This window comes from Macaca thibetana, chromosome 15, assembly GCF_024542745.1.
Source record: "Macaca thibetana thibetana isolate TM-01 chromosome 15, ASM2454274v1, whole genome shotgun sequence".
Classification (NCBI taxonomy): domain Eukaryota; kingdom Metazoa; phylum Chordata; class Mammalia; order Primates; family Cercopithecidae; genus Macaca; species Macaca thibetana.
In genome coordinates this window covers 26,761,975-26,823,331 of record NC_065592.1, presented here as the reverse complement: position 1 = coordinate 26,823,331, position 61,357 = coordinate 26,761,975, and the positions used below count along the sequence as shown (strand labels likewise).

Genomic DNA, 61,357 nt, shown 5'->3' with positions numbered 1-61,357 from the left:
TGATCTCCGGTCAGCAATTATGGATGTCATTATTGTGACTCTTTTGGAGTGCCATAGAACATGCACATATACGACAGCCAACCTAATCACTGTTGTGTGTGTTCTGACTGCTTCACCTACTGGCCATTCTGCCATCTCTTTCTCTCTCTCAGGCCTTTCTATTCCCTGAGATAAAACAATACTGAAATTAGGCCAATGAATAACTCTATAATGGCCTCTACGTGTTCAAGTGAAAGGAAAAGTCACACATCTCTCACTTTAAATCAAAAGCTAGGCCAAGTATGGTAGCTCATGCCTATAATCCCAGCACTTTGGGAGTCAGAGGCAGGAGGGTCACTTGAGTCCAGGAGATTGAGACCAGCCTGAGCAACATAGTAATATCTTGTCTACAAAAATTGTTAACAATTTTTTTTTTGAGACGGAGTCTTGCTCTGTCGCCGAGGCTGGAGTGCAGTGGCGTGATCTCGGCTCACTGCAAGCTCCGCTTCCTGGGTTCATGCCATTCTCCTGCCTCAGCCTCCCAAGTAGCTGGGACTACAGGCGACTGCCACCACGCCTGGCTAATTTTTTTTTTTTTTTGTATTTTTAGTAGAGACAGGGTTTCACTGTGTTAGCCAGGATGGTCTCAGTCTCCTGACCTCGTGATCTGCCCACCTCGGCCTCCCAAAGTGCTGGGATTACAGGCGTAAGTCACCGCACCCAGCTAACAATTTTTTTTAAAAGCTAGAAGTGATTAAGCTTGGTGAGGAAGGTATATAAAAAGCCAAGATCAGCCAAAAGCTAGGCCTCTTGTGCCAACCCATTAGTCAAGTTGTGAATGCAAAGGAAAAGCTCTTGAAGGAAATTAAAGGTGCTCCTCCAGTGAACACACAAATGATTAGAAAACGAAAAAACCTTATTGCTGATATAGAGGAAGTTTTAGTGGTCTGCATAGAAGATTAAACCATTCACAACATCCCTTATGCTAAAGTCTAATCCAGAGCTAGGTTCTATCTCTCTTCTAGTCTATGAAGGCTGAGAGAGGTGAGGAAGCTGCAGAAGAAAATTTGGAAGCTAGCAGAGATTAGTTCATGAGATTTAAAGAAAGCAGTGTTCTCTATAACATAAATGTGCAAGATGAAGCAGCAAATGCTGATGTAGAAGCTACAGAAAATTATCCAGGAGATCTGGCTAAGATAATTGATGGAGGTTGCTACACCAAACTATAGATTTTCAGTGTGGATGAAATAACCTTATACTAGAAGAAGATGCCATCTAGGACTTTCTTAGCTAGAGAGAAGTTAATGCCTGGTTTTAAAGCTACAAAGGACAGCCTCTCTTTTTACAGGTTAATGTAGCTGGTAACTTTAAATTGAAGCCAATGCTCATTTAGCATTCTAAAAGTCCTAGGACCCTTAAGAATTGTGCTAAATACACTCCATCTGTGCTCTACAAATGAAGCAAGAAAGCCAGGATGACACTGCTTTATAGCATGTTTACTGAATATATTAAGTCCATTGTTGAGAACTGTTGCTCAGAGAAAGATTCCTTTCAAAATATTACTGCTCAATGACAATACATGCCTGTAATCCCAGCTTCTCAGGAGGCTGAGGCAGGAACCCAGGAGGTGGAGGTTGCAGTGAGCCAAGATCACGCCACTGCACTCCAGCCTGGGCAACAAGAGCAAAACTCTGTCTTGAAAAGAAAAGAAGAGAAGAGAAAAGAAAAGGAAAGGAAAGGAGAAGAAAAGAAATTGTTCTATCATAAAGACACATGCATGCATATGTTCATTTCAGCACTATAATAGCAAAAGACATGGAACCAACCTAAGTGCCCATCAACAGTAGACTGGATAAAGAAAATGTGGTACATATATGCCATGAAATACTATGCAGCCATGAAAAAGAATGAGTTCATGTCCTTTGCAGGAACACTGATGCAGCTGGAGGCTATCATCCTCAGCAAACTAATGCAGAAACAAACAAACAAACAAACAAACACTGCATGTTCTCACTTTTAAGTGGAAACTAAATAATGAGAACACATGAACACATAGAGGGAAACAACACATACTGGGGCCTACTGCAGAGTGGAGGATGGGAGTAGGGACAGGATCAAGGAAAATAACTTATGGCTTAATATCTGGGTGATGAAATGATCTGTACAACAAACCTCGATGACATGAGTTTACCTACATAACAAGCCTGCACAGGTACCCCTGAACTTAAAATAAAAGTTAAAAAATTTCTCTCAGCAATGTTTTACAGTTTTCAGAGCTTATCTTCATTAATTTACTCCTAAGTATTTTATAGTCTAACATGCTGTTGCAATTGGATTGTTAAATTTTATTTTTTAATATTTTATTTTTAACATGTAAAATACAATTACTTTTTTATTTTTTTGAGACACAGTCTCGCTCTGTTGCTCAGGCTGGAGTGCAGTGGTGTGATCTCAGCTCACTGCAACCTCCTCTTCCTGGGCTCAAGTGACTCTCCAGTCTTTTCTGTTTTGAGACAGAGTCTCGCTCTGTTGCCAGGCTGGAGTGCAGTGGCACGATCTCGGCTCACTGCAACTTCCACCTCCCGGGTTCAAGTGATTCTCCTGTCTCAGCCTCCCAAGTAGCTGAGATGACAGGCATGCGCCACCAAGCCCAGATAATTTTTGTATTTTTAGTAGAGCTGGGGTTTCACCATGTTGGTCAGGATGGTCTCAATCTCTTGACCTCATGATCCGCCCTCCTTGGCCTCCCAAAGTGCTGGGATTACAGGTGTGAGCCACTGTGCCCAGCGACTCTCTGGTCTTAACCCTCTGAGTAGCTGGCACTACAGATGCAAGCCACCAATGTCTGGCTAATTTTTGTATTTTTTTGTAGACATGGGGTTTTGCCATGTTGCCCAGGCTGCTCTGGAACTCCTGAACTCAAAGCGATCTGCCTGCCTCAGCCTCCCAAAGTGCTGGAATTACAGGTGTGAGCCACCATGCATGGCTTACAGTTGCTTTTTTTATATTGGCCTTTTACCCTAGGAACTTGATAAATTTATTTATTAGTTTTAGTTAATATTTGTAGATTCCTTAGGATTTTATATGTCTATGATCATATTGATGTGAATAAGTAAGTGTTACTTCTTTCTTCTCAACTCATCTGCTTTTTATTTATTTTTCTCGTCTTACTATACTGGCCAGGATTTGTATTACAGTGTTGAATAAAAATGAGAACAGATAATTTTTTCTGTTTTTGATCTTACATACAAAGCAGTAACCAGAAAACTGATAGAGGTAAAAAAAAAAAAAAAAATCTTACTATCTATTGTTCATTTGTTCAGAGTTTTCATCATGAGTAGATGTTGAATTTTGTAAAATGTTTGTATGACTCTATAGAAATAATTGTGTAAGTTTTCCCATTATTTTATTATGCTAAATTACATTGATTTTCACAATTAAATTAAAAACTTGCATTCCCAAAATGCCATTCCAATTAATCAGAACAAATTTCTACATTTTATGTATTGCTAGATTCAATATACTAATTAATATACTAAATTCTGAAGAATTTATAAATCTATAGTCATCCAGGATATTGATTTGGAGGTTTTCCAATTTATGATGTCTTTGGTGTTGCTTTCAGGATAATAGTGATCCACTAAAATGAGATTAAAAGTATTTAATTCTCTTCTACTTTCTCAAAGAGTTTTATAGGATTGGTATTATTTCTTCCTTAAGTATTTGACAAAATACTCTAGTGAAGCCATCTAGACTTGGAGTTTTCTTTTGGGGAAGATTTAAAATTACTACTTCAATTTATTTAATTGTTATTGGGCCATTTAGGCATTCTATTTCTTCTATACCCAGTTTTGGTAAATTTTTTTTTTTTTTTTTTTTTTGAGACGGAGTCTTGCTCCGTCACCCAGGCTGGAGTGCAGTGGTGCAATCTCGGCTCACTGCAAGCTCTGCCTCCCGGGTTCACGCCATTCTCCTGCCTCAGCCTCCCCAGTAGCTGGGACTACAGGCGCCCACCACCATGCCCGGCTAATTTTTTTTGTATTTTTAGTAGAGACAGGGTTTTACTATGTTAGCCAGGATGGTCTTGATCTCCTGACCTCGTGATCCACCTGCCTTGGCCTCCCAAAGTGCTGGGATTACAGGCGTGAGCCACTGGTAAAATATTTTTAAAGAAAACCTTCCATTTAATCTAAGCTGTCAAATTGCATAGTCTATATTGTTAGCTTTGTTTTACATGCCTTCAAAAATGCAAACATGATTCTTAATTTAAGACCTCTAGGAAAACAGGTCACTGGACCAATTTGGCCAGTTGTCTGACCCTTGTTCTACTTCACTCATTTGTGCTCTTATATTTATTACTGATATCTTCCTACTTAATTTTGGTTTAATTTGCTTGTATTTTTCTTTCTTCATACGGCGGAACTTTACGTCATTGATTTTAGACATTTATTCTCTTCTAACAAAACATATAAAGCTATAATTGTTTTTCTAAGCTGTGCACCAGGGCATCCCAAATTTTTTTTGTTTTTTTTACTTCATTTCAGTATTATCCAAACATTTTCTGATACTCTTGTGATCTTTTATTTGACCCATAAGTGATTCAAAATTGTGATGTTTAATTTCCACATATTTGAGGATACTTCAGTTATCTTTGGGTTACTGGTTTTCAGTTTAATCCTGTTTGTTCACAGAATATATTCTGAATCTTTTCAATATTTTAAAATGTATCATGACTTTTAAAAAGTCATTCAGAAAATGGTCTTACTTGTTGAACGTCTCATGTGCACTTGAAAATAATGTATAGTATGCGGATGTTGAGTGAAATGTTCTATAAATGTCAATTAAATGAATTTGATAGGATTGGTCATGTCTATCACCTTCCTGCTGACTTTTTGTCTATTTGTTTTATCACTAATTGGGAAGGAAAGAAGTGCTGAGCTCTATAACTGTAAGTCAGTCTGACCCTCCTTTCTATTCTGTCAGTTTTTCTCTTTATTTTGAACCTCTTTAATTAGGTATAATCACCTTTAGTTAGGATTGCTAGCTATGTTTTTATGAATTAACCCCTTTATCATTATCCATTGTCTGTTTTTGTCCCTGGTAATATAGATTTTTTTAAAAAATAATTACCTTTGTTATTGCTCGCTCTCTCTGTCTCTGTCTCTCTCTCTCTCTCTCTCTCTCTCTCTGTGTGTGTGTGTGTGTATGTGTGTGTATGTGTGTGTGTGTATATGCATGCATGTATGCATATAGATTCAAATTTTCAAATTAGTGTTTTGGATCTCAGCCTGAAGAACTTCCTTTATTATTTCTTGTAAGGCGGGTCAGTTAGCAATGAATTATCTCTTGCATTCATTTTTGAAAGATAAATGTTTTATGTTTTGCTGGATATAAAATTCTTATTTGACAATTTTCTTTATGAGGCAGGGTCTTGCTCTGTTGCCAGGCTGGAGAGCAGTGACATATTCATGGCTCACTGCAGCCTCCACTTCCCAGGCTCAAGAAATCCTCTTACCTCAGCCTCTCAAGTAGCTGAGACTACAGGAGCACACCACCACACCTGGTTAATTTTTAAAATTTGGGCAGAAACAGGGTCTCACTATGTTGCCAGGACTCAAACTCCTAGGCAATCCTCCCACCTCAGCCTCCAAAAGTGTTGGGATTATAGGCATGAGCTACCGTTCTTGGCCAACAGTCCTTTTAGGACTTTAAATGTGCCATCCCACTGCATCGTAGCCTCCATTTTCTTTCTGATGAGGAGTCAGCTGTTGATTTTATAAGGGCTCCCTTTTAATGACAAGTTGTTTTTCTCTTCTTGCTTTCAATATTTTCTCTGTATTTCAACATTTTAATATAATGTATCTGGGTGTATTAGTCAATTTTCACACTGCTATAAAGAACTAGCTGAGACTGGGTAATTTATAAAGAGAAGAGATTTAATTGACTCATAGTTCTGCATAGCTGGGGAAGATTCAGGAAACCTACAATCATTGCAAAAAGGTAGAAGGGAGGCCGGGTGCAGTAGCTCATGCCTGTAATGTTTTTCATCAAATTTGGGAAGTTTTCAGCCATCATTTTTTTCATATATTTTTCTTTCTCTTCTCTTGTCCTGAAATTTTCATTATATATACATATGTTGATGTGCTAAATGATATCCCACACTTCTCTCAGGCTGTGTTCATTTACCTTCACTCTTTTTTCCCTCTGTTTTCTGAATTTCATAATCTCTATCACTCTATCTTCAAGTTCACTGATCCTTTCCTCTGCCAGTTGAAATCTACTATAATCACAACTAGTGATTTTTTTCATTTAAATTATACTTTTTTTTTTTTTTTTGAGACAGATTCTCGCTCTGTCGCCCAGGCTGGAGTGCAGTGGCTGGATCTCAGCTCACTGCAAGCTCCGCCTCCCGGGTCTACGCCATTCTCCTGCCTCAGCCTCCCGAGTAGCTGGGACTACAGACGCCCGCCACCTCACCCAGCTAGTTTTTTGTATTTTTTAGTAGAGACAGGGTTTCACCGTGTTAGCCAGGATGGTCTCGATCTCCTGACCTCGTGATCCACCCGTCTCGGCCTCCCAAAGTGCTGGGATTACAGGCTTGAGCCACCACGCCCGGCCTAAATTATACTTTTCAACTCTGAAATATTCTGCTTATTTATCATTTTTGTCTCTGTTGATATTCTGTATTTGATGAGGTTGTCACAACACCCTTCACTTTTTAAAGTATAATTTCCTTTAACTATTTGAGCACATTCATAATGGCTGATTTGAAGTCTTTGTGTACTGTCTAACATATGTGTCTTCTCACAGTTTCTATAGATTGCTTTTCCCCTATGTATGGGTTACATCGTTCTGATTATTTTCATGCCTCATAATTTTTGTCAAAAAGTAGGTGATTTAGACAATATATCATAACAAGTTCAGATATGGATTTCTCCCAGGGTTTGCTGTTTGCTTGTTTAGCAACTTGGCTAGACAATTTTAGTCAAAATATTTCCTCCATAGTATGAAGTCTCTGAGGTAACTTATCAGAGGGTTCAGCCTTGGGCATAAGTACAGTCATGCACAGAATTAATAGAAATGGTGGTGATGACTATGTGGGCGAGATAAGGACAAGAAAGACAATGAATTCTAATAATAATTGCTTTCTGAAAATATTACTTGGTTTTATATGAAACATAATAGTAAACTAGATCTGAAGGAAATTCTAAAAGACAGGTGTTCCACAAATTATTGGTGTCACTGCATAACCTGCATTATCATTTATTTTCCCAAAATGACAATGTTGAAGGGCAAGACAGACATAGATATTTTAGTTTGACATGTTTAGAAAACCAGCCTCACAATATACAGTCCCACCTCAACATTCATCTTCAAAAATGACTAATACAACCATTACCCAGATCATGAATGCAATGGACTTAGTTAAAAATTATTATTTGAAATTTTAATTTTAAAATTTAAATTAAAAATCATAGTTATTCACTATGTTCAATTTAAAAACATTATTTTTAATTTATAAATCTACAAAAGAAAAATTTGATGTAAGAAAAACTGGGTTTAAGTTCAATAGGGTATATCAATTTCATTTTCACTCAAGAAAAGGCTTAAAAGGTTTTTTGATATCAATCCTTCTTTTCATATTACTTGACAATGAATATTTATAACATGTAAGATTAGGTTATGCTGCAAAAGGCAATCATGCCTTAGATAATAACAGAATTTGTAGGAAAAGTTGTGAAAATAAAATGACAGCTCAATGAAGGAAAGATTAATTTTTTCAAACTAAAAAATAATGGTATAACTTCCAATGTTCAGGCTGGTCAAAAGGAAATTTATAGGGCAGTAAAACTGACATACCTGAAGCAATATCCCCCAAAATATAACATTTCCAATACCTTCTACATATAAGGAATACGAATCTAATAATGTTTTTAAAATGCATGTTTCTTGTTAACTTGTTGAACAAAATGCAGGGAGAGGATACAAAATGCCATGATGCCTGATCAAATTAAATTCAATAATGTTTGGAGTTGAGGTGATGTGGCACCTATCCTTTCATGTGCCCAGTGGAACAGAACAGTGTGGGGACTAAAAACTTGGTCCGAAGCACCATCTTACACTTACCAGCCATCTGGCCTTAGCTGGGGCAGGGACCCTTCCTGGACTCCACTTGCTTCATCTACAAAATGGAGAAAATGCCAGTCTTACAGATTTTCTGTACCTCACAGACCACAGATTTGTAATAATTAAATAAGAAGTATAGGTCATGTGCAGTGGCTCACACCTATGATCCCAGTACTTTGGGAGGATGAGGCAGGAGGATTGCTTGAGCCCAGGTGTTTGAGTTCAGCCTGGGCAACAAAGTGGAACCCCACCTTTACAAAAATTTTTTTAAAAAATATCTGGGTACAGTGGTGCACAACTGTGGCCCCAGATATTTCACAATCTGAGGCTTGAGCCCAGGAGGCTGAGGCTGCAGTGAGCTATGATTGTGCTACCACACTCCAGCCTGGGTGGCAGAGCCAGACCCTGTCTTTAAAATTAAAAAAGTATATGCTAAATTGCTTAACAAAATTCCTGTGTGGTAGAAACATCCAATAAAAGATTTTAAAAATTCACTCTGATCACCACAAGGAAACAAAGAACTCATGCTCTGCATAACAGTATTTGTCTAAATACTATACTGAGTTAAAACTAACAGAAGTGTGTGAACAGAAGTTCTGTGTGCAGAACTACTCAAGTGTGTAGCATTCCAAGCCTGTCAGCTGCCACTCTGCTGCCCTCTTTTGTGTTATTCTGGTGTCCTTCTTACCACTTTATACTTTACAGAAAACTACACTTTTAAAGCCTACAAATGACTTTGGATTACATAGAAATACATTAAATTTATTCTGTCTTCCTTCTTTACACATCAAGAAAGTGTAAAGTGATATGTAACACATTTTTTACTCTCTTGTTAAATAACAAACCATATTGCTTTCTCAAACTGTCATTTGACATTTTGTGTTTTAAGAGGTGGGGAATATGTCTTTTAGTGTGAAAAAGCAGTGTGAATATCCACTTTCACCTCCAATCAACAGATAATTTAAGATTGTAGGAATGCCATTCCTACATCATTTGCAGACTGGCCACTTATGTTTGTCACTTTGTTTTCCTGATTAATAAATTTATTTTAAAAATATGCACTTCACAGTGAACAAGTTAATCATAGGTAATGGAGATTTTTCCACCATATTTTTAAAAACCTTCTAGTATTAGGTCCAAACCAAGGTGTCCAGTGTAATTTTTTTTTGAAAGATGATTTTTCAAACCCATCGAATTAGTGTAGTTGTTTCTCAGTATAAATTTTCTCATGCTTTTCTGAAGCTATTGTTAAAGGCATCCCATGCTTACTTAGTATATTCATAGAGTTTCTAGTCTGTATAAATTCTATAATATGTATCAAAGTTTTGATCACTGACTTATGGTTTCCTCATTCCATTAAAAGTTTCTGTTCAATATGAATTCTCTGATGAACAATGAGAGTAGATTTCTTGCTAAAGGCTTTTCTACAGTCATTGCGTTCATAAGGTTTATCTCCAGTATTTCTATGATATACAGTGAGGTGTGATTTCTTGCTGAACGCTTTTCCACATTCAGTGCATTCGTAGGGTTTCTCTCCAGTATGATCTGATGTTCGATGAATTACGAACCCTGAACAAAGGCTTTACCACATCCATTGCATTTACATTGTTTGTCCCCAGTGTGAGTTCTCTGATGTACGATGAGATCTGATTTCTGAATAAAGGCTTTTTTACATTCATTACATTCAAAAGGTTTCTCCCCAGTATGAATTCTGTGGTGAACACTCAGTTCTGACTTTCTATTGAAGACTTTTCCACACTCCTTACATCCATGCCGCTTCTCCCCAGTATGAGTTATTTGATGTACTATCAGCAGAGTGCCAGATGAAGGCTTTCTCACATTCATTGCATTCATATGGTTTATCCCCAGTATGAACGCTTTGATGGATAATAAGTGTTGACTTTTGATGAAAGCTTTCCCACATTCACTGCATTCATAGGGCTTCTCCCCTGCGTGGATCTTCTGATGAATGCTTTTTTTGACTTCTGGATAAATGTTCGACTTCTGGATGAATGCTTTCTCACACTCACTTCATTCATAGTGTTTCTCTCCTGTATGAGTTCTCTGATGTACAGTTAGTTGTGACTTCTGAATAAATGCCTTTTCACATTCATTACTTTTGTATGGTTTACCTCCTGTATGAATTCTCTGATGTACAGTGAGTCCTGACTTTTCCACACTGCATACATTTATATGGCTTCTTGCTAGTAAGAATTTGAGGTTGTGCAAAGAGGTGTGATTTCTAAATAAAGGTGCTGATGTGTACATTAGATGTTCTGTTTAGAGGAACTGCTTTCCTCTATTAATGGTTTATCTACTCAGTCAATGACTTATTGTTAAATACAACTTTGTTCAAAAGCTTGTCTTGGTTTTCCCGATTATTTAACTCATTTTCAAGTTTCCATCCAGCCTTCAAAAATTGAGTATAATACTATGTTATAGAGTATACTTTTAGAAATTCTCTCTTGAAAAGTTAATTCATTAATTTTGGGTCTAATTTCAAAGTCTAAAATAAAGTCCAAATGTAAATATTACTTTGCTCTTTGGCTTTTAAGAAAACAAAACACAAAAGTCAAATAAAGTTCTTCATTTTAATGGAAATTTTAATGGAAATCTGACAGTGAGTATGGTCAGCTTTGAAATTAAAGAATATCACCCAAGGATAAAGAATAAAACCTAAAGACAGAAGAAGAAACATATATGAAAAGAAGTAGGCAGGGGAACAGTGGAAAAAAGAAGAGCTGATGAATTCAGTATCATAGTTTCACACAGTACCACATTCTTCACCTCACCCTCACTTGACCTCAAGGCTCTATAAATAGCAGAAGCAGAGCAAAGTACAACTGCAGGAAAGATGTAGGAATGACACTAGCAAAAGGGTGTGAGAGTGAGCTGAAGTGACCAAAAGAAAGATTAAATCTACCCTAAATCTAGAAATACTTCACAAGTAACCAGAGAACTTAGAGCACAACTACAGAGAAAGGATTTTAAAGTGTGTGCATCTTAAAGGGTCAAATAACCTATAAAGGCCAGGTATAAGACAGAACAAAACTCATTTAAAAAGAACAAGCATAGATCCAGAGGGAGAAAAAAGGCAAAAAATGAAGAAACACTTCCTAGTAATTTGGCGGTGAAGACAGAGAAAAAAAGAAAAATGGGAAATTTTAGGGTCCTGTAAGACAAATGAGAATCACAAAACCAGGAAACCTGAAACTCTTCCCCCATCATAGAAACGAGGATGGAGAAGAGGAGGAGAGAAAAGAGGAGAAAGAGAGGAAGAGGAAAGGACAAGGAGAGAAGGAGAAGAGAAGAGGAAGAAAGGAGAGGAAAGGAAGAAAGAAAGGAACCCTGCTACTGTATTGTGAACCTTGCTATGTTAACAGAAAGAGGTTCCACAAAATTAGAAACCTTATAAAAACCCTGAGATATGATAAAAATGAAGAGAAGAAAAGGACAGCTGATAGAGAACTATTATGGAAAATCAGGAAATAAATTTGTATAGAAATCAACAGAGAAAACTGCCCCCTGCAAAAAATAAACAAGCAAACAAAACTAGGCACGAGACAGAAGAAAATTTTGTCTGCCCTCCAAACAAAATTAAATATACTGAAATAAGCATTTGAGGACATGAAAATGGCCATGAATTGGAACTTCAAAAACTAAAAACTGAAGTGGATGAAAACCAGGAAGGAAAAAAAGCCAACTTTCTTTAAAATACTCAGAACAAAAAGTATGTAAGAGGAAATAGATGTGACATTTAAAATGTTGATAACTATTGAGGCAAATTCTTTATATTTGCCTCTATGTGTATAACTGAAAATGTTCATACTATAACATAAAAGAGAGAATATATGTAAAAAAAATGCTGGAACAGAAGGCATTATAAATGGCTGTCTAAAATGGTGGAGGTTGAGGAAAACACAGTCAATGGAGAGGAATGAAAGCAAGACTTTTATGAGTACGTCATTCTATATAGTTTCAACTTTTGAAACTTGTAAAACTTTTACATTTTTAAAAAATTAAAATTCAGTCCAAAAAATAAGCCCCTAAAATAAAAACGAAGAAATGAATTATATATGAAGTTGATAAAATAACCACAATGGTATATAATTATTCAAAGTGACCTTTGAACACTATCCTCTAACTGCATGTCTTTTTTTTTTTTTTTTAATTTAAAGGAGTTGAATTGAGCAATGAATGATTCACTAATAGGGCAGTCCTCCAAAATCACAGCAGATTCAGAGAGACTTACTGAAGTCTTTGCATGGTGAAAAAAAAGATGTATTGACAAAAAAAGGGAAGTGATGTACAGAAATTAGAAGTGAGGTACAGAAATAACGGGCTTGGTTACAGCTTAACATTTGTCTTATTCAGACGCAGTTTGAATAGTTGGCTACATTTGACTGGCCAAAACTCAGTGATTGGTACAGGTGTGGGCTATAGTCAGTTTACACCTCCACTTGTTATAGTTCACAATGTACAGAAAAACTTTTAGGTTGAAAGAAAAGCAGGTCTTTTTAATGTGGTTTGAAGCTAAGCTGCTTAATTACATTACTACAGGAGGCTACTCATTTCTTCACAGGTTTGGAGAAGAAAAGTATGGTTCCACCCCTAAAAACTGCATTTCTTCTTGGACTCTTCCTTAAGAAGATTAACCCTAAAGCCAGTGATCCAATTACAAAATAAGTTTAGTTGAAAAGACCACCAATTTAACTGAATCAGTCTTTGAAACTCCTTGTCAAAGAAATGTACATCTTTAAAGGAAGTCTTTATTTGTCAGGGCATCTCTATCTGTGCACCTAAACCACTAGGAACTTTAACTATAGGGAAGACAATGGCTTAAGGTTTACATAATAGAGCTTGCCTTTGTTTAGATCTGTGTTCCATACGCCTTCGTTAGGTATATTTTCTACCTAGTTTCACCTAAGAATTACGTCTTTGGAGATGCATATTTAAAGTTGCCTAGCTAACAATTGTTTAGGGCATGGAATAGGTAATCAAGAGACTGATAGTCTAAAGCGGGGATAGAAACAATTTGAAGCCTGGCAATTAAGAATCTTATAAATCCATAAGATCTGCTTCTGTCTGTGTGTCTGTATATATGTGTCATGTTATGTGATATTTCACTAATAAAATTATAAGAAAAAGCTCTGGTCTCGGGAGCAAGATGGCCGAATAGGAACAGCTCCAGTCTCTAGCTCCCAGAGCGAGCAACACAGAAGACGGGTGATTTCTGCATTTTCAACTGAAGTGCAGACCGACATCCCACAACTCACACAGTGGGGTACACCCCTGAGACGAAGCTTCCAGAGCAAGAATCAGACAGGAGCACTCACTGTTCAGCAATATTCTATCTTCTGCAGCCTCCGCTGCTGATACCCAGGCAAACAGGGTCTGGAGTGGACCTCAAGCAATCTCCAACAGACCTGCAGCAGAGGGTCCTGACTGTTAGAAGGAAAACTAACAAACAGAAAGGACACCCACACCAAAACCCCATCAGTACATCACCATCATCGAAGACCAAAGGCAGATAAAACCACAAAGATGGGGATAAAGCAGGGCAGAAAAGCTGGAAATTCAAAAAATAAGAGCGCATCTCCCTCTCCAAAGGAATGCAGCTCATCACCAGCAACGGATCAAAGTTGGATGGAGAATGACTTTGATGAGTTGAGAGGAGACGGCTTCAGTCCATCAAACTTCTCAGAGCTAAAGGAGGAATTATGTACCCAGCGCAAAGAAACTAAAAATCTTGAAAAAAGAATGGAAGAATGGATAACTAGAATAATCAATGCAGAGAAGGCCATAAATGAACTGACAGAGATAAAAACCATGACACAAGAAATACGTGACAAATGCACAAGCTTCAGTAACCGACTTGATCAACTGGAAGAAAGAGTATCAGCAATTGAGGATCAAATGAATGAAATGAAGTGAGAAGAGAAGTCTAAAGAAAAAAAGGAAAAAGAAATGAACAAAGCCTTCAAGAAGTATGGGATTATGTGAAAAGACCAAATCTACATCTGATTGGGCTGCCTAAAAGGGGGAGAATTGAACCAAGTTGGAAAATACTCTTCAGGATATCATCCAGAAGAATGTCCCCAACCTAGTAAGGCAGGCCAACATTCAAATTCAGGAAATACAGAGAATGCCACAAAGATACTCCTCGAGAAGAGCAACTCCAACACACATAATTGTCAGATTCACCAAAGTTGAAATGAAGGAAAAAATGTTAAGGGCAGCCAGAGAGAAAGGTCGGGTTACCCACAAAGGAAGCCCATCAGACTAACAGCAGACCTCTTGGCAGAAACTCTACAAGCCAGAAGAGAGTGGGGGCCAATATTCAACATTCTTAAAGAAAAGAATTTTCAACCCAGAATTTCATATCCAGCCAAATTAAGTTTCATCAGTGAAGGAGAAATAAAATCCTTTACAGACAAGCAAATGCTTAGAGATTTTGTCACCACCAGGCCTGCCCTACAAGAGACCCTGAAGGAAGCACTAAACATGGAAAGGAACAACTGGTACCAGCCATTGCAAAAACATGCCAAAATGTAAAGACCACCGATGCTAGGAAGAAACTGCATCAACTAACAAGCAAAATGACCTGCTAATATTACAATGACAGGATCAAGTTCACACATAACAATATTAACCTTAAATGTAAATGGACTAAATGGTCCCATTAAAAGACACAGACTGGCAAATTGGATAAAGAGTCAAGACCCATCAGTTTGCTGTATTCAGGAGACCCATCTCACATGCAGAGACACACATAGGCTCAAAATAAAGGGATGGAGGAAGATCTACCAAGCAAATGGAGAACAAAAAAAAAGCAGGGGTTGCAATCCTAGTCTCTGATAAAACAGACTTTAAACCATCAAAGATCAAAAGAGACAAAGAAGGCCATTACATAATGGTAAAGGGATAAACTTAACAGGAAGAGCTAACTATCCTAAATATATATGCACCCAATATAGGAGCACCCAGATTCAGAAAGCAAGTCCTCAGAGACTTAAAAAGAGACTTAAATTCCCATACAATAATAATGGGAGACTTCAACACCCCACTGTCAACATTAGACAGAACAACGAGACAGAAAGTTAACAAGGATACCCAGGAATTGAACTCAACTCTGCACCAAGCAGACCTAATAGACATCTACAGAACTCTCCACCCAAAAACAACCTAATATACATTCTTCTCAGCACCACATTGCACTTGCTTCAAAGAGAATGAAATACCTAGGAATCCAACTTACTAGGGATGAAAAGGACCTCTTCAAGGAGAACTACAAACCACTGCTCAGTGAAATAAAAGAGGACACAAACAAATGGAAGAACATACCATGCTCATGGATAGGAAGAATCAATATCGTGAAAATGGCCATACTGCCCAAGGTAATTTATAGATTCAATGCCATCCCCATCAAGCTACCAATGAGTTTCTTCACAGAATTGGAAAAAACTGCTTTAAAGTTCATATGGAACCAAAAAAGAGCCCGCATTGCCAAGACAATCCTAAGTCAAAAGAACAAAGCTGGAGGCATCACACTACCTGACTTCAAACTGTACTACAAGGCTACAGTAACCAAAACAGCATGGTACTGGTACCAAAACAGAGATATAGACCAATGCAACAGAACAGAGTCCTCAGAAATAATACCACACATCTACAGCCATCTGATCTTTGACAAACATGAGAAAAACAAGAAATAGGGAAAGGATTCCCTGTTTAATAAATGGTGCTGGGAAAATTGGCTAGCCATAAGCAGAAAGCTGAAACTGGATCCTTTCCTTACTCCTTATACCAAAATTAATTCAAGATGGATTAGAGACTTAAATGTTAGACCTAATACCATAAAAACCCTAGAAGAGGCCGGGCGCTAGCCTGTAATCCCAGCATTCAGGCGGGGATCACAAGGTCAGGAGATCGAGACCACAGTGAAACCCCGCCTAAAAAAAAATACAAAAAATTAGCCGGGCACGGTGGCAGGCGCCTGTAGTCTACTCAAACTGAGGCAAAATGGCAATGGGGCTTGCAGTGAGCCGAGATCGCGCCACTGACTCCAGCCTGGGCAACAGCGTGAGACTCCGTCTCAAAAAAAAAAAAAAAAAAAAAAAAAAAAAAAACCCTGAAAACTAGGTAATACCATCAGGACATAGGCATGGGAGGCCTTCATGTCTAAAACACCAAAAGCTGGCAACAGAAGCCAAAATTGACAAAAAATTAAACTAAAGAGCTTCTGCACAGCAGAAGAAACTACCATCAGAGTGAACAGGCAACCTACACAATGGGAGAAAATTTTTGCAATCTACTCATCTGACAAAGGGCTAATATCCAGAACCTACAAAGAACTCAAACAAATTTACAAGAAAAAAACAAACAACCCCATCAAAAAGTGGGCAAAAGATATGAACAGACATTTCTCAAAAGAAGACATACATACAGCCAACAGACACATGAAAAAATGCTCATCATCACTGGCCATCAGAGAATTGCAAATCAAAACCACAATGAGGTATCATCTCACACCAGTTAGAATGGCAATCATTAAAAAGTCAGGAAACAACAGGTGCTGGAGAGGATGTGGAGAAATAGGAACACTTTTACACTGTTGGTGGGATTGTAAACTAGTTCAACCATTGTGGAAAACAGTATGGCGATTCCTCAAGGATCTAGAACTAGAAATACCATATGATCCAGCCATCCCATTACTGGCTATATACCCAAAGGATTATAAATCATGCTGCTATAAAGACACATGCACACATATGTTTATTGCAGCACTATTCACAATAGCAAATACTTGGAATCAACCCAAATGTCCATCAGTGACAGACTGGATTAAGAAAATGTGGCACATATATGCCATGGAATACTATGCAGCCATAAAAAAGGATGAGTTTGTGTCCTTTGTAGGGACATGGATGCAGCTGGAAACCATCATTCTCAGCAAACTATCGCAAGAACAGAAAACCAAACATGGCATGTTCTTACTCATAGGTGGGAAATGAACAATGAGATCACTTGGACTCAGGAAGGGGAACATCACACACTGGGGCCTATTATGGGGAGGGGGGAGGGGGGAGGGATTGCATTGGGAGTTATACCTGATGTAAATGACGAGTTGATGGGTGCAGCACACCAACATGGCACAGGTATACATATGTAACAAACCTGCACGTTGTGCACATGTACCCTAGAACTTAAAGTGTACTACTACTACTACTACTACTACTACTAATAATAATAATAATAATAATAAAAGCTCTAATTGATTGGTTTAAAGAAAAATAAGCACTTAAATGAAATATTTTATCAGAAAAAAATGAAGCTAGCTCAAATGCCTTTTAGTTCATGTGATTTTAGTAATCTTTGGTAAATAAAACTAGTTTCAAAATTATTTTCAGTAATTTAAAATGTTAAAGTCATTATATTAAATTAAGTAATCCTAGTTTTTCAATAGAAATTAGGGTTATTGGCCTAGCAGGGTGGCTAATGCCTGTAATCCCAGCACTGTGGGAGGCTGAGGCAGGAGGACTGCTTGAGCCCAGGAGTTCAAGACCAGCCTAGGCAACATAGTGAGATCTTGTCTCTACTAAAAATTAAAAATTAAAAAATTACACCACTGCACTCCAGCCTGGGTGACAGAGCAAGACCCAGTCTCACAAAAAAAAAGCTACATTTCCAATATGAGGTCATGGAGAAAGAAATTTTAATGAAAAAAATGAGAAATTTGTGTCATTAAGAGTTAGAATAGTAGAATATATGCAATAAAACTACTAGACATGGAAAACAATTCTACATACAACGTGTATAAAGATATGTTTTTTATTAAGCTAATAAGCATGACAATGTGGTTTTTGCTAAAGGAAAAGTAAGATTTCTTCAAAATGAATGAAAAAATGGTATAGCTGAAACTAAATGGATAGGAAGAGAAAGGATAAAAGGGTGGGGAATGAGAAACCTTTGATTCTTGTATGGCTGTGTGGTCACCCTGTTAGGAAGCTGCAGCTGGGCTGGGCTGTGTTCAGTTACTAAAGATAAAAGTTACCAGTGGAATTTAGAGATAAGTCAAACTTCCAGGGTATTGGTTTACTGCATGCATAAGGAAATGCAAACTAATAAAGAAAGAGCATAGTCAATTCTTTTATTGTTATCTACAATAGCTAAAATGCTCTCTCTCTCTCTCTCTCTCTCTCTCCCCCCCCCCCGCCCGCCTCATGTGTATGCACATGTGCCACCCTTGCAGGGTCTGGCTCCTGAGCAGAAGGTGGCCACATGATATTTTCCTCTATTTTTTTTCTGCCTGCTTTATATGAGTGTGTATGTGTGTTTATGTATACATACGTATATTTTGTTGTGTTCACAAGGTACCAAATTGACTTAGAGTTAAGAAGTACTCATAAATTATGTACAATCTTTGATAAATCTTTGACAAATAAGCTGGTTTTAAAATTATTAGTAAAATTATATCAGAAATGTCTTAAGGATTGTCAACATACATTTTTATTTGGGTTTATTGATCACGTGGTTTCATATCTATCTCTGCCAGATATTATTAGGTGCCAAAATTTGTCACAACAGTTATAAAACTATAAGCCCATCCCAAGACAGAATGATCCTTGTTTGTGCACTTTTTTTTGAGACAGAGTCTGGCTCTGTCACCCAGGCTGGAATGCAGTGGCACCATCTCAGCTCACTGCAACCTCTGCCTCCCAGGCTCAAGCAAGCCTCCCACCCAGCCTCCTGAGTAGCTGGGACTACAGGTGTGCATCACCACACTCAGTTAATTATTGTATTTTTTTTGGTAGAGATGGGGTTTTGTCATATTGCCCAGGCTGATCTCAAACTCCTGAACTCAAGCATCCTGCCTGCCTCAGCCTCCCAAAGTCCTGGGATTACAGTCATGAGCCACTGAACCAGCTTCTAATTTTTGATAAATAAAACATTTAGTATTGTTTAATGAAAACAGCTAAACCTTCTGAGTTATTGACAAAATGTCCATCTGTTTAAGGTTCTTTTTTTTAAATATACTTTAAGTTCTAGGGTACATGTGCACAATGTGCAGGTTCATTACACATATATACATGTGCCATGTTGGTGTGCTGTACCGATTAACTCGTCATTTACATTGGGTCTATCTCCTAATGCTATCCCTCCCCAGTCCCCCACCCCATGACAGGCCCCAGTGTGTTATGTTTCCCTTCCTGTTTCCAAGTGTTCTCATTGTCTAACTGCATGTATTTACTGGGGTATTCTAAGAACACAAAGAACTGCAAAGAAATCTTAAACCTCATCAATTTGTTGTCTCTCAAGTAGTAACATTTCTATGATAATTTTATTTCTTAGGCCGGGCGCGGTGGCTCAAGCCTGTAATCCCAGCACTTTGGGAGGCCGAGACGGGCGGATCACGAGGTCAGGAGATCGAGACCATCCTGGCTAACACAGTGAAACCCCGTCTCTACTAAAAAAAAAATACAAAAAAAAAAAAAAAAATTAGCCAGGCGAGGTGGCGGGCGCCTGTAGTCCCAGCTACTCGGGAGGCTGAGGCAGGAGAATGGCGTGAACTCGGGGAGCGGAGCTTGCAGTGAGCTGAGATCCGGCCACTGCACTCCAGCCTGGGTGACAGAGCAAGACTCTGTCTCAAAAAAAAAAAAAGAAAAAAAGAAACAACCCAAGTGACCATCAACAGATGAATGGATAAACAAAATATGATATATCTATACAACAGAACATTATTCAGCCATTAAAAAGGAGAAAAACTCTGATACATGCTATAGTATTAGCAAAACTTGTAAATATTATTACATACGTGAAATAAGCCAGACACAAAAGGACAAATATTTTATGATTCTACGTGTATGAAACTACATATTCACCTGATGGTGAGGGAGAAAGGAATGGAAATTATTGCTTGATGGGTATACAGCTTCTGTTGAGGTAAGAAAAAAGTTTTAGAAATAGATTGTGGGGATGGATGCACAACATCATGAGTATAATTCATGCCACTGAATTGTACACTTAAAAATAAAGTGGTGAACTTTATGATATATATATACATATATATAATTTTATTTTATTTTTTGAGACAGAGTCTTGCTCTGTCCCCAGGCTGGAGTGCAGTGGCGTGATCTTGGCTCACTGCAACCTCTGCCTCCCAGGTTCAGGTGATTCTCCTGTCTCAGCCTCCCAAGTAGCTGGGACTACAGGTGTGTGCCACTTCACTTGGCTAATTTTTTACATTTTTAGTAGAGATGGAGTTTCACTGTGTTAGCCAGGATGGTCTCAAGCTCCTGACCTCATATCCGCCTGCCTCGGCCTCCCAAAGTGCTGGGATTACAGGTGTGAGCCACCACGCCCGGCCTTTATATATATATTTTATGACAAAAAAGAATTTTATTTGTCCAAATTAAGTATGAGGTATCTATTAAAATAGATATCCAAGTGGCAATAATGAGTAGGCAGTTGGACTTAATAGAACGACAGTTGTTCAGAACAAAATTTAGAAAGCATGGAATTCAAGTTGAGAAAACAGAAGTAAGAAGTGAGGTGAGGGCTCTGATGAACAGTGAAACAAAAGTAGTGTCAATGTATTAGAGGTGTAGATGAAACTGAAGAATTGCCGGAGTCAAGATGCTAGCGCAAATGAGCTAGAAACATGGACATAATGGCCAGAGGGTGAAATGCTTAGAGGTGGTACAGTTATTGTTAATTACAAAACTAGAATATCACTGTATGACTTGGTAACTGAAATGGGGTAGAAGAAAATAATCTCTGGAAATGAGGGGGAAAGTTTCCATCTTCACCCCTCCCCAGTCCTACCCTTAAACCTTGACTTCCAGCATTACAGGATATTTACAGGTCCTGAACTCTACAGGATGTTTTCTGCTTGTGGATCTTTATAGCTACTGTTCTTCCACTGAGACTTCCCTTCTCCATCTTGTTTTCTGGACAAACTCCTGGTCCTCTTCCAGACTCAGTTTTGAAAATCATGTCCTAAGCTTTCACAGAGTCTCCATCCACATCCCCACCATGACCACCCAGCCCCTGGCAGAGTTAGCCACCTCTTACTGGGCCCCAACAGCACCAATCATGTCCGTCAGGTCACTGATCACAATGTATTGTCACTATCCAACTCTGAGCTCCTCCCTGTATTACCAAGCACGGCAATAATAAATGTATGTGGGCCGGGCGCGGTGGCTCAAGCCTGTAATCCCAGCACTTTGGGAGGCCGAGACGGGCGGATCACGAGGTCAGGAGATCGAGACTATCCTGGCTAACATGGTGAAACCCCGTCTCTACTAAAAATACAAAAAACTAGCCAGGCGTGGTGGCGGGCGCCTGAGTCTCCTACTTGGAGGCTGAGGCGGGGAAGCGTGAACCCGGGAGGCAATAAGTGAGCCGAATCGCGCCACTGCACTCCAGCCTGACTCCGTCTCAAAAAAAAAAATAAATAAAAAAAAAAATAAATGTATGTGGGTAATAAATGTGTATGGATTGAAGGAATGAATGTGCTTACACTATGGAGGAAGAGTCAGCAGACATAAATGTTTATCTAACAAAAAAGCACAAATTCCAACACAGTCTTGCCCTGAATAGCTCCCAGACTATTTTAGTCCACTTGGGCTACCATAACAAAATACCATAGACTGAGAGGCTTATAGATAACAGAAAATTCTCATAGTTCTGGAGACTAGGAAGTTTAAGATCGAGGCACCAGCAGATTTTCTGTCTAGTAAGTGACTGTTTTCTGGTTCCTCCTGTGTCATCACATGGCAGATGGGGCAAGGACCCCTCAAACCTCTTTTATAAAGGCATAAATTCTATTGATGAGGGCTCCACCATCATGATCTAATCACCTCCCAAAGAACCCACCTCCTAACACCATCACTTTAGGGTTAGGATTTCAACATATAAATTTTGGCAGGATATAAAAATTCATATCATAAACCAAATGGCAGAAAGACAAATCCTGGAAATCTCAGTTCCAGGTGACAACATCTGTGATACAGGAAAGCATATGCAGCTGTGCCCATTAAAAGGAACAGATGCTAGAGACTCTAAAAAATTTCTAGAAAGAGGGGAATGTTGGAGACAGCATTGAAGCATGAATAGTAGCTTTCTTGGGAACCAGTTGGGAAGGACATTCCAGACACATGAAGTCCACCTTACCTGGTGTTAAACAGCTGAGTGAACTCTGATAATTAGTCCATAGTGTTAGGTTTTGAAGGGAAGGCAAGGGTTAAAGAAAGACAGAGAGAGAGAGAGAGAGAGACAGAGAGTTGGCAGCTCTACAGCAAATGCAGGTTTTGTGTCCAGCACAAGACCTGCGGAGGTAGGGGATCTACTTTATGCCAGAGCCCACCGCCACTTACAGGCTGGAGTACTTATAGGTATGGGTGACAGGGATCTGGGAAGTATGGCTTGCTGCCCAGCAGGAGATTGATAAGATGTTCCTGTGATCAGGCAGTTTGGCCCTTTTTCCAGTGGGATGTGATAGGATGTTCCTCGGACCTTTGCCCAGCAGGATATGAGAGGGACATTCCTTCAGTTGGGCCTTTGCCCAGCAGGGTATGATAAGGACGTTCCTGTGCCTTGTGGTCAGATGGTTAGGCAGGATGTTTCTCATGGCCCAAATCCCATATCAGTGGTATCAAGGGAACAGAACAGAGATCTAGAAATAGACCCTTCCCCCACATCCCCATATACACAACTGACATTTAACACTTGGTGTTGGAGGTATCAGTGGTGGGAAGAGATGTCATGTGAAGTTTGTGACAAGTCCCAGTGAAATGATCACAGCTCCTGGAGTGAAGCCAGCCCATCTGCAGTGGAGAATTTTATGCTTTTGTAAAATATATCCTGGCATGCTATTGCACCCTAGCAAAGATGGAATGTGTGACCATGGGCACCAAATGACTACCCCATGAGAACTGTCCATTATGACGTCAAATCAGTGAAACCCATCAAATAATCATCAGCAGGCTTGATAAAAATAAAAATCCATTGAAAGATGGAAGTGGTACATTGAAGAACAGCAGACATAAGCGCATGGCATCCACCACTGTTACATCAGCACTTCCTTATTAGCTCCTATCCACAACAGTGTAAAGGGTTCTATAAAACCAGCTATAATTGGTTTGTTATGTGAAGCCAAAATGATTGGCAGCTGCACTACAGCCTCATTCATGAATGGCTCTGAAAGATCACCCTCAAATTGTGACAAATCCTCCCAATGCACAGTTTTAGGTGGTATATCTGATCATACACTTTGTGTGGAAAGAGAAGTGCCCAAAGCTAGACTATATAGAGACTCATAAGCAGTGACAAGTGGCCTGTCTCTCTGGTCAGGGACCTGGAAAGAAAAATGGTGAAATAGCAGAAACAAGAGCTGAATGTGGATTTGCATGTAGATGAACATACAGGAGTGGACACAAAGTTTAAAGAACCTTTCATGTGTTGATACTCACCATAGAACATGTACTTTGGAAGGGTCATTAAACAATCAAGTAGACAAAATGACCCAGCCAGTGGATTGTCAGCTGGACCCTGGCATCAGCAACCACAGTGCTGGCACAATGGACACAACAATAGGAGCCACAGTGGCAGAGCTAAAAGTTATTCATGGGCCCCAATCCATGAGCTTCCACTTACCAAAGATGGCCAGGCTAATGGAGCTGCTGAATATCTAATCTGCCCACAACAGAGAGGAACACTGAGCTCTTAATATGACATCACGCCTCAACACCACCAGTCAACCACTTGATTGCCAGTTGACTTCATTTGGTCCCTTCCACTATGAAAGGGACAGTGGGTTGTTCTCACTAAAAGAAACACATATTCCAGATGTTGGTTTGGTTTACCTTGCCTGCCCACATGGGGCATCAACAATTTCATCAAAGGACGTCCACCAGCATAGGATCTCATAAAACCTTGAATAAACCAGGGAACCTACTTCACAGCACAGGTGATATAGAAATAAACCCTCTATTTTGGGATCCACTGGTCATATCACATACTAGAGCACCCAGAAACTGCCAAGAGTGTTTGAGAAGCCTCCTGAAGACTCTTCTGGAGCTTGGAGGCAATATTCTATTAAGTTGGGGTGAAAACCTGAAGGGGGCCAGCCCCTCCACACCTGTGGGTATTTCTCATCAGGTGGGATGAGAGACTGAGAAAAGAAATAAGACCCAGAGACAAAGTATAGAGAAAGAACAGTGGGCCCAGGGGACTGGCGCTCAGCATACAGAGGACCCGCACCAGCACCGGTCTCTGAGTTCCCTCAGTATTTATTGATTACTGTTTTCACTATCTCAGCAAGGGGAATGCGGCAGGAGGACAGGGTGATGGTGGGGAGAAGGTCAGCAGGAAAACATGTGAGCAAAGGAATCTGTGTCACAAATAAGTTCAAGGGAAGGTACTGTGCCTTGATGTGCACGTAGGCCAGATTTATGCTTCTCTCCACCCAAACATTTCAGTGTAGCAAAGAGTAACAGAGCAGCATTGCTGCCAGCATATCTCGCCTCCAGCCACAGGGCGGTTTTCTCCTGTCTCAGAATAGAATGAATGTACGATCGGGTTTTACACCGAGACATTCCATTCCCAGGGACATGCAGGAGACAGAGGCCTTCCTCTTATCTCAACTGCAAGAGGCCTTCCTCTTTCAGTAATCCTCCGCAGCACAGACCCTTTACGGGTGTCGGGCTGGGGGACAGTCAGGTCTTTCCCTTCCCACGAGGCCATATCTCAGGCTGTCTCAGTGGGAAGAAACCTTGGACAATACCTAGGCTTTATTGGGTAGAGGTCCCTGAGGCTTTCCACAGTGCATTGTGCCCCTGGTTAATCGAGAATGGAGAATGGCGATGACTTTTACCAAGCGTACTGCCTGTAAACATATTGTTAACAAGGCACATCCTGCACAGCCCTAGATCCCTTAAACTTTGATTCCATAGAGCACATGTTTCTGTGAGCACAGGGTCGGGGCTAAAGTTACAGATTAACAGCATTTCAAGGCAAAACAATTTTCTTAGTACAGATCAAAGTGGAGTTTCTTATGTCTTCCTTTTCTACATAGACACAATAACAGTCTGATCTCTCTTTTCCCTTCAAAAACCTTCCTGCACAATGTATGCATTAACTTTATATGGTGGTATGCATCCACTGGGAAGAATACATCAGTCCACTAACCCAGAGATGAAAGTGGGAGTGGAGCCTACTTACCGTCACTGCCAATGCCAATTCTAGTAAGACGTACTACTCCCTAAAGGGGGTACATTTTCACCAGAGGTCACATTTTTAGTCTCAGTAAATTATAAACTCTGGCTACTCCCTGGATACTTCGAACTCTTTGTGTTCAGGGACCAGGAGGAAAGAGGAGGAGTCACTCTCTGGGTACAGGTAAATAACACTGATATCAGTAGGAAATGGGCTGCTATCGCACAATGTGGGCAGGGAGAAAAACATGTGAAACCTAGTGATTATATTAGTATCTCTTGTCTAATTGTGATATGAATGCACTGGCCCAGGAGCTCTGGACTGAGAAGGGCATAATGACCAATGTCTCAGGTCAGCAGAGTTGATAGCTGAGAATGAATAATGAAGAAGGGAGATGATGAGTTATGTATTGTGACCCTGAGATCAGTGTAGCAGCAGGGGCCATGGTTCATCCCACTAATCTCCCTTTTCTAATTCCTCCTCAGGCATAGAGGCATACCGAAATCCTGGAGGAAGTACTTCTCAGATATATATGGATAATTATATCTGAGCCGAGCGAGGAATGGACTGTAATAGACACACTTGCCGAGATTCTCCTTTAAGGAAGGACTTGTTGCCTAGATGAGAGGAGTGCCATCAGAAGACAACTTCTAGCTATCAGCTACTTCAGGGTGGGCCTCATCTACAGAGAGCTCCCCTACCTAAAGTCATGACCTTTGCAAGACAGCCTACATCTTGTGAATGAGCAAGGTGGAAGTATAAAGGCTCAAGGCAGGACGCTCAGCTGGGGGAAACATTTACTCCAGAGCTCCTCTCCAGGTTGGCAAGGTTTCAGTAGGCTTGCAATGATATTTCAACTTCTTCTGCCCAATCCTCTTTTTCTCCTTTCCTTTCATGGGTGTTGATCTCTAATAAATATCTCATACCTCCAACTCTGTTATGATTTGGATATAGTTTGTCCCCACCAAAACTCATGTTGACATTTGATTCTCAATGTTGTGGTGTTGAGAGATGCAGGCTAGAATAGTAGTTGTATGGGTTATAGGGGGGTGGATCCCTCATGAATGGTTTGGTGCTGTTCTCAAAGTGGTGAGTCCTCACTCTCATGAGACTGAATTAGGTCTCACAGCAATGAATTAGTTCCCATGAGAGTGGGTTGTTTTAAAGCCAGGACACCCCTCAGGTTTTCCCCCTTTCATGTATGCACTTCTCCTTTGACTTTCTCTGCCATGTTGTGACACAGCACAAAAGCACTTGCCAGAAGCCAGGGCCATGTCCTTGAACTGCTCAGCTGGCAGAACCATGAGTTAAATAAACTTCTCTTTATAAGAAGTTCTTTTCTTTCTATATACCCAGTCTCAGGCATTCTTTTACAGCAACACAAAAAGTAGTAAGACAAACTCCATTTCAACACCTGCCTCCAGGGAACTCAAACACAATTTTATTGTGGTCAGATAATATACTCTGTATGATTCCAATTATTTTAAATATATTGAGACTTATCTTGTGCCCCAATGTATTTCCTATCTTAGTGCACATGCCCTGAGCACTTGGAAAAAAAGGTATATTCTGCAGTTGCAGGTTCTATAAACATCAATTAGGTCAAGATCAAGGTTGTTGATAGCATTCTTCAGATAATCATTGTCCTTACTGATTTTTCTAACTGTTCTATCAATTTCTTAAAGAGGGATATTAAAATCTCCAATTATGACTGTGGAATTGCTGGTATCTCCCTTTAATTCTTCCAATATCTGCTTCATGTACTTTGGAGCTCTGTTTAGGTGCATAGACACTTATGAATGTTATGTCTTTCTGTTGAGTTGATCCCTTTATCTTTTTAAAGTGTTCCTCTTTATCTCTGCTCATACTAATTATCAAGAAATCTGTTTTGTCTGATATGAACACAGACATTTCAGACATCTTATACTTACTATTTCTATGGTATATCTTTTTAAATTCATTTACTTTTAACATATCTGTGGTTTTTAGTTAAAGTCTGGATGTTGTAGAGATTGGGTCTCACTTTCTTAGCCATTGGGAAAATTTTTGTCTTTTAATTGAAATGTTTAGTCCATTAACTTTTAATGTAATTATTCTTAGGGCTGGATTTAGCTCTAACATCTTATTTTTTGTATGTTTGTCCCCTTAGATTTTGTTCCTCTGTATCTCTCTTCATACTTCCATTAGGAACTTTTGAATATTTGTAGAGGTTTATTTTATTTGTTGTGTTTGGGCTATACCTCTTTGCATTACTCCTTAGTGGTTTCTCTATAGATTGCTTTATACATCCTTGGCTTTCACAGTCTACTTGAAATTAATATTATACCATATCACATGAAATTTATTGTAAACTTGCTATAAGATAGGCGTGCTCTCCTTTCATTATGTAAATTTGTCATATGTATTGTATTTAAATACCTTACATTCCATATAAGATAATGTTTTGTTATAAGTAATCCTAAGTATTTTAAAGAATTTAAAAACGAAAACCAGTCTTTTATATTTATCAACACATTTACCTTTTCTGATACTCATCATTGCTTTCTGGGGTTCCACTTACTATGATTTCCTTTCAACTTGAAGAACTGTAGAGTTCTCTGGGGATACACTGTTTTAGTTTTCTTTTATCTGAAAAATGTGATTATTTCACTGTCATTCATGAAGAATACTTTTTGCTGGATATAGATTTTGAGGGTGAAGGTTTTTAAATTCAGTTTTGTTTCTTTCCTATAAGAAAGATACAGATACACTGTCTTCTGGCCCTTGTAGCCTTTGATAGTAAGTCACCAGTCATTTTTGTGTTTTGAAATACATTTAATGTGTAATTTTTCTCTGTCCTTGATGATCTTCTTTGGGGATTTTGTGGGTTTCTTTTAAGACGGGGTCCCCCTCTGTCATCCAGGTTGGAGTGCAGTGGTGTGATTTTGACTCACTGCACCCCCTGCCTCCCAGGCTCAAGTGATCCTCCCACATCAGCCTCCCAAGTAGCTGGAACCACAGGTGTGCACCACCATGACTGGGTAATTTTTTTTGTATTTTTGGTAGAGATGGGTTTTCACCATGTTGCCCAGGCTGGTCTTGAACTCCTGAGCTCAAGTGATCCACCCATCTTGGTCTCCCAAAGTGCTGGGATTACAGGTGTGAGCCACTGCACCCAGCCCAAGGATTTTCTTTTTATCTTTGGGTTTCAGAAGATTGACCAGGATGTGACTTATGGGTTTTTTTTTTTTTCCACATTTATCCTGATTGGAATTCACTGAGATTCTCAAATCTGTACATTTGTATTATTCACAAAATTTGGGGACATTTCAGCCATTATATCTTAAAATAGTTTGTGTGTCCCATTCTCTCCTCATGGGATTTCAACTACACTTATGTAAGACATTTTGTTATTGTCCTAAAGGTCACTGAGGTTCTGTTCATTTCTTCTCATTTTTTTTTTTTACTCATTTGTTTGGGAAATTTCTACTGATCTATTTCAAGTTAACTGGCTCCCCTGTCATTCTTATTCTGCAGGCAAATTTATTCAGTGATTTTTTAATTTCAGTGTATTTACAGTTGTAGAATTTTCATTTGTATTTCTTTATAGTTTCTATTTGTTTCATTGAGTTTTTAAAAAACTACATTCCTTGTGATAATATTTTCTTTTTAATTTATTAAGCATAGTTACAATATCCACCTTAATATTCTCATATGCTCATTCCATCACCTGGGTTGATTGTCTATTTTCTTGAAATGGGAGGTCACATGTTCTTAATTCTTTGAATGTCAGGCAATTTTTAAAAGTTGTGTCCTACATAACATGAATGGTTAAGATGTGGAGATTCTGGACTCTGTCATACTCCTCTGCAGAGTGCTAATGTTTTTGCTTCATTTAATAATGAACTTAGTTAAACTCAAACTTCAAATGCTGTCTCTAGGCCAGCAGCACAAATGAAAGCTCAGTTCTTTTGTCCTTAGCGTATCCTATGCATGCATAGCTCAGGGGTCATCCAGAGACTTGGGCAGTTTATGCACAGAATTTGGGCTGTCCACTCTTTTGAGTTCCTCTTTCTGAGACTCTACCCTCACTTTCCAGTGACTATGGTTGCCCTGAACTTTGTCCTATGGTTTTTCATGTCAAAAAGATTTTTTTCTATCAAATTATTCCCCTCTGTTACATTAAATTCAGCCTATCTTTAAGCAAACAGCCTTAAAAATGTGATCTAACCCCCTGCCATTCCTTTCTTCCAAGATTCAACTCTTTCACATAATATGCCTGCTTTTGTTCATTCTTCAGTACCATTGGATCATTGGTGTGTGTGTGTGTGTTTGTGTGTTTTGTCCAGAGTTTATAATTATCTGTGGGAGGGCCATGCCCAGTAGGAATCCACTTGGCCATATCAGAAATGTTATTACTTAAAAAAAAAAAAAAATTGATTCATGAGAATATAAAAATTGATTACAAAAACATAAAACTTACTCTTAAACCCACAATCCTGGAAGAACCACTATCCACATAATGATAAGATGCATTTTTCATCATATGTATTTGTGTGTATAAACAATATCTATATTTAAATTAAAATTCTAATGTGCATATAGTTTTGTAACCTGTTTTTTATTTAGTATTTTAGATGCTATAGGTTGGTTTGTACAACATCTATTTTTCAATGCCCATGTCTCTTTATTTCCTTTATGATAAAGGTTAAGAAATTAAAGATTTGGCCAGGTGTGGTGGCTCACACTTTGAATCACCCCAGCACTGGGTGACAGAGCAAAGACTCCATTCAAAAAAAAAAAAAAAAAAAAAAAAAAGAAATTAAAGGAGGCCTTTAGGCCTAGGTGGCCAGATCACTTGAGCCCAGGAGTTTGAAACCAGCCTGAGTAACATGGTGAAACTCTGTCTCTACAAAATTAAAAAAATATATACAAAAATTAGCTTGGTGACATGCACCTGTAGTCCCGGCTACTCGGAAGGCTAAGGTGGGAGGAGTGCTTGAGCCTGGGAGGTAGAGATTGCAATAAGCCGAGATTGCACTACTGCACACTCCAGTCTGGGTGACAGAGACCTTGTCTCAAAACAAAATAAAACAAACAAAGAAAAAGATTCCATTTCCTCAAACCTCTCTTTAAACTAGGTGTGGTCATGTGACTTATTTCTGGTCAAAAGATGTGAGCACATTCTTCTAGAAGGGGGACTTTGTGGAAAATTTTAATTTTCTTCAATATTGGATTACTCACTTGACATCTGGAGATGCATCATTCAAACACATTCCTGAGAGTAAAAGTAATAATATAGAATCATTTGTATCTTCTTAAATATAGTTTCAAGTTGTGGTTTTTAATGTCATATTACTCAAATTTTGAAGGTATCATACTTTAATCAATTAACTAGCAATGTATATCTGATTTCTCTCTGTTGTGCAATAAATATTATAGTACGCCCTAATTGTGTAACATAGAATAGATTCCTTGATGGACTGCCGACCATAAGGCTTTGATATACACTGTCAGATTTACATTTTGGTAGGTTGTACAAACTTATACAACTACCAAAAGCAGTGTGTGACAGATTGTTTTCTGCCTCTCACAAACATAATTATTTTTTAAAATCTTGATTTAAGAAAAAGTGTTTCTACTTTTTTTCCTCTTCTTTATGTCAGAGGAGTTTAGCATCTTTCTCTTCCCACACCCTCAGATTCCAAAAAATATATGCCTGGAATGCTCTTCCATCATATATATATATACACGTAGGTTGCTCTTTTAACCTCTCTGGGTCTTTGCTTTTGTCACCATCTAAGTAAGCTTACTGCCTGCTTCCCATCACTATATTTAAAATTGCATTCCGCAACACTTCCCTCCCCTTCCTTGGCTTGCTTTTTGCCATGCGATGATCTGTTATACTTTATATTGTAGTTGTTTATTTATTGCCTATGTCCTCCTCTAGAATTAAGGTCTATGAGAACAGGGTTTTGTTTGTTTGCTTTCTTTTTGTTTTGTAGACTGTTGTATCTCAGGCACTTAGATGATCATATCACTTGAATAAATAAATGTTTCAAAATTGTTGTTAATAATAATTTACTTTTATGCCCCTTCATTTTCTTAAAGAGGATCTCAAAAACAGTTTAAAAATAATTTTTTAAACTTACTTACACAATGATGTAGATTAGTGGTTTTCAAAGGCTGGTCCCCAGACCAGCAGCACAGGAATCCTCTGGAAACTTAATTAAAATGCAAATTCTCAAGCCCCATCCACAGGGTTTCTGATCCAGTACGTCTGTGACGAGGCCCAAGAATTTGCATTCTAAAGTCTATGCTTTAACAAATCATTCAGGCAATTTTTATGCACACTAAAGTTTACGTATCATTGATTCAGACTTATCTCTGTGTGTCTGTTTTCCTATACTAACCTCCAACTGTATTTAGACATCCTTTCTTCATTCATCAATGCTAACTTTTAATTCATTTTATTACTGCACAAAACGGCTTTCAGCATTCATTTATACCATTCAGGCATACCTATAATTCTCACTGTCTCAGGTGTGGCAATACTATGGGTTCCCCAAGACATGTGGAAATTCAACATAGCCATAACCTGCAACTGTTTCATCCTTCTAAAAAGTGCAGGCTTTCTACAGCTCTAGACAGTGATGACTCATTCTGTGCATAGTGTTATATTTCCACTTGTTAAGAAATTATTGGTGGAAGGCCGGGCGCGGTGGCTGCCTGTAATCCCAGCACTTTGGGAGGCCGAGGCGGGCGGATCACAAGGTCAGGAGATCATGAAACTGCTACTTTTAGCCGGGCGCTTCCCAGCTGCGATAAATGGCGTGAACCCAAGGCGTTACTTGCAGTGGAAATGCACTCCAGCCTGGGGACAGAGCGAGACTATTCAAAAAAAAAAAAAAAAATGAAAAGTTGATGGCTTTCATAACCCATGCATAAGTTACTTGTGATGCATGAGTTGCTTTCAACCATGCATGTGTGCATATTCCATTCTCAATATATTATATTAACACATTATAATTCTCTGAAATGAGGTCAGAAAGGAAGGAGCTTGAATGGTAAATATTTGTAAAGATGGCATTTAAGCACATATTTCTTTAGGGCCCATTATTATGCTGAACTACTATCTAGGTGAAATATTTACTCAACAGAATTGAACATGACTAGACACGTCCTGGTAACTGCTCATATGTTAGTTCTGAGGAATAAATGAAATAACGTAGGGATTGTGCTTTAAAAAATATAAAAGATAATATGCCAAATTACAATATGTTATATTAATTATGTAAGTTAATATTGTATTAAAATATTTCTGTACTTACGTCTCTGCTTTTAGTGTAACAACTTAGAGTTTAAAATAGTTCAGGAGTTTTGTGGGTTTTTTTGTGTTTCTTTTTTTGAGAGAGAGCCTTACTCTGTTGCCCAGGCTGGAGTGCACTGTAGCCTCCGCCTCCTGGGTGCAAGCAACTCTCTTGCTTCAGCCTCCTGAGTGGCTGGGATTACAGCATGCCCAACTAATATTTTGTATTTTTAGTAGAGATGGGGTTTCACTGTGTTGGCTAGTCTGGTCTCAAACTCCTGGCCTCAAGTGATCCACCCACCTTGGCCTCCCAAATTGGTAGAGATCACAGGCATCCACCATGCCCAGCCAGAAGTATTTTTAATCTATAGCTCAAGAGTAAAAAAAATCCAGGTGTGCAATGGCAAATAGGTCTCCTGTGACGGTCCAAGTTGATGCATAGTACCTTCTGGAATGCATGCTGCAGAATGATTCTGAGGCCAACTCTGGGTTCACTCAGAAAGAGTACAGTGATCCAGTAAATAATGCCCAATATTGAGCAAGAACAGGGAGGGGTGACATTTGTTTCATTTGCATTCCCTGATTGAGGTGTTTGTATGTTAGTTCTTTGAATATGAGATAAAACGGGGTGATTATTCAGAAAATCACTTTCATTCACCTGCAATCACAATTCATCATCAGTCTGAAAAAATGGCAAATGTAGAAACATAGTGCTGTTATAATTCACTATGTTAATGAAAGAACGTGTGTTTGATAGGAAAAGTCTTTATGAATTCAACATCGTTTCATACTATATACTTTTGATTCATCATCATGAATAATCATACAAAGATTTTAACTCTGTCAAACAACATTGTGGAGGGGTTCAGTGACAACCTTAAATAATGTTGATTTGTGCATATTAAAATATTTTAATTATAAAAATACATGTGCATCATTTAAAAATCCAAATATAGAAGGAAGTCTTGCTCCTATCCTAGAACCCAATCCTATACTCCTGTGCCCAATGGCAACCACCATGAAGTTTATTCTGTATTTTTTTCAAAGTCTATTCACATACAAATACATGTATATATGCATACTAAGATATATACACATACAGAGATAAGAGACAGAGGTTAAACAAACATACCCTTTTGTACACAAAGGGGAATATAATATATACATGGTTCAGCAACCTGCTTTTTTACACTTCACAGTATATCTTGAATATCACTCCCTACCAGCACGTTTGTATCCTCAGCTGCTTTATTTTCTCTTGTTTTCCTGTTAACGCTTTTTACATATATAACAACCCTTTCAAAAAGATTTCTGCTGATGCATAAGCCAACACAGACATTAAGAAAGAGCTGGGTGAAAATATCAAAGAGGCTTATACAAATGGCCACACTCATTTACATAAGGCAATAAACAGATATGCAAATTCAACTATAATATATGGTGCTTAAGTACAAAACAAGAAGAAACACAGGAACTGTCAGCATATATAACTTGTTTCTCCATTGCTTTGAATATTCAAATTATTCACAAGTTTTAAGCTTTCAATTTCAATCTGAACATGTAGATCATTTATAATAATTGAGTATTGTTAAAACAATATTTTTTATAAAAGGTTTTGTATCAAGTTTAAACCCTTGTTTCCATCCACTGATTCTATATGAAGATCCATTTTCAAAGTTTCTCATGTATAACAAGGTGTGATATCTTGTTAAAGGCTTTCTAACACTCTTTAAATTCAGTATATTTCCAAGGTTCAACAAAATTTTAAATTTAGTTAACAAATTTGCCACATTAACGTCACTCGTGAGATTTCGCTTTTGAATGAGTTTTCACATGTTTGGTTAGGGATGCATTTTGTTTGAAAGTTTTCCCACATTCATTACATTCATAGGGTTTCTCTCCAGTGTGGGATCGCTGATGTATAACAAGCTGTGACTTTGCATTAAAGGCTTTTTCACATTCATTACATTCATAAGGTTTCTCCCCAGTATGAGTTCTCTGATGTACAATGAGGTGAGACTTTTGGCTAAAGGCTTTCCCACATTCATTACACTCATACGGTTTCTCTCCAGTATGAACTCTCTGATGCTGAGTAAGGCCTTCAATTTGTTTAAAGGCTTTCCCACATTGATTACATTCAAAGGGACTTTCACCTGTATGAGTTCTCATATGGTAAGTAAGAGATGAGCTATGTCCAAAGGCTTTTCCACACTCATTACATTTATAAGGTTTCTCCTTAGTATGAGTTCTTTGATGTATAATGAGGTGTGACTTCTTGCTGAAAGCTTTCCCACATTCATTACATTCAAAGGGTTTCTCACCTGTATGAATTCTCATGTGTTTAGTAAGGGATGAGCTATACTTAAAGGCTTTTCCACATTCATTGCATTCATATGGTATTTCACCTGTATGTGTTCTCACATGTTCGGTAAGAGATGAGTTATACCTAAAAGACTTCCCACATTCCTTACATTCATATGGCTTCTCACCTGTGTGAGATCTCACATGTTGAATAAGGTTTGAGCTGTGTCTGAAGGTTTTCCCACATTCAGCACATTCATAGGGCTTTTCTCCAGTATGAATTCTTAGATGGTCAGTGAGTGCATGTTTATGACCATGGGCTTTGCCACACTCAATACATTCATATGGTTTTTCTCCGGTGTGAGTTCTCTGATGTACAACAAGGTGTGACTTTTGGCTAAAGGCTATCCCACATTCATTACATTCATATGGTTTCTCCCCAGTATGAATTCTCTGATGGTCAATGAGTCCTTGTTTATGGCTGAGAACCTTCCCACATTGATTACATTCATAGGGTTTCATACAAGCTTGAGGTTTTTCATGCTTAGTAGATGAGCTAAGGCTGGATGATTTCTTATGTTTCTCTCTAGTTTGAATTTTGTCCTGTTTAATATGGGATGAGCTATGACAGCATAATTTGTCATGTTTTTTGCCAGTTTTGTTACACTTATCAGATGAGCTATGGTTGGATAATTTCTCATGTTTCTTTCCAGTTTGCTTTTTGCCTTTCCTTGTATCAGATAAGCTGTGGTTGAATGACTTCTTGTGTTCTTTAGCTGCATCAGATTTCCTTTTTACACAGTTTCTTGAGTGATCAGGTAAATCTAAATTCTGTTTCAAAATTTTTCCATGTGACTCAAATTTAAGAAGCCTTTTCTTTGAAGGAATATGTTTTGTATGCAAATTATTTTTTTTCCCCAGTGAACCACAGTCACTGCCATTCTCCTTAGTTTGAGTTTTCTTTTTGACTACAACTTCCCTGAGGAGTTTGTTTTGAGATTTCTGGTTATTTTCAAGCTGGTCATCATCTTGCTCGACTTCTAAAATGGAATTCAGTGAGATATTCTTGTGAATCTTTGTACTCTTATATTTTGGAATAAAACTTGTAAAGAAATGACCTGTTGTAGGGTTAAATTTTTATTCAGGCTAGTATAGCAATGTAAATGAAACAACTAGGGTGAATGGACTTGAGGGAGAAGATGTTGTGGTAAAAAGAGGTGAGAAAAGTGACAATAGTGATTTTTAAAAGGTTTTGCTGCTTAAAAATATGAGTGTGCAACCTGGGATAGAAGATGAAATAAACACAAGGAGAAGTGAACAGAGAATAGATGGAGTAAAAAGAGCTTATGATTGTAGCTGATACTTTTTTGAGGTTTCTCGTAAGCCCAAGCTGCCCAGTTCTGGTAACTCCCAAGCTGGCCATAGTATATTGCTGCTGCAGCCTATACTGTATTACCCCAATTCTCCATGGGCACAGTTGGAGACAAATCTGACTCAAACCAAGTTGTCCAACAAGATTCTTTCTTCTAACAAATTTGACTCCAGTTAGTCTCCACTTGGTACTTAAATTTAGAAATTATATAAAGCAGGCACTAGTAACCCATATTTTCTCTATGTAAACAGAAAGCTCATCAGGTTAAAGAATGAAACATCCGCCGGGCGCGGTGGCTCAAGCCTGTAATCCCAGCACTTTGGGAGGCCGAGACGGGCGGATCATGAGGTCAGGAGATCGAGACCATCCTGGCTAACACGGTGAAACCCCGTCTCTACTAAAAAATACAAAAAACTAGCCGGGCAAGGTGGCGGGCGCCTGTAGTCCCAGCTACTCCAGAGGCTGAGAAAGGAGAATGGCGTAAACCCGGGAGGCGGAGCTTGCAGTGAGCTGAGATCCGGCCACTGCACTGCAGCCTGGGCGACAGAGCGAGACTCCCTCTCAAAAAAAAAAAAAAAAAAAGAATGAAACATCCACACACAGAGAAGCAGAGACATAAGAACTGTGTCTTTAAAGAGATCATTTGCACAATTTCAATTCCCAATGGCTTCCTAGTTCCTTCCTAGTTCCTATTTCTAGCCCCTGGTGAGGACTGGCTGAACTATCTTGCCCTTAGCTTGTAAGGGATATACTCATGTCCTTATTGCATATTCCTGTATGTACCGAAGCTAGCTAAAGTAAACTTTTGTTATTATATCCAAAAGAGCCAGAAAAGAAAAATAAAATGAGTCCACCAAGAAGTATTGACAAGCCGATAAGTGGCTGAGAAAATAAGTAAGAAAGGTTATCCACTTTCTACTACTCATGGTGAATTTTTCTTGTAGTGCTTAGACCTTTTCCTGCTGACATATCTTTTCCTTTCCATTGCTACCATTGAAATGACCCCCAAAATGATATTCTTGTACTTTAAAAATCCCTAGTTTCTCTACATTACCTGATGCTTTCATCAAATGATAAAATTCATAGTAATTAGCTTAGCAAACAAACTTTACTCAATCTGATTTATAGGGTGCATCCAAGTTTGTTTTGTTTTCCAATAGTTTGCTATGGAATGTATATTTGTTCTTTTCGGTCATTCTAATTGTCAATTACAAATTTTAAGTTTATTCCTAGCTCTAAGTGGTTACTCACATTCTTTCTGCCATACATTAAACACTTACAGATCTGAGATGTCTTCTTAATCCCTGCTTCCCTTCTCTGAGACCATTACCCACACTGAAAACTGTGGGCTGCTATGTTTATACTACATAAGCCGAATTCTGGCTAAAAACAATAGATTGGGCAGTGGTAAACACTGGGTAGTGCAATAATATTCTTTTGCCTAAGAACCAGAAATTGAAATTTATAGACTTCTGTTAGCTAGCTATGGATACTACATGTATAAAAACCTATAATCTTAAGAGCTGAGGCCGCCATTTAGGGGTGTCCTTTTTCAGCCACATGCTATATGCATGGAAAAGCAGAAAAAGCTTCAGAGTGAGAATTAAACAGTCTTAGAGAGAAGCAGATATAAAAATCCCCATGACTTCAGAAAGAAAGAGGCAGGAAGTGAATAGCCACCTTGATGGTAAAGGAACATTACACTGAGAAAGTGAAAACTGGACTCAAACCGAAAGGAGTTATGGTATCTGAATGGATGGAAAGGAAATATTATTACTTTTATAAAGGACATTAAAGAGATTAATTCCCATGGAGCAGAAGATCAGTTTTGAAAAATGAAAAAAATATATATATATGTAGACATATATGTATGTTAGGGAGTCTAGAGAAGTGCAGTTGCTGGCTGCTTTTTCATTTAGGAAATTTTAAGTGATGCAGAGAGAATAACAAACTTTTAGGTACCATGACAAGGCTGTGTCTTTCAATGCCCAAGGATGATGGAAAACATGGAGGAAAAATTTCCTTCTGGAAAGAAAGGAATCAAAACTGAAAACTTTCCCCTTGACATGTAATATTACAAGAACCTTTACAATGATAAATTGAGCTGGTCCCAACTGGTATCTGTCAGCAGGAAAAGACGTAAGGTACTACAAGAAAATATCACCATGAAGGAAAGGAGGAGAATTTGAACAAGCAAATTGGTATAGTAATATGGTAATACCAGAGAAGAGTTGGATATGGAAGAGCAATTGACTAAGGCTGGAAGTTTTTCTTGAATCTGAGACAGTAACTAAAACATAAATGCCAAGCTAAAACAACTGTAACTTCAGAAACAAATATGGAACTCACTTGGCCCAGCAAATTATTGGAGAGAATAGAACAGCCCCTCTTTGAAGAGCCTCCTAAGTAGTATATAAGAACCTGAACCAAAAGAGAGTCATTGTAGCAATGATAAAGATGTATTGAATGACTTAGGATTGTTTTTTAGCTGTAAAGTGTCAACAAGAAAAGTAAGGATAGCCAAAACTGGAGCTATTAATGGATGAATCAGAAACTCCATTGAGTCTCTTCATTTGTCATTTTAAAGACTGGTTCCTCTCAGGGAATTCATACAGTCTTGGACAACTGAAGGTCAAAAGAATTTAAAAGACATAGCAGATATTCTGCTATGAATAATTTGGGGACTATGGTAACATAAATAATAACTGAATATTTTCATGTTTGCTGGTAACATCTAAGATCAATTAAAGCTGGGCATGGTGGCTCACACCTGTAATCCCAACACTGGGAAGATGAGAAGGGAGAATTGCTTGAGACCAGGCATTCAAGACCAGCCTGGGCAACATAGCAAGACCCTGTCTCTATGAAAAAAAAGAGAAAGAAATAGGAAAAAAACTGATTTAGCAAATTTATCTAAGAATTGGAAAAATTTAAGTATGAGATAATATGAGCCTGATTTGTGTGATGACATTGAACATTGAGAAAAAAAAAAAAGCAGAAACTGAAGACAGGATAGTAACTCTATGGAAGACAGTCCTATAATCAGAGTACACCCTGATAAAAACAGGGAAGTTGAAAAGAACCTCTAATTTAGAGAGAAAGACAAAGCTTTCCATTTCTGACATCCTAAGAATAAGCTGTTATGTAAGTAGGTCAAATATGAGTGTAAGACAAAGGAATTGGAGATGTCCATTTGGAAGTCACGAGTGTAGAATAAATAGCTTTTATTTGCACAACGAATAATCGATACAATGTTTAAAAAGAACAGATAGTAGAAGACAAAACCTTAGGGACACCTCAGCAAAATGAGAAGAAAGAGAAGCTAGTGAGTAAATGATAAAGAAGCACTTAGCGGATAAGATCTGATTCAAGTTGTACAATTCAAACTGGGTGAGTGAGAACTTCAAGCTAACAAAAACGATTAAAGTATGCACTGAAAAGTAAGCAGTGGTGACCTTAAAGTCAGAAATTTAGTTACAGGCATGAATTCTGTGGGATTTGACTGCAGGGGTTAAGGAGAAAATGGAAATGATGATGTGCTATAGATCATGGGTCTAGAGAATTTCATAGTGAAAGGAGAGAAACAGAAATAACTCAGGACAGGAGCATCACGCCAAGAGATTTGGAAACAGGGCAGATCTAAGAATGTCCGAATACATAGGAGAAAAATTGACACCTAGGGTCTTGAGTAAAGGAGAAAAGCTGAGGATATTAGGAAAAGGGAGGATGCTTTTTTTTAAAAGCACTGATTTATATAAGGTAAGCAGGAGTGGGATTGAGAACAGCTAAGAGGGTCACTGCTCCTTCTGAAGATTGAGCAATGGAAGGGTCAGTTAGGCATCTGAGGGGCTGGTACCAAGTTTCAGAGCCCTGATTTTCACCTTTTATCCTACCACAACCTGAGTGGTGTGAAAGATAGTATTATTTTTTCCTGTGGCAAGATTATACCTCCCAGCCCCTCCCAAATGCATAGCCTTTTGAATTATAGCACTCTTCCCAGTGGAAGGATTATACATTCCTACCATGTTGAACTCAGGAGTGGCCAGATGGCCTGCTTTGACCAACAAAATTTGAAAGGGACCAACAAAAAAGAGTTACTATGTGGTTCCACTCACCCTTTTTCTCCCTCTGTCATGAGACCAGAATTTGCCAAATGGAGAATTGTCTTTCAGCATAGGTCCCCAAATAAAGATAATATGGAATAGAGCTGTGGCTTGAGCAAGAAACTAATTTTTCTTATTGTAAGTAACTAAGATTGCAAGGGCTCATTCCTTCATGGAGCAAAACTGAGTGGAAACTGACTGATAGAGGTAATATAACCAAACTCCCGTATTTAACACTAGCTCACTACCATAGTGAACCTCACATAGAACCTCTCGTGTGAACAAATTCGCAAAAGGAAGAGATATTAGAATCTCTCAGGTTACAGAATCTTTGTAGTTTGAAATATTATTTCCTCAGGAAATCCTGATTTTTTTCTACTGCTATTTTCTAGTTAAGAAAGACGAGTCTAGGATCTTTAAGAATTTCAGAATAAATTATTCTCTGAAAAATTTCAAAGTTACAACTTACTTCCATCAGTTTCTTTTTGCTTGGATCTTGCTATTTTACTTGGACAACCTTGACTGGGTCTTTTTCCCTTCCCCAACCATGGTGCTTCTCCTTTTTCCAACTTGGAGATCAAGTCTGGTTTGGGAGCTTGATACCCTGCTCATGAGAAATAGCAGAAACTGAGTGTTAGAACAACCATCCCAGAAATGAAGCCCCAGCATTTGTACTTCAGGGCCTAAAGAATACATGGCTTCTGGAGTTTCACAATGTGAATGCCAGGTCAACTGAACAGACCTTCCATTTTGGAGCCTTGGGCACAAATATCCTGCCTAGTATCTAAAAGGGAAGAAAGCCCTTTGACCTACAAAAATGAAGGCCGAACTTATCAAGGACTCCAGAGAGAAGGTATCACAGTGTACACATTTTGAATTACAAAGGAATTGTTCTTACCCATTGAGGCTTGGTTGCTGTAGTTCTCCAGCATCACATCATGATACACGTTCCTCTGAGCGGGATCCAGTTGCTTCCATTCCTTCTGGGTAAAGGTCATAGTCACATGTTTGAATGTTACTGATACCTGTGATAGCATATTCCTGTTCACGCTAATGTTATCCACATTTGGTGAGTGATTTGGACAAGATAATAATTTGTTCTTACCTTGACTACGTACTGTTGATCATGATATTATAACCTGCTCAATTTTTCATTATTTTGAACTCAATTTTTCTCTACTCAATTTTTCATTATTTTGAAAAACAAAAACCATATTAAGAAATGTCCCTACTGAGCTGGGCACAGTGGCTCATGCCTGTAATCCCAGCAGTTTGGGAGGCTGAGGCAGGAGGATTGCTTAAGCTCAGGAGTTTGAGACCAGCCTGGGCAACATGGCAAAACTCCATCTCTACAAAAATATACAAAACTTAGCTGGGTATGGTGGTGCATGCCTGTAGTCCCAGCTACTCTGGAGGCTGAGGCAGGAGGATCACCTGAGCCCAGGAGGTCAAGGCTACAGGGAGCTGAGATCACACCACTGCACTCCAGCCTGGCTAAGAGAGTGAGACCCTGTCATGACAAACAGAAATGTCCCTATTGTGAATTTATTTATTCAAGAGGATAGAATCATGTGCATATCGGAGAGAAAGATAAATAGCCAAAAAAAAAAAAAAAAAAAAGAAAGAAAGAAAGAAAAAAGAAAAAAGGAACAGAATCAATCTTTGTCTTATCTTCTATAACAGGGGATGTTAAAAGGCTATTGAGCAGTATTTATAGTTTATAGAGTTCTGAGGTAGAAGAATTGAGACCTTTTTTATAACCAGTCAAAAAAATCATTTATGGGCTGGGCGCATTGGCTCACACCTGTAATCCCAACAATTTGGGAGGCCAAGGCAGATGGATCATGTGAGGTCAGGAGTTTGAGATTAGCCTGGCCAACATGGTCTCTATTAAAAATACAAAAATGAGCCAGGCGTGGTGGCAGGCACCTGTAACTCCAGCTACTTGGGAGGCAGAGGCAGGAGAATTGCTTGAACCCAGAAGGTGGAGGTTGCAGTGAGCCAAGATCAAGCCATTGCTCTCCAGCCTGGGCAACAGAAACTCCATCTCAAAAAAAAAAAAACAAAAAACAAAAAAAACTCATTTATGTTTGGCGGCAAAAGTAAGATATTTTAGGCATATAAGAATGCAGAAAGTAGACTACCAATGTTCTTTAGAAATAAAGCAGAAAGTTGGGGAGAAATAGAGGAAAGGGGAAGGGGAAGAGAAAGTGGAAAAGAAGCAGAAAAAGAGAATGAATGATTTTTAAAAGAAGAAAAAATGGATCAGAATAAAGATTTCAAAATTGGGAAAGACTTAATATACGAGAGAGCTATGATTAATACAACCAGTAAAATGTCTAGTTAAATCTAAATAACTTGATAATGTGCTTGTACAACTGTTATGAAAGTATCCTTAAAATCAAGAGGTATGATATGAAAAAAAATAAGCAGAACCCTAACTAGGGGGGTGGGGGTAGGGAAGAAATTAAAGTATGTTAAAGTCCTTTTATTCGGCAGGTAAAAGGAGGATGGCACAGCTATTGGAGAATTTTGATACTAATAAATACACATTCAAACATGTTTGTCTAATGTTTAAAGATCATCCCTTATCCTCACAGACAACCAACCTTTTTTTTTCCTTCTTTTTATTTTTGTTTACTTTTTATTTTTGGGGATAAAGTCTCACTCTGTTGCCCAGGCTGAAATGCAATAACATAATCATAGCTCACTGACACCTTGAATTCCTGGGCTCCAGCAATTCTCCCACCTCAGCCTACCAAGTGGCTGAGACTATAAGCATGCACCACCCATGCCTGACTGATTTTTAAAATTTTTTGTGGAGACAGGTTCTTGCTATGTTGCCCAGGTTGGGCTCAAACTCCTGGGCTCAGGCAATCCTCCCACCTCAGCTTCCCAAAGTGCTGAGATTACAGATGTCAGTCACTGTGCCTGGCCAGACCACCATTCAATTACCTGCAAAAGTCATCAATTTAACCCCACAGACCTCTAGTCACTGACTACCAATAATCTCCCATCATTGATTGTCACTGGCCTTCCAATCACTGAGCTGATACAGACAGCCTTGCCTCATTACTGGGCCTATAGCTCCAAAATGACTGGGTAAAGCAAACCTCCCAAACAGTAGCAATCACTTGCCCCCACAGACACTCCAATCACATATTCTCACAAGTCCCTCAACCAGTGATACCCACAGGACACATGGTAATCTATCTCCCATTACCCCAAATCCCTCATCTTATCAATCCCCAATCACTGACACCAATAGAATTCTCAAGCAGTGGCCTTTATAGAAACTCTAATTACTGCCAGCAAATTCCACTCCTCCCTCAGCCTCTTTAGCCACTCCCTTCATTTACATGCTTTACCTGAAATCTACCTGTCTCTTGAGGATCCTGCTTCCTTACAGGAGCCTCAGAGGAGTGGAAGCTATCTTTCCTGCACCACTCCCCTCCCCGCCATGACCCATGTACCTCAGGTTCTAAAGATGCCGTAAATGATTACTTTCAACCATTTCTCATTCTTCCTTCAAAATTCATAGCTTATTTATAGTATCACCAGATTTTCATCTATTAACCCTCCTGGGTCCAGTGATTTCCTAGGAGGACTCACGTGACTCAGTATATAATTGTACTCACAGCTATTATTTATTTATTTATTTATTTATTTTCTTTTCTTTTCTTTTCTTTTTTTTTTTTTGAGACGGAGTCTCGCTCTGTCACCCAGGCTGGAGTGCAGTGGCCGGATCTCTGCTCACTGCAAGCTCCGCCTACCGGGTTTACGCCATTCTCCTGCCTCAGCCTCCCGAGTAGCTGGGACTACAGGCGCTCGCCACCTCGCCCGGCTAGTTTTTTTGTAGTTTTTTTAGTAGAGACGGGGTTTCACCGTGTTAGCCAGGATGGTCTCGATCTCCTGACCTCGTGATCCGCCCGTCTCGGCCTCCCAAAGTGCTGGGATTACAGGCTTGAGCCACCGCGCCCGGCCAGCTATTATTTATTGTAGCAAAAGTATACAAAGCAAAGTCAGTTAATCAGCATGGGATAAAGTCCAGAGGGCACCAGGCACCAGCATCCATGAGTCCCCTCCCAGTGAAGTCATATAGAACATGCTTAATTCTAATATTGAGTTATATTACAGTGAGTTATAATAACATGTATGAAATGTTGTCTACTAGGGAAGCTCATTAGAGACCAGTACTGCCCAAGGGTTTCACTGGGGGCTCATCATGTAGGCACTCTGCCTGCATGTACAAAAATTCCAGACTCCCAGAAGAAAGCAGGTGTTCAGCATAAACCACATTGTATATATTCTTTAAGCACTGGGAACTACTCTTAACCAGTTCTGGGAATGGTGGGATCCTTCCTGAAATGTAATTTCCCAGATGCCAGCAAAAAGCAAACCTTGCAAGCAGGCCTGTCTAAGGATAGCAGGTTTTTTGTTTGTTTGTTTGTTTTTGTTTTTTTTGTTGCTGTTGTTGTTTTCCCTGAGACGGAGTCTTGCTCTGTCGCCCGGGCTGGAGTGCAGTGGCCGAATCTCAGCTCACTGCAGGCTCCGCCTCCCGGGTTTACGCCATTCTCCTGCCTCAGCCTCCCGAGTAGCTGGGAGTACAGGTGCCCGCCACCTCGCCCGGCTAGTCTTTTGTATTTTTTGTAGAGACGGGGTTTCACCGGGTCAGCCAGGATGATCTCGATCTCCTGACCTCGTGATCCGCCCGTCTCGGCCTCCCAAAGTGCTGGGATTACAGGCTTGAGCCACCGCGCCGGGCCAGGATAGCAGTTTTTGACTTCTATGTTAACTCTGGTCTGCAGTCATCCCACCCCATTCACTGAAAACTTTAGCACCAGCTAAATCCCTGCCATCATGCTGCACTACCTCTGTATCAATGTGGAAGAGCCATTCAACACCCTTGCCTCTCTTTTTCATGAGGTCAACAATCTTTTCTTCCACTCAAATTCAGCCACCTATTCATAAATCATCTGCACTTACACCTTGCCATCACTATAACACCTCCAAAAATCTCTAAGACATTCCACCCTCTGACCATTATTTCCTATCCTGCTACTTGTTCTAGTACTTTCACTCCAATAATTCTCCAAACTCATTGAGCCCTCTGATCCTAACCACTTTTTCACAATCTTCCACCCTTACCTAGCCTTTCTTTCTTGTTCAGATTCCTTGTTCTAACACTATACACAATCAATTGAAAACTATAAAGTTTTAACTTCCTTTCTCCTCTTCTCCTCCGCTGTATTTACCTATCAAAGCCTCAACCTTGGTTAAATCCAACTCTCCTCTTAATCTCTGCCTGCAACCTTGCAACTGAACATTGCAAGAGAAAAATCAATCTGTGCTGAGTGGACTAACTTCAAATTTATAACACATATGCCAAATGGGCATCTAATACTGTCAGTAGTCCTACCTAACCCTAGAAAATGCACATTTCCTTTTTCCTAGATGATTATTTTGAACATTCTCCTTTTTAACTCTGAAAACTCCAACATCTACCCCTTTCCCACTCTCGGCTGATGAATTTGCTTCATGCTTTCAAGAGAAAATAAATCCAAATGGACAAGAATTACCTTGCCTTGTTACCACCAATTCCACCAACCTGTTTCCAAACTCATATATAATATACCTTCTCTTCTGTCAAAATGGAAAGTCTTCCTTCTCTCACCTAAGGCCAGTTTCTCCATTTGTGCTCTCAATACCATCCCCAACTGCCTTCCCAACGACTTCACCCCTGCAAGTACCTCTTTCTCTTTTGTAACATCTATTTCTCCCTTTTACTTGGATCATTGCCATTGACACACAGAGTTGCCTTAATATCATTCATCTGAAGAAACCCGCTCTTGATTTCATATCCTTTACAATGTCTATTTCTCTGCTTCCTGTACCAGCAAAACTCCTCATAAGTGTTGCCTATACTTGCTGTTTCCACTTCATTACCTCTCATTCTTTCAACTCACTCTAACAGGATGTTATCCCCTTAACTCCAATAAACGAGCTCTAATCAATCAAAATAACCATTGAGCTGCATACTGGCAAAATCAAATTATCTCTAGTCCTGCTTTGGGACTCAAAAGTGTATATCACAATTGATTACTCCTATTGTCTTGAAAGGCTTTCTTCTCTATGCTACTTTGACATCCACTTGCACAGTTTTCCTCTTACTTCAATGGGCACCCCTTATTCTCTCTTGTTTTTTGTCTTCTACCAGACTTTTAAATGTCAGAGTGACCAGGCCTCTGTCCCTGGCTCTCTTCTCTTCCCTATCTGTCTTCGCTTGCTAGATGACATGAGCCAATCCTAAGGCTTTAAATATCATCTTCATTGTGATGCAATTCAAAAATGGCTCCCTAGCTCACACCTTTCCTAAGTTCCAGATTCATATATATAGTGGCTACCCTATATCTTTAGGTAGATATGCAATAAGCATTTTGACATGGCCAAAATAGAGCCACTGACATCACCCCAGATCCCATTTCCATCCACCAAATCTAGTCTTTTCCACCATAACCCTTCCCATTCAGAAAATGGATTCACCATCCATCCAGTTCTTCAGGTTAAAAGTCTAGATGTAAATCTCGATTCTTCTCTTCCCTCATACTCCATATATCAATATATTAGTAAGTTATATTGCTTATCTCCAAATGTATTCTGAATTTGATTTCATTTTGCTGCTACAACTCTATTCTAAATCACCATAATCTCTTGTCTTTTACTATTGCAAAAAGTTCCTAACTGACTTCCCTATACCTACCTACTCTTGCCCCTCTGCAGTCCATCTTCCATGAGGTAGCCATGGTGATCTTTTCAAGGTATCAATCAGAACAGATTACTCCCCTGCTTAAACTCAATGGCTTCTCACTGCATCTAGAATAAAATCTAAATCCTTACACTAGCCAATAAAATCGTACATTATCTGATACCTTCCTACCACTATGATTCACACCTTTTTACTTTTCCTCTGACTGTGCTCCTACAGCACTAATCTTCCTTCCCTTTTTTAAGCACACCAAGTTCACTCCTACCTCAGGTCCTTTGCAGTTGATGTTTATTTTCTTCCTGGAACACTCTTTCTTCAGATCTCTACATGGCTGCCTTCTTGTGATGATTTATGCCTCAAGCCAACTGTCATTTCCTAAGGAAAGCTTTCCATGACTAACCTGGCTAAAGTCATGCACTCCCTACCCTCAATCACGCTCTACCACATCATTCTCTTTTACTTACTTCAGCACTTATTAGTGTCTAGAATAATTTTATTTGTTTATATTTTATCATATCTTTCGTATTTCTAGAATGTAAGTCATTGAGGGAGGGATTCTGGTTCTGTTTCCTGGCATCTCTCCAGCATTTAAAACATTCCCTGGTTTTGAGGATAAAGCAGAGACTGCAAAACAACAACAACAAACAAAATCAAAAACACTCCCTGGCATAAAATAAGTGCTCATCTTACAGTCTGTCTGTTCCTACTGTTCCTGTAAGTTTTCAATCACTGACACCCAAATACTCCCCATTACTAACCTTCACAAACTCCTCCCAATTATGGATCTCTACAAGTTCCCAACTATCACTCTCCACAGAACAATCATTAACCTCCACAGACCTCCAATCACTGACCACTAAAGAACCCTCAATTATTAAACCCAGCAATCCCCTCAAACTCCTGACCCCTTAGGCTTCTAGTCACAGAATCATAGAGGGTCCTCAATCATTAATTCCTACTAATCACCTCATTACTCAAAGCACAGTTATTACTGCTAGACATCACCTAATCATTGACTTGCATTCATCTCCAATTACCTTTTCTCCCCAAAGGGCATACAAATCATCTACCATCCCTAGAGACACCTCAACATTGACTCCCCAAACTCCAACAGTCATATTCCCCCCTCACAGGCCCCCTGATTCCTCCATTACCCACTGACCGTCAAAGATACTGCTAATCAAACTTGCACAAACATCACCGTCACTGACTCCCAAGCCCCAATCCCTGATGCTCCCAGATGCTCCCAGTCACTTAATTTCCCAAATCCCAACACTGACCATCTTTGATAATCCAGGCTGTAACCACCATAGGCACCCATAATCGCTGGCTCCCATAGACACCCCAAACCGCCAACTCCCACAGTCCTTCCCTCTCTCTGACACATCACAAAGTCCCCATTTCTGATCCCCTTCCAAACTCTGACATTCAGTGACTGCCAGAGACGCCTCCCCATCATTGTCTCTGCAGATCCCTCAGAATACTGATATCCTAAAGCCAAATCACTAACTCCACAGATAACTCAGAACACTGACCTCCCAAGAGACCCTTTAGCATCGATTTCACCAATTGCCAAATCACCTATTGTCACAGACTACTCCAATCACTGCCCCGCAATTAGACCATCTCTGACCGCCAAAACACCCTGCCTCATCACAGCCCTCACCGTGGCGCTGGTCTCGGGCTCGGACACAGCCATCTCCAGTGGTCGCCCGGCCTCTTTGATCGTTCCCGCACTTCTCCTCCGGTCCACGGACTCTGGCTTTGTCAGAATCCGGTAGCCGCTGGAGACCGACATGACGACTACCCCGAGAGGGGCCTTAGCGGGTCCGGCAGCTGCGATGGCGGCGCCCTTCGGTGATAGCCTACGGGGGCGGCCATCGTGGCGAAGGGCCAGCCGTACAGCGGAAGTGCGGGGACTTCTGGGACAACGAGATAGGGAAGCGAAAGCCGGCGAGGGCGTTACTTACAGGGTGCAGGAGTGATGCAATCAGAGCGAGCCGGAACCCGGTTCGGTTACGCATTACAGGAGTGACCTGGGCCTGACAACTCACTGCCGGCGTTCGGGTCGCGTCACTGCCGGAAGATATTTTACAGAATTTGGAATTGCTTTTCCGAATACACGTCAGTGCAGCCAGCGGCTAGAAGTCCGGGAATCACAATGCTTAGTGCGGATTTCAGAAGGCTGGGATGCGAGAAATTGGAAGCAGAACGGAGAGAAGCCTGATGGAACAAATAACATTGTTTTATAGGAAGAGACGTTAATCTTTGAGATATACGATAAATCTTTTCATGTATAGTATAAGAACAATAAGAAAAACTGAAACAGGAAGTTAAGTGAACACACCACTCTTCCTTGAGAGCCCGGGTTTGGTGAAGATATTTCAGCAGAATAATCAAGCACTTGGAGAAATAATTCCTTAATGCGTCATTTAATGCATTAATTGCATTCATTGAATATGTGCAGGTTAGGTACTGTGCTATGCAAGGTACTGGAAAAAGAGTGGAGAGGGGTAGGGATGATGTAAGTCCAGAGTCCAAAGGCCAGAAAACTAGGGGCTCCAATGTGAAAGGGCAGAAGATGAATGTCCCAGCTCAAGAAAAAAGAGAAGGTGGTAGGGAAGTGTAGATATGTTGGGGTCCGAGGGCGGGGGATGAAAGAACACACAAAAGACAAAGACACACAGAGAACATGGCGGCGGTGCTCAGAGTCTCCGCCTCACTTTATTTATACTCCATAAACCCCACATCAGCAGAAAGAATGCAATGCAAAACAAACTTTCTTTTCCCAGATGTAACCTTTTACTCAGTTCTTTGTTTCTATGCTCTTCCTTATCTGCCCGCCTTCTTGGTGCCTACGGGAGTTCATTAAAAGTTCAATTGGAGATACTGTCCTTGAGCCCTATCTATTCTCAGCATACTGTTTTCAAAGGCCCCTGCATTTCCTCCCTTTTTTTTTTGTTTTGCCTTAATCTTAAAAAGGTAGCCCATATTTGTTTTTGTGGTTTTTTTTGTTCTTGGAGGCGACGGAGAGAGTATCAAATCACCAAAAGAAGTAGACCCAATCCAAGTGCCCAAAGCAATATACTTTTAGAGATTGTAGAAATCCATGTCTTTATCTGGGTCTATGGGTTAAAGGCAGTAAGGCGCTGACCCAGTTTTTGAAGGGTTACAATTTTGGACAACACAGGTAATTGTTGTTGAAATGTTTTGGAAATGTTTTGAGTGAGCTCTTGGATGTCCAAACTAATATTTTTATGGCCTATTAATAATTTTTGGATTACGGTCCAATTTTGAGAGATGTTAAAAAGTACAGGCATTATACAAAATTGAGTGGAGTTTTAATTACATTGTAATGTTATTTGAATACTGAGGACAGTGAGCTGATTTTCAAGCCATGTCAAGGCTTGTTTTATGTTGTCCAATTTTTTAGCAAGTTGAGAATTAATGTTTTGTTGTTGAAGTCATAACCGGTGAGATTGTTCGTGCCATTGTTGTACAAATTTAGCATTTTGTATACTTTGATGAAGAGCGAGCCCTGTTATGGCCGCAGTGGAGACGATGGCGACAAGGCTCATCACCAAGGCAATTATAAGTCCAAGGGCATGGAGGGTTTGCTGGAGAGAAGTCCAAATATAAGTCTCAAGAGGTGATGCCCCCCCATGGTTGCGTAAGGTTAACAGGTAGCCAAATTTTTTTACGAGCCCTGAGGATATAAATATCCTCAGTAAAGTTGTGCCACCATGAATGATTGAGGCAAGACAAAAATGTACACGTATCTGTACAATTAACAATCTCCATATTATTATCCCATGTCAAATTTCCTGCTAATAATAGGTAGGGCTTACAGACACAAGCAATAATATATTAGGAGGTATTTTGATATAACTGAATATGAAAGGAGTTATTTGGGTTAGAAAGATTAAGGGGCATATTCCCCACAAAAATGTTAATGGCATTGCCTGTAGCTAACAACTTCCAAAGATGACTCTGTACTTAGGCCTCTTTTACACCATACCAAGGTTTTATTATTGTTAGTAGTAATACTTTTATTTACCCGGTGTCATTTTAAAGGTATATGACTAAATTTTGTTTGAAAATCATCATGTACACTTTAATTAGTTATTTGTATCCCACTGTATTTTAATAAAATCCGGGGTTTATTTCCCCGACATTGTTGCCACTCCAGTACCTCAATATTAGGAGAAACCTCTGGAATAGGACAAAAAGGTAAAGAACTAGGAATAGTTTTATTACTATATACAGTATGATTATAATAACAGTATTAGTAGTCACATGACTATGATTATAGCGAACAACCCAGGCTTTATGTGATTTTTGGAGACAATGAGAACTATTTCCCATGTATATTGGAAGTTTTTCCACTTTAAATTGGTATGTGTTGTTTATAATTTCCGTTTTCCGTTTTATATTGTTCTTGTCTATATAGGGGGACGGCATCCAAGTAGTGTCATTGGTGAAAACCTTAATTTCCGCCTCTCCCCAGGCGACTCCCTGATATAAGGGTGGAAAGGGAATATAAGTGCAATATTTATACAAAGCCTCACTAAAGGAAATAAGTCCCCCGCCGAGGCACATCCAACAAAGGAAGAAATGTACATTGAATTCAGTTTTTTTTTTAACAGGGTTTTAATTATTTTGTAGGAAACCACTCAGGTCCGCTCCCTGTAAGGACAAAAGCATAGCCCCGTCCCTGTTTTAGAACTTGTCCTTGAACATACTTACCTTTTTCATTAGGATACCAAATTTTAAAATTGTTAGTGGGGACTATCACCGAGGGAGGTGAGGAAAGATGGGTTACGACAGCGGAGTCTTGCAATTGTCTCCATTGATTCCAAAAATAATTAAGGTAAAAAGAACCTTCAAAATCAAAAAAATTAAGGTAGAAAGGTTAACCTTCAAAAAAATCTGGTTTTTGGGGGGGCTCATTTCCCCCTTTTTGTTTTAGTAGTTGAGTTTTTAAGGTTAAATTAGTGTGTTTAATGATGGCTTGACCTTGACTGTTGTCCAGGATACTGGTGATATGTTGAATATTGTATTGTTTTAAGAAAACTTGTAATTTATGAGAGATATAAGTAGGGGCATTATTAGTTTTAAGTATAAGAGGAATGTCTATGATGGCGAAACAAACTAAGAGATGAGTAATAACAGAAATGAGAAAAGGTATTAATGGTATGATGAACATTTTAATTGTTTAAAAGAAGGGACATTTTGTGGATTAACCCTAGGATGGAAGGATGGAATGCTTAAAGGAGTATAGGAAGGACAAGCTCGAATAAGAGAACGAGCTTGTTGATGAGTTAAATGAAACCGTCGTTGAAGGCCAGAACTATTAGTGTGATGTAGAGTATATTTTTGTTTTGTAGTATGTAGGTGGCCGATTAAAAGTAAATTAATTTGAGTATTACCATGAACTAATGGTTTAGAAAGTTGAGAATGAGAACGAAGATGAGTGATGAATAAAGGAGCTTGACGTTGGCTTAAAGTAAAGGAAAACAAAGAAAAGAATTTTTGAAGAGAAGAAGTAGTACAAAGAGGTAAAGTGGCCTGAGAAATATAAGAAGTAACATAAATTGCGTATTGAGAATTATTAACAATGTTATAACTAGTAGTAGGGAAATTAAGTAAGACCATGAGAATAGTAAACAATTTTTTTTGTTGTACCGAGGGATAAGGATAAACTGTAACTCAAGATTGATGAAGTTTTTTGTCAAGAATTCGAAGTTGTAAGAAGATAAGTGATCTGACCATGAGTGAATTGAAAGATAATTAAGGAAGGATTTTTTTCCCAAAGTTGTCGACAGTGATGTCGTTTTTTGATGATTAGTTTAGTTAAATGATTGATATAAGTAGCCAAGTGTTTAGATGTTTTATTGGACAAAAAGATCTATTTTAATGGCCGATTGGTTTGATGAATTATTTTTGTAGGAGAATGTAAAGTATGAAATAAACAAAAGGAAAGGGGAACATTAGGAAGGGGCCTTTTAAAGTTGTTTTTTTACAAGTTGGAGTTTTTGTAAAGTCAAAGAAGTTAAATGGCGTGAGTTGTCTAAGTGACTGTTTTTTTTTAGAATAGAAAAAAGATGTTATATTTTTAAAACAGGACGTATTGTTTGAAAGTTATTTAATATTTTGAAATGATTACGTTGACTTTGAATTTTGGGGGGTTAAATATTTTGTGTTTTTAAGGTATAACCTAAATATTGAATAGGAAAATTTAGTTGAATTTTTTTTGGGGCAATATTAAGTGAATAGAAAGAAAGTTGAGTTTGTAATGATGTAAAAGGACAAGTTTTTGATACAAGGTAGGGCTGTTTAACATACTTTGAGGTAAAACTTTTTATTGATATTGAGAAAGTGGCTGAGAATTATTAAAAACAGGGACAGAGAAGATTCATACAATGATAAATTAACACAGTTGGAAACTGATTTTTTATAGGATTTAAAGTCTTATGTACGAATTTTTGACATATAGTAGGGCTATTAAGTATACTCTGAGGAAGAAGTTTTTGTTGATATTTTTGAATGGGTTGTTTATTATTATATTTAGGAATAATAAAGGCAAACTTTTTATAATTTTGAGGTTGTAACTGAATAGAGAAAAAACAATTTTTGAGATTTATGACCATTAATTTTTAACTTTGTGGGATAAGGGCAGGATTAGGAAGACCAGGCTGTAAACTTTTTTTAGGTTTAATGTAAATATTTATAGTTTTAAGACAAGACAAAGACGGGAATTTTATGTAGAAATACGTGGCTTTATATTTTTTTTGGCCATTTGTTTTTTGACTTACTTTTTTAGAGTTCTAAGTATTTTTTTAAATAATGGTTACTGTTTTACTTAAATAGGAGTGGTGGCTATGAGTTTAAAGGATTGTAGCCCATTTTGAATATTATATTTTTGGCAGTTGAGGAAATATGAGGAATGTTTAAAAAAGTAGTAAATTGTTGTGAAAGATTTAGTTCCCAAAAATTAATATTGATAGGAACAATATAAAAATAAAAAAAAACATTTGACCTTGTTGACCTTTAGGACTGACACAGGTTAAAGGTTCTATGTTTTAATAAACCACAGAAGTAGTACCCAAGCCAGTGAGTATAACTGAAACTTGTCTTTTTTTTTTATTGTATAGGCCACTAATTTAAACAAATAATAGACATATTTACCCCTGTATTAATTAACCCTTTAAAAACTATTTTATTAAGGTGTAATGAACATAAGGGCTTTTGATTAGAAACTAAAGTTTTCCAAAAAACAGTTTTTTCTGTGTTACCAAACCCTCCCTATTGAGAATATGTTCCCCTGCCTCTAGGCATATAAATTGTGAGACTTGAACCATAATAAGAATTTTATTAGTAACATTATGTTCTTTTGGCAAAGGGTCACACACTTTAATAGTTAATTTATATACTTCTCTATTAGGAGATAAAGTATAAGGCTGAGTAATAGCTAAGTTAGTAGCGGCGCTTTGTTTAGTTGCCGTATAAGGCTGAGAAACTGGGGTAAGGTGTGGGATCCTTAAGGAGGACTTGAATTTATTTCTTGATGTTGTAGGTCATTGTTTACTGGGTATTGTATGTAGATTTAGTTAATAACAAATATTTGTAAACAAATAAGGTGATTACAGGTACAGAAATTTAGTTTGTAGTTTACTATTTAATAGAGTATTTGTTTTGTAAAAGATGGTGGACCACAAAATACTCAACAGATTTTGGTTTTTAAAACACAGTGATGTTATTTAAGGTTAAATGGATACTTGAAATTGGGATTGGATCTGGTGTTGAGATACAACTTTTACTTAGTTATTGATTTTTTTTTTAAGTTATTTCAAGGAGGGTGACTACCATTTTTGTACTTTATAGAGTAGTCTAGAGGAAAGGGTTAAGCATGTAAGCTTTGGGGACAGAAAGTCATATTTTTAAAATGTAATAGTTATATGACCTTGGATACATTTATAAAACTGTCTTAACTCTGTTTTTTTGTCTATAAAATGGTAATAATTATAAAATTTGTTAGTCTTAAAGGGATGTTGGAAGAACTAAATGCAAGTGAAGATTTTTTTACAGTAGTGGACACATAGTAAGTACTCAGTATACTATGGCTATTGTTACTGTTATTATTGTTAATATTATGTTTATTTATTTTAGCTTTTTAATGTAACAAGTGTAGAACCATAATCTCACATTCTTTAGAGTCACGCTGATTTTGTATTTTTTGGTCCTTTGACTAGTTTAGTGATTTATTACAAGAAACCTAGTTAGTTTGTGCATTCTTTTTTTTTTTTATATTTTTTATTTGTAAAGACTGATAAACCAACTACACTTTTAGACCTGGTGACATAAATTCTTGGGGCCCCTCCAACACTAACACAAGTTTTAATATATTTATCTAAATTGGCCCCATTGGCCTTTAACGATTTTAACAATTTTTGACAGTTAGCATAAGTATTTTTAAAAGACAACATTTGTAACAAAATTTTTGAAGCAAGGTTAGCACCCACAATTTTTAAGACAGTATCTTGAAGACGGGCTACAAAATTTGAATATTGTTTATTTGTGCCCTGTAAAATCTTCACAGAGGAAAGGGAAGATTTTCCTGTTATCTCTACCTTATTTTAGGCCCTTAAAAACAAAGTCTTGATTTGAGTAAGGGCAACATCATCTAGACCAGCCTGAGTATTAAGAGTAGTATATTGGCCCGTGCCTGTGAGTTGTTCCTCAGTGGCTTCTGGGGGATTACACATAACATTTTTTTTAGCCTGTACATGTGCCTTGTTTATTTACCAGCTGTGCAATTGTAACCACTGAGAACGATTAAGAAAAGCCTTCCCCAAAGTCTTTTAGTCTATAGGAATTATTAAATTTTTTGATGAAAAAATATCAAGAAGACCAAGGATAGGGGTTCATAGTTAGAAATGGCAGCTTTCATTTCTTTTAAAAATTTAGTAAGGCATTAAATTGGACATTATTGCCACCATTTGAAAACTGAGCATTAGAAGCAAAAGAAGCACAAATAATTGGAAACAGATCCAGCTCCTTAATTTTTTTTTTTTTTATCTTTTTCTTTTTTCCCTCCCCCAATGGCGGGCAAGGCACTGAGAAAACTTTGCCAAACAAAGGTAAAGATAAGGAAGCTGGGGGGTTGGAGGCACTGGAAAATCCTCTTTTAACAGGGCAGAAGGAAAAGAAACAGGGAAAGCTCACAAAGGTGAATTAGAAGAATGTATCTGTAATATTTGTTGAAGCATTTCCATAATACACTGCATGTCAGAATTTCCCTTAGAAGAAGGAAGAGCTGGCTTTTTCTCTTCTCCCCCTTTTGCTACCCTGGCACAAATGGGCTCCATTTCAGATTTATTTTATTTTATTTTATTTTTCCAAATCCTCAGATACCTTTCCTCCTGTGGCTACATTACCACACTCCGGATCAGTCTCAAGTAACTCTAATGTCTGAGTGATAGAGTTACACAAGGTCCACAATTTTAGAGGCATAATATCCCCTAACTGGAGAGCTCTAAGCAGAGCTTTTACTACCTGTAACCATTTTTTCTGATTCAGCTGCACTTTAGTCTGATACTGAAACCAGTAACAATGTTGTTCAACATGGGCAAACAATCGCTTCAAAGTCTTTTTCTTTCACTTCTACTCCCATAGACAGCAACAGTCCTTGAAACAGCCATAAATATTTTGAGGCCAGAGAGATGGAATTCCCATAATGAAAGCTTAAGAAGGTTCCCCTTAACAATATCCGAGCCTTACCCGCTCCTAGGGGGTTCCCCTTCTTGTTCTCCCCTACTCACCCGTGCTGACCCTGCTCGCTGCGCCACTTGTTGGGGTCCGTGCCGGGGGTGGTGGAGAATGAAAGAACACACAAAAGACAAAGACACACAGAGAACATGGCGGCCACGCTCAGAGCCTCCGCCTCACTTTATTTATACTCCATAAACCCCACGTCAGCAGAAAGAATGCAATGCAAAACAAACTTTCTTTCCCCAGATGTAACCTTTTACTCAGTTCTTTGTTTCTATGCTCTTCCTTATCTGCCCGCCTTCTTGGCGCCTGCGGGAGTTCATTAAAAGTTCAATTGGAGATACTGTCTTTGAGCCCTATCTATTCTCAGCATACTGTTTTCGAAGGCCCCTGCATAGATAGTTAACAGGGTTTTTTAAAAACAGAAAAGAATGAATAAGACCTAGTATTTGATAGCACTACAGGTGGATATATTCAATAGTAGTTTAGTTGTACATTTCGAAATAACGAAGGATAATTGGATTGTAACAAAAGATAAATGATTGAGGGGACAGATACTCCATTTTCCATGATGTGATTATTACACTGTGCATGCCTGTATCAAACTATTTCATGTACTCCATAAATATACACACCTACTATGTACCCACAAAAGTTAAAGACTAAAAAAAAAAAAGCAAAGAGGATCCACCCTTTCTCCGCCTTTTTGTCCTATCAGGCCCTCAGTGGATTAGATGATGGCCACCCACATTGGTGGGGGCTTCTTTACTTAGTTTGCTAATTCAAATGCTAATCTTCTTCCAGAAACACACTAACAAACCCAGAAATAATGTTTCACCAGTATTCTGGGCATCCTTTAGCCCAGTCAAGTTGACACATAAAGTTAACCATAACCCTAGCTATGACATATGCAGACTTCCATTTTACACAAACTGTGAGATAATAGGTGTGTGATTCTTTAATCCTCTAAAGCTGGTGATGATTTGTTATCCAGCAATAGTAAACTAAGGACTCAGTGAAGACTGAAAAATAATTGATGGGTTGAAATTTCTTTTCATCTACTTAGGACACAGCCCACTACACCATGTATCTGACAGAGTATTCTCTGAACGTCACCTATGTAGGTGTAGGCAATTGCTTTGTTTCCCCCTCAGATATGGCCCTGACTTTAATTGTACCTGATATTACCGTCTGAATAAGGTACATATTTTTTAATAACACTCTCTTCCTTTCTTCCACACAAATCAGAAGGAGAGGCAGGTCAGATTCTCCATGATTTTATTAAAACCAGCATATATACATATGTGGCAGGGATGAGTGAGTACAGTGGATCTGTATGAATGTGGTACTCTTCAATATACCTTTGGGAGTAGAACTGAAAATTCTCCCAACAGGGACAGGGGACACATGTACGGAGATATATGTGTCAATTCGGCTGATTCTACTGAATTCCCTAATGAAGACCTCTCACACGGTAAATATGTATCATATTTATTGTCATTCATACCGGAAGGCAAAGGGAGGGGAAGGAAATACTAAAACGTGAAACAAAACTACAAAGGGACATCACGTCTACAAGAGTCTAACATCTATAGGAACACTCTCAGGATCACAAGGATTGACCGAACACCAAGATATGTGGATCTCCATCTAAGGCTTGCTCTCAATGGCCCTCCACGATTCCAGGCACGTGCGTGTCTCCCCTCACTATCCCTGATTTCCTGAGCCCATGCTACCTATCACCCATCGGTACAGGTGCTTTGTAAAGAGCTCAGGTGGATTCTCTCCATCCCACCACTTTTCCAAAGACAGAAGCCACCGTTCCAAGAAACCTAGTGCGACATTCCCCTTCCACCTCCTTCTTCAGAGTTGCCCAGGTGTTCATCACTGGTTAGGGAGAGAAGCTCCCAGGTTTCACTCACAAAGCACAGAACGCTGGCATACACACACACACACACTCACGCGCGCGTGCGCGCGCGCGCGCGCACACACACACACACACACACCCCTCGAGGAGGTAGCCACATGGGTCATTAAACACTTGTAAACTGTTTTCCAAACAAGTGGACGCGGTTCATCCATGCCAAAGCCGAGGGTGCAAACACGGAATGGTGGAGAGATTCCACAGGCTCACCAAACCCTCTCAGGAATATTTTCCTGACCCTGGGGGCAGAGGTTTGAAACATTAAGGACATTTCCTGGGTCACACGAAGAAGCTGACGGACCAGGCATTTTGCTTTCCACTGCAAATGACCTCTGGCGGGGGCATTTCACTTTCCCCTGCAAATCACCTATGGCGAGGTACCTCCCCAAGCCCCCACCCCCACTTCCGCCAATCGACATGGCTCCGTCTCTATCCGGGTGTCATTCCGGGTAGGCTTCTCAACGCTCTCGGCTCCGAGAAGCTCAATCGCACGTCAAATCCCAGAGCCCACACCTCTTCCTTTCCCAGAAGACACGCAAAAATTCAATGGGAGAGAGGTCCCGAGTCGTCAAAGTCCCAGATGTTGGGAGCCCCCAGAAGGAAAAAGCGTGTCTTCCTTTGGAGACCCGGAACAAGAACTAGGCTTCCGCAGCGAGGCAGCCATCTATCTCCGCGAGCGGGCGGGAGGGAGACTGCCCGGCGCCGAACTGGGGCCGGGCCATGCTTCTTTCTGCTCTGCTGCTGCCTGGGAGCACCTGGCGTCCCAGCGCAGGAGGCCGCCGCCCTGCAGGGCGCCGTAGAGTTTGCAATGCAGAGTCGGGATCCCTCTGGGGCAGAGGGTTCAAGCTTTTCCAAGGCGACGGTGCTGGCTCCCGTGCGCACCTGAGGCCGCCCAGGAGCGGGCGCAAAGGGCGGCGGGCCCGCGGGCCAGGGCCCCGCAGCCAGCAGGTTGTCGAGCGTGGCCAGCGCCCAGTGCAGGGCGGCCCCGGCGTGCGCCAGCTGCCAGGCGAGCCAGGCGCGCTGCGAGGCGCCGGGCTGCGTGCCGCCGGCGGGCCCCGGGAGGAAGGCGCCCCCCGGGGCCCGAAGCTCGCCCAGGGCCACCTCCAGCCCGCCCAGGTGGTTGACGACTCGGGACAGCGGGCACGGGAGGGAGACCCAGGCTTCTGGGGAGAGGCGTCGGCGGCGCTTTGGGGAGGTGGGTAGCTCCTCCCGGTCGTCAACGCGGCGTTCCGGGCCGCTGGTCCTCCCAGGCGATCTAGGCCGGTGCTTTGGCTCCTCCAGGCGCCTCGGGCTGGGAACAGAACCTGCGCGGGAGACAGAGCGGCAGGTGTCAGAGGGACTGCGCGGGGCGCTAGGGGACCCATTTCCAAGGTCCCAAAGCCCCTCCCGACCTCGCCTCCCCCTGCCCTCCATCCCCCACCCCTCCGCAGCTCGCCTCCACGCCCCATCCTCTTGGCCCCTTCCTGCATCCTGGGGACTCCTGTGCCCCGCCCGAGGTGCCTTCCTCTCCGCCCTTTCAAACTTGAAGCCCATCTCATCTGGGGCCACCGGGGGCCTGGGTTCCTGGCGCACTGAGGGCTTCCCCAGCCCCCTCGGGGCCCACTGCCCTTCCCGGGACTCTGCGCCCTCCTCCCCACCCCTCCAAGCTCCCGGCCCCTAAACCTGCCTCCTGTGCGCTCATGGGGGCGTCGTGCTCCGCTGCGCTCGGGCTTGTCGTGGCCTCTCTCTCCGGCTGGGGCCGCTCGTGGCTTGACCTTCCGCCCTCGGTTTCCGGTTTCTCTGCCGGGACTGCGAGGGGAGCCATCCGGGCTTCTCCGCCGTTTGTGCCTGGACGCAGAGGCCTCCCGGCTGTGCCCGCTGAAACCTGTGGGGGAAGAGGAGGTCGACAGTGAGTGGGCCATGACCCGTCCACAGACCGGCTGCGGGAGGGTTGCAAAGGCCAAGCTCCCGGAGTGACTTCGAGTCAGGAATGGCTCTGCTCCCGGGTGCCCCCCACCCCCTCCTCTTTCTCCAGCTGCCCAAGACCTCCTGTCTCCGGACTCTGGCTGTTCCCCAGCTGCCTGGCACCCTCCAGCATACCCTCCTCTGCGGGCGCACCCTGAGGATGGCTCAGCTGGCCGAGCCACCCACCACACAAAAAGTCTGCCTTTCTTTGACATTAGGCTTCCCCACCACCTGCCAGATCAGGGCCCATGGGGCGGGGGCCGCTGCCTTTGTCACCCCAGCTCTCACTCTCCTGCTTCCCTGGCCCCCTGCGACCCCCTCCCCCACACCAATCCTCACAGACAAGACCCTCGAGCCTCACCTCGTCCTCGTCCTCTCTCAGAGCCCTCCCGGTTCTTGCGGGTCTCCATCCTTCCCTGGTTTCCACAGGGAGGTCTGTCTTCTCCCTTCTCTTCGAAGGACAGGTTTCCCAATCCAGGAGACAGCTCTCTCCGTTCCCGGCGGTGAGGAGGCTCTACCCTCTGGCAGCCTGAGCAGCGCAAACGGGGAAATGAAAGGGTGGGCA

At 39.8% G+C, this 61,357-nt stretch overlaps 1 protein-coding gene across 3 annotated transcripts; it reads right to left on the bottom strand.

Annotated features, from left to right (window-relative positions):
* Positions 1 to 33,547: 33,547 nt before the first annotated feature.
* On the bottom strand, positions 33,548 to 49,378 carry ZFP37 (ZFP37 zinc finger protein). Of its 3 annotated transcripts, none has more exons than XM_050761003.1 (4): positions 49,124 to 49,378; positions 41,286 to 41,370; positions 40,857 to 40,991; positions 33,548 to 35,952 (listed from the first exon to the last, which is right to left on the bottom strand). In XM_050761003.1, the coding sequence occupies exons 1-4, from the start codon at positions 49,175 to 49,177 to the stop codon at positions 34,409 to 34,411; spliced, it is 1,818 nt and encodes a 605-aa protein (XP_050616960.1). In that variant the 5' UTR covers positions 49,178 to 49,378; the 3' UTR covers positions 33,548 to 34,408. The 3 variants fall into 3 exon arrangements, with proteins under 3 accessions (XP_050616960.1, XP_050616958.1, XP_050616959.1); XM_050761001.1 differs by lacking the exon at positions 49,124 to 49,378 and adding an exon at positions 48,820 to 49,060; XM_050761002.1 differs by lacking the exon at positions 49,124 to 49,378 and adding an exon at positions 48,820 to 49,060 and having other exon boundaries at positions 41,286 to 41,367.
* Positions 49,379 to 61,357: the final 11,979 nt, after the last annotated feature.

What these genes read in the sequence shown, in the direction of transcription:
- ZFP37 (XM_050761001.1), bottom strand. Translation starts at nt 48,951, where the DNA reads ATGTCGGTCTCCAGCGGCTACCGGATTCTGACAAAGCCAGAGTCCGTG. An exon ending in AGCCCGAGACCAGCGCCACG is followed by an intron (nt 41,371 to 48,819) that starts GTGAGGGCTGTG and finishes ACCTTTACCCAG; the next exon opens with AAGGAATGGAAGCAACTGGA. An exon ending in GCAAAAAGAAACTGATGGAA is followed by an intron (nt 35,953 to 40,856) that starts GTAAGTTGTAAC and finishes ATTCCATTTTAG; the next exon opens with AAGTCGAGCAAGATGATGAC.